The sequence below is a fragment of the Triticum urartu genome, chromosome 2 (assembly GCF_003073215.2).
Source record: "Triticum urartu cultivar G1812 chromosome 2, Tu2.1, whole genome shotgun sequence".
Classification (NCBI taxonomy): domain Eukaryota; kingdom Viridiplantae; phylum Streptophyta; class Magnoliopsida; order Poales; family Poaceae; genus Triticum; species Triticum urartu.
The window spans coordinates 201,358,785-201,430,873 of NC_053023.1; the positions used below are offsets into that span (position 1 = coordinate 201,358,785).

Genomic DNA, 72,089 nt, shown 5'->3' on the forward strand with positions numbered 1-72,089 from the left:
ACCAAGTGTGAAGCGTGCCAGTTCCATTCAAAGAAGCATCGTCAACCAGCTCAAGCCCTCCAGACAATCCATCTTTCCTGGCCATTCTCGGTCTGGGGGCTCGACATACTGGGCCCCTTTCCCCATGCTATAGGGGGCTTTGAGTACTTGTACGTCGCAATTGGCAAGTTCACAAAGTGGCCGGAGGTGGAAGCAGTGAGAAAGGTGACAGCATAGTCGGCCGTCAAATTCTTCAAAGGACTAGTCTGCCATTTTGGTGTGCCAAATAGAGTCATCACCGACAATGCCATGTAGTTCACGAGCCACACCTTCATGCAGTACATCCAGGACCTCGGCAGCAAGGCATGTTTTGCTTCTGTTGCACACCCACGAAGCAACGTCCAGGCTGAGAGGGCGAATGCTGAAGTATTGCGAGGCCTCCGGACAAGAACTTTTGACATGCTACACAAGTGCCGACGACGCTGGATTGATGAATTGCTAGCAGTTCTTTGGTCAATCTGAACGACACCAAATCGAGCCACCGGCCAGACCCCTTTCTCCCTCATTTACGGGGCAGAAGCAGTTCTCCCCACGGAACTCACACATGGGTCACCTTGAGTGCTCGCTTATGATGAGCTTGAGTAAGAGCAGTTGCGGCAAGATGACACAACGCTCCTTGAGGAAGATCGTCTTCAGGCGGCTATGCGAGCGGCACGCTACTAGCAAGCCTTGCGCCGCTACCATAGCCGCAAGGTTCGTGCCCGGAGCTTTGAGGAAGGCGACCTTGTTCTTCGGCATGTTCAGTCGGCCAAGAATTCCAACAAGTTGACGCCAAAGTGGGAAGGCCCTTATCGGGTAATATGAGTCACCAGGCCCGGCGCAGTCCACCTGGAGACAGAAGATGGTATTCCAGTGAGCAACTCCTGAAACATCGAACATCTTCGTAATTTTACCCATAAGGCGCGGTTGTTGGGCTCCCCGGAAAACCACCTTTTGTGCAAGCCTTGCCGGCAAGGCATGTAACCCTTTGTACAAAGCCAGGCGCAGACCCTGAGCATAAATAAACGAAGCGTTGGCGCCCTAAGTTTTAGCATGCATGATAGGTTGAGTCTCTCTCTGTGTTAGGGTTGATAGTGCTTGGCGGTGACTAACCCTTAGCATAGAGGTCGAGTATGCATCTCTCTGTTCCATCCCGTCCTTTTTGGTTCGCAGGGTGCGTGGACATTTTTGCTAAGCTATTTTGGAAGAAAGAGAATAGGCTGATGCCCCGACCCCGACAAGCCAGCGTTATCACCAAGATCAATCTATGGAGTAATCTATGTTGGGATTGTAGCAGAAATTTAAAATTTTCTACGCATCACCAAGATCAATCTATGGAGTAATCTAGCAACGAGAGAGAAGAGAGTGCATCTACATACCCTTGTAGATCGCTAAGCGGAAGCGTTCAAGACAACGGGGTTGATGGAGTCGTACTCATCGTGATCCAAATCACCGATGATCCTAGCGCCGAACGGACGGCACCTCCGCGTTCAACACACGTACGGAGCGGAGACGTCTCCTTCTTGATCCAGCAAGGGGGGGAGAATTTGATGGATATCCAGCAGCACGACGGCGTGGTCGTGGAAGTAGCGGGATCCTGGCAGGGCTTCGCCAAGCGCAAGCGGGGAGAAAGAGGTGTCACGGGAGGGAGGGAGGCGCCAGGGCTTAGGTTGCTGCTACCCTCCCTCCCCTCCACTATATATAGGGGACCTAGGGGGGCACCGGCCCCTAGAGATCCCATCTAATGGGAGGGGCGGCGGCCTAGGGGGTGGCTTGGCCCCCAAGCCAGGTGGAGGCGCCCCCACCCCTTTAGGGTTCCCATGTCACTTCAGCCCATGGGGACCTCCGGGACAGGTGGCCCCACCCGGTGGACCCCCGGGACCCTTCCGGTGGTCTCGGTACAATACCGGTGACCCCGAAACTCTCTCGGTGGCCGAAACTGGACTTCATATGTATATATAGATATATATATATATATATAGCCCATCTATTCTGATAATATTATCAGAATAACTATTATGATAACACTTCCGCACTGCATGCTCAACGCGAGGGCACTGAACTTTCTTTAGCTAGAGCACTGCATTATAGAGACTAGTGAACTTCGTGTCGTAAAAAACTGTACGCAGTGTTTTCTTGGTACTGTTTTTGCTCTAGTTTTTCAACCATTTATCGGAACAAGGCGTATGATATACCGTTGGAAAGTTATGGATTAGAGCAACTTCGCCATGTTGAACACTTTTCGAGATTCCTCTCGGTTTAAGAGCAGTTTCAAAAATGGTGCAGCGGATGATGAGTGGCAGCGATCGTATTTTCGTGATTTTTTCAAAACCGCTGATCGGAATAAAGCAAATGATACGCCGTTGGAAAGATATCGTCGAGGCTCATCTTTTTCATAACTATTATTTTCTCTAATTCATTACGGTTTAAGAGCAGTTTCAAATTTACTAAATCGCGGAATTCTGTTTTTTTTTTGAAATTTTTTCAATTTTTCGGTACTGTTTTTGCTCTAGTTTTTGAACAGTTTGTCAAAACGAGGCGTGTAATACGTCGTTGGAAAGATATGGACAAGGCGCAACTTTCATATGTAGAAATGGTTTTGAGATTCCTTACAGTTTTAAGTTAATTTTGAAAATCGTGCGGCGGACGACGAGAGGCAGCGGCCGTCTTTCGCGAAATTTTTACAAACCAGTTGTTGAAATGATTCAAATGATATGCCGTTGGAAAGATATCGCCGAGGCACAACTTTTTCATGTAGAATACTCTCTCTAATTCCTTATGGTTTAAGAGCAGTTTTAAAAATACGAAAACGCGGACACTCTGTTTTTCGCGACACTAATATTGACGAGTGAACTGCATCGGACAGAAAAACACACTGCTTTGGACAGGAAACCGCACCCCATCAGATGGGCAAGTGAACTGCTTGATTTCTTCTATTTACACGTAAATTTTCTCATGCAAGGAAGTGGACGGGACTTCACATCGGGCGTAAGTGAACCCCAAAAATATGGAGAAGTGAACCGCATTACTTTATTTGTCGTTTCGGTAATATTTTTTTCTTTGCAATTACAAGATGAACAACATCAAATACCCGACCGCACTACTTCAGTTGGAAAACCGCACTGCATCAAATGCTCACTTAGAAGATGAACAACATCAGACACATGACCATGCTGCTTCAGTTAGAAAACCGCACAGCATCAAATGGTCAAGTGAACGGCATTACTTTTTTTGTCGTTTCTCTACAATTTTTCATTTAACACATGTTTGCACTTTGTTTCCTTCTTTCTTTTTTTCTGTTTGGAGTTTTGGGTTTCCACATTGGCGAGGTGTACACGTGCAAAGAAGTGAACCGCATGGTCGAGGGAAATGAGACGCAACACAATTCGAAATGAACTTCTTTGGTAAACAATTTTCAAACGTGTCCATATAAATTTTATACATAAAATCATCAAACACGGAAAACACCATTTTTGCACTGCATGTCCACATGGTCGAAACCGCATGCTCATGCCTGAACATCACCATGTTTCACTGCAATCAAATGAGTCCCTATAATCTTTATACAAAAAAAATCCACACCACACTGCAAGCATCGGACTAAGTATAAAGTGGTGAGGATGACGGGGGAGGACGAGTATAATTTCACGACACTACACTGCAAGCAAAAAATCAGTGGACCGCGCCAGAACATCATCTGCACTGGAACTGCATGGCAGATGCTCATCCAAAATCTGCAACAAAAAAGAACTTTTCTCAAACATGATGCTGGCGTTGTGGACTGCTTTTGTGAGCTGTCAAACTACATCAGGAGCACCGCACTGATCGCCAGGAGCACAATACACTTCTTTTCTCTTTTTTGATGTTTTTCCTCTCCTGCAAAAAGTTGGCAAACTGAACTGAAGAACATGAATAGTAAACTGTTGTGGGTTTGATTTTCCCTATCAAAAATCAAAAAAGTGAACTATAGCAGCAACAAAAACGGAGTGAGGTTTGGGCCTTTTCTCAGATAACATACTGCACTGCATTGGGGCTTGTCGTGGACCGCACATCGCCTCCCCGATGGGCTGCATCCCGCGCTGGACGATGAAGAATTTTTTGCTGGTCGGAGTCTTTTTGCTGGTGAAGAGCAGCTCGTGGTGGTCGAACCAGGCAAACCACACTGCAGATGGGCAAACGAACTGCATGCCCGCTCTCTTCGAGCTGCAAGCCGCACACACCGCACCACACCACCAATTGAACTGCATCGGGAGCCTCTACCGCCTTCAAGGCAGCTCACATGGGGGGGTGCAGGAGAGCTCGTCGGAGGGGAGGGGAGGCAGGGGAACTTGTTGGAGGGGATCCAGTAGAGGAAGACCATCAGCGACCCGAGCTCCCTGCATCGTGTGATGGCGATGCCATCCAGCAGCGACCAGGCTGGAGCGGATCCCGGAGGCGACGGCGCGCGGGAAGGCGACGGCGTGCAGGAAGGCGGCGGCGCGAGGGTAGGAGGCGGCGGCGCTGGGGAGTGGCCGGTGCGGCGGCAGGGGTGGCCGGGAGGAGAAGGTGGAAGCAGCAGAAGGGGAATCACGGTGGGGATTTGGGGGTGGCTGTGGTTTTCTTTGGAAGGGGAGGATTTGGATGGGATCTGGCCATGCTGGAGAGTGGGAGGGGCGTGGCGGCGCGGTTGGTAGTTGGTCGGGGTGGCGCCGCGACCATGGATCTGGGACAGGAGGTGGTTGTGCGGTGGGGAAGGATATGGGGCAGCAAGGGGCCGGGGTGGCGTAGCGGCCGGGGAAGGTGGGGAAGGTGGCACGGCGGCTTGGTGGATGCACTACGCCGGAGAAGGTGGGGAGGGTGTGGCGGCAGCTCGGGTGGGGCATCACGCCGGAGAAGGTGGGAGGGTGGGTCGGGGGCTCGGGTGTGCTGGGTGCACGCCGGAAGAAGGTGGGGGGGGGGGGGCGGCTCGTGGGTGGAGGGTGAGGAGGTTGGGCACAAGCGTGGGGAGGAAGTGGGGTAGTGGTGGTGTTATCAGAATAACAGATTTTGTTAGCAGAATAAGGGTCTTAAGGGTGTTATTAGAATAGACCCACCCTATATATATATATCTTTACCTCCGGACCATTCCGGAACTCCCCGTGACGTCCGGGATCTCATTCGGGACTCCGAACAACTTTCGGTTAACCTCATACTAATATCTCTACAACTCTAGCGTCACCGAACCTGAAGTGTGTAGACCCTACGGTTCGGGAAACACGTAGACATGACAGAGAAAACTCTCACGCCAATAACCAACAGCGGGATCTGGATACCCATGTTGTCTCCCACATGCTCCACGATGATCTCATCGGATGAACCATGATGTCGAGGATTCAATCAATCCCGTATACAATTCCCTTTGTCTACCGTTATAGTACTTGCCCGAGATTCAATCGTCGATATCCCGATACCTTGTTCAATCTTGTTACTGGCAAGTCTCTTTACTCGTTCCGTAACACATCATCCCATGATCAACTCCTTGGTCACATTGTGCACATTATGATGATGTCCTACCGAGTGGGCCCAGAGCTACCTCTCCGTTTACACGGAGTGACAAATCCCAGTCTCGATTCGTGCCAACCCAACAGACACTTTCGGAGATACCTGTAGTGCACCTTTATAGCCACCTAGTTACGTTGTGGCGTTTGGTGCACCCAAAGCATCCCTACGGTATCCGGGAGTTGCACAATCTCATCGTCTAAGGAAATGATACTTGACATTAGAAAAGCTTTAGCAAACGAACTACACGATCTTGTGCTACGCTTAAGATTGGGGCTTGTCCATCACATCATTCTCCTAATGATGTGATTCCGTTATCAATGACACCCAATGTCCATGGTTAGGAAACCATGAACATCCATTGATCAACGAGCTAGTCAACTAGAGGCTTACTAGGGACATGTTGTGGTCTATGTATTCACACATGTATTACGGTTTCCGGTTAATACAATTATAGCATGAACAATAGACAATTATCATGAACAAGGAAATACAATAGTAACCATTTTATTATTGCCTCTAGGGAATATTTCCAACAGTCTCCCACTTGCACTAGAGTCAATAATCTAGTTCACATCACTATGTGATTGCAATGAATCAAACACCCACGGGGTTTGTTCATATCTTGCTTGTGAGAAAGGTTTATTAGTCAATGAGTCTGAACCTTTCAGATCCATGTGTGCTTTACAAATCTCTATGTCATATTGTAGATGCAGCTACCACGTGCTACTTGGAGCTATTCCAAATAACTGTTCTACTATACGAATCCGGTTTACTACTCAGAGTCATCCGGATTAGTGTCAAAGTTTGCATCGACGTAACCCTTTACGACGAACTCTTTTACCACCTCCATAATCGAGAAAATTCCTTAGTCCACTAGTTACTGAGGATAAGTTTGACCGCTGTCATGTGATCCATTCCTGGATCACTCTTGTACCCCTTGACTAACTCATGGCAAGGCACACTTCAGGTGCGGTACACAGCATAGCATACTGTAGAGCCTACGTCTAAAGCATAGGGGACGACCTTCGTCCTTTCTCTCTCTTCTGCCGTGGTCAGGTCTTGAGTCTTACTCAATGCTCATACCTTGTAACACAGCCAAGAACTTTGCTGATCTATTTTGAACTCCTTCAAAATCTTGTCACGGTATGTATTCATTTGAAAGTACTATTAAGTGTTTTTGATCTATCCTTATAGATCTTGATGCTCAATGTTCAAGTAGCTTAATCCAGATTTTCCATTGAAAAACACTTTTCAAATAACCTTGCATGCTTTCCAGAAATTCTACATCATTTCTGAGCAACAATATATTAACAACATATACTCATCAAAAATTCTATAGTGCTCCCACTCACTTCTTTGGAAATACAAGTTTCTCATAAACTTTGTGTAAACCCAAAATCTTTGATCATCTTATCAAAGCGTACATTCCAATTCCGAGATGCTTACTCCAGTCCTTAGAAGGATTGTTGGAGCTTTGCATACTTGTTAGCATCTTTCAGGATTGACAAAACCTTCTGGTTCTATCACATACAACCTTTCCTCAAGAAAAACATCGAGGAAACAATGTTTTGACATCCTATCTGCAAGATTTCATAAATAATGTAGTAACTGCTAACATAATTCCAACAGACTCTTAGCATCGCAATGAGTGAGAAAATCTCATCGTAGTCAACTCCTTGAACTTGTCGGGAAACATCTTAACGACGAGTCGAGCTTTCTTAATGGTGAGACTTACCATCATTGTCCGTCTTCCTTTTAAAATCCATTTGCACCCAACAGCCTTACGACCATCAAGTAGTTCTTTCAAAGTCTATACTTTCTTTTATACATGGATCCTCTCTCAGATTTTATGGCCTCGAGCCATTCTTCGGAATCTGGGCCCACCAGCACTTCTCCATAGCTCATAGGTTCATTGTTGTCTAGCAACATGACTTCCAAGACAGGATTACGTACCACTCTGAAGTAGTATGCATCCTTGTCGACCTATGAGGTTTGGTAGTGACTTGATCCGAAGTTTCATGATCACTATCATAAGCTTCCACTTCAATTGGTGTAGGTACCACAGGAACAACTTCTTGTGCCCTGCTACACACTAGTTGAAGTGACGGTTTAATAACCTCATCAAGTCTCCACCATCCTCCCACTCAATTCTTTTGAGAGAATCTTTTCCTCGAGAAAGGACCCATTTCTAGAAACAATCACTTTTGCTTCCGGATCTAAAATAGGAGGTATACCCAACTATTTTTGGGTATTCTATGAAGATGCATTTATCCGCTTTGGGTTCGAGCTTATCAGCCTGAAACTTTTTCACATAAGCGTCGCAGCCCCAAACTTTTAAGAAATGACAGCTTAGGTTTCTCTAAACCATAGTTCATACGGTGTCGTCTCAACGGAATTGTGTGGTGCCCTATTTAAAGTGAGTGCGGTTGTCTCTAATGCCTAACCCATAAACAATAGTGGTAATTCGATAAGAGACATCATGGTATGCACCATATCCAATAGGGTGCAGTTGTGATGTTCGGACACACCATCACACTATGGTGGTCCAGGCGGTATTAGTTATGAAACAATTTCCACAATGTCTTAATTGTGTGCCAAACTCGTAACTCGGATATTCATCTCTATGATCATATCATAGACATTCTATCATCTTGTCACGGTGATCTTCAACTTCACTCTGAAATTACTTAAACCTTTTAATAATTCATACTTGTGTTTCATCAAGTAAATATACTCAGCATCTACTCAAATCATCTGTGAAGTAAGAACATAACGATATCCACTGTGTGCCTCAGCACTCATTGGACTGCACACATCAAAATGTATTACTTCCAACAAGTTGATTTCTTGTTCCATCTTACTGAAAACGAGGCCTTTCAGTCATCTTGCCCATGTGGTATGATTTGCATGTCTCAAATGATTCAAAATCAAGTGAGTCCAAACGATCCATCTGCATGGAGTTTCTTCATGCATATCTACCAATAGACATGGTTCGCATGTCTCAATCTTTTCAAAAATGAGTGAGTCCAAAGATCCATCAACATGGAGCTTCTTCATGCGTTTTATACCAACATGACTCAAATGGCAGTGCCACAAGTACGTGGTACTATCATTATTATCTTATATCTTTTGGCATGAACATGTGTATCATTACGATCGAGATTCAACAAACCATTCATTTTAGGTGCAAGACCATTGAAGGTATTATTCAAATAAACAGAGTAACCATTATTCCCCTTAAATGAATAACCGTGTGGCGATAAACATAATCCAATCATGTCTATGCTTAACGCAAACACCAAATAATAATTATTTCGGTTTAACACCAATCCCGATGGTAGAGGGAGCGTGCGATGTTTGAACACTTCCAACACATATCGTCATCTCACCTTTAGCTAGTCTCCGCAGCCTTTTATTTCGAGTTACTAACGCTTAGCAACCAAACCGGTATTTATTACCCTGGTGCTACTAGGAGTACTAGTAAAGTACACAATAATATGACGTATATCCAAAATACTTCTGTCAACCTTGCCAGCCTTCTCATCTACCAAGTATCTAGGGTAGTTCTGCTTCAGTGACCATTCCCCTCATTATAGAAGCACTTAGTCTCGGGTTTGTTTCAACCTTGGGTTTCTTCACTAGAGCAGCAACTGATTTGCTGTCTCATGAAGTATCCCTTCTTTCCCTTACCCTTCTTGAAACTAGTGGTTTAACCATCAACAATTGATGCTCCTACTTGATTTCTACTTTCGCGATGTCAAACATCGCGAGTTGCTCAAGGATCATCATGTCTATCCCTGATATGTTATAGTTCATCACGAAGCTCCAATAGCTTGGTGGCAGTTACTATGGAGAACCATCACTATCTCATCTGGAAGATTAACTCCCACTCGATTCAAGCGATTGCAGTACTCAGACAATCTGAGCACATGGTCAACGATTGAGTTTTTCTCCCTTAGTTTGCAGGCTTAAGAAACTTGTCAGAGGGGTCATACCTCTTGATGTGGGAACTAGTCTGAAATTCCAATTTCAATCTTTGGAACATCTCATGTGTTCTGCGATGTTTCAAAAACGTCTTTGGTGACACAATTCTAAACCATTAGTATTACGTACTGAACTATCACGTAGTCATCAAAACGTGTATGTCAGATGTTTCCCAACATCTACAGATGATGCTCGAGGTTCAACACACTGAGCGGTGCATTAAGGACATAACCCTTCTGTGCAACAATGAGGACAATCCTCAGTTCACGGACCCAGTCCGCATAATTGCTACTGTCAACTCTCAACTAAATTTTCTCTAGGAACATATCTAAAACAGTAGAACCAAAGCGTGAGCTACGACATAATTTGCAAAGACCTTTTGACTATGTTCATGATAATTAAGTTCATCTAATCAAATTATTCAATGAACTCCCACTTAGATAGACATCCCTCTAGTCATCTAAGTGATACATGATCTGAGTCAACTAGGCCGTGTCCGATCATCACGTGAGACGGACTAGTCATCATCGGTGAACATCTTCATGTTGATCGCATCCACTATACGACTCATGTTCGACCTTTCGGTCTTCCGTGTTCCGAGGCCATGTCTGTACATGCTAGGCTCGTCAAGTTAACCTAAGTGTATTGCATGTGTAAATCTGGCTTACACCCGTTGTATGCGAATGTTAGAACCTATCACACCCGATCATCACGTGGTGCTTCGGAACAACGGACCTTAGCAACGGTGCACAGTTAGGGGGGACACTTTCTTGAAATTATTACGAGGGATCATCTTATTTATGCTACTGACGTTCTAAGCAAATAAGATGTAAACATGACAAACATCACATGCAAATCATAAAGTGACATGATATGGCCAATATCATCTTGCGCCTTTGATCTCCATCTTCGAGGTGCGGCATGGACACCATCGTCACCGGCATGACACCATGATCTCCATCATCATGATCTCCATCATCGTGTCTTCATGAAGTTTCCTCGCCAACTATTACTTCTACTACTATGGCTAACGGTTAGCAATAAAGTAAAGTAATTACATGGCATTTTCATTGACACGCAGGTCATAAATAAAACTTCATGAAGGGGTACAGTGTTTATCTTAAGATAACGAGGACTCGTTCCTTGGTGTGGCCCTCGCCCATGCGCAAACAAAACCCGGCAAACACCCTTCTCCTCATTAATACGTTGCTTACAAGTACAATTCATACGGAATGCATACATGAGCAAGGGGGTTACGAGATTTAAATCTTACAAAGGCCCGTAGGCTTAAAAACTAAAAAGATAAGAAGCCCGTAATCCCTTTCTTGTCCCTCTCCTCAGGAAACGGAACACGACGGCGGAAGGGAAAAAGGAGTGCCTAGGTGAGGTTCGAGCATCAGAAGATGCCAAGAGAACATATCGGCGATCGTCCGAAAGGAGGCCGGTGATGACGGTGCCGGAGGAAGAGCCGAAAGATGAGGCAGCGGCCCGGCAATACGCGACGAAGGCGTCGAGGCCATCATACTCTGACTTGACGGCCCGCCACCCGCCTTCTTCGTCTTCCCTGTCCCTCCAACGCCAGCCGCCCAAGGCGACGACCCCGAGAAGTTCAACGAGCTGACGATGTAGATGATGGTGCTGCCGGCGTCGCCCAGGAACGGTGTGCCCGACGCCTAGTCAGACCCGTCATCCTCCCGCCCACTACCCTCATCGTCGATGTCGCTGTCCTCCTCATCACTCTCGCCCGAAGAGGAGCTTTCGCCATCAGGCGAGCTCTCCGCACAGCACCCTAGCCTGTGTCCTGAGCGCCCGAAGACCTTGACGGAGTGCAAATCACTCTCCGCTAGCTTGAAGCAAAGGATGTGCCCATCCATCAAGCAATGGGCGCGTGCGAAGGTTTTCCAGCCTCGGCAAAGGAGCATCACTTGAGGGGCGGGGAACCCTGTGTTCACCCACATGTCGCCATGGCAACACCCTTTCATGTGAAGCCTCAGCCGCGGTGGCCGGTCGATCTCCAGCACCCTCGCGAACGCCCGGGGAAGATGGAGGCGGCGGAGCAGCGGCCCATGCAGCTGCAGGATCAACTCGAGCGCCGAGTCCCCACGTGGCCACTCGGCTAAGCAGGAGGAGTTGGCGGGGGAGATGGCGACGGAGATGGAGATGACGCAGGCATCCTCCTTCCACGCCCACCTCTGCCTCGACCGCCTCGCCGACCGCAGCCCCGTCCAACGGCCCTGCCTCGAGCATGGTCGTCACCCTGGGCATCTAGCTCTTCCTTTACCACCACAGCTCTCTGGCGGGAGGAGGACCTGGTCGCCTTCGTAGAAGAACGGCCACGGCCACGCCCCCTTGCCATGACCGTAGGTGGGGATGGAGACAAAGGGGAGACGCAGGGAGATGCTCTTCCTCCTACCCCTGAGTTCCCTTTTTATAGCTGGGGAGGGGAGGACGAAAGACTAGCTCTACTCCCCTGAAGAGCCCGCTCGAATCCGGCTCATTAAAGTGGCAGCAAGCGAGGCCATCAACTGCCCTCCCCGCCCAATCGAAGGCACATGAGTATCGGCCCCTGCACGCCTTCCCATATTCCATGTGTCTGTAACCTACCCCGCGTCGTGCATGCGGCATACGTGGCGTAAGGATCGGGCGTAGTGGGAAACGTGGAATGATGGTTCCAAGGCGGAGAGAGTAAATGGGCAGCGGCTCTGGCGTTTCGAGAGAACACACAAGCCGCCTCTTTACTGTTCACCACGGATGATGCAAGCATGCTACGGTCATTTCGCGCACGACCCCCACGTCACGCATTCAACACGGGGCATGGGGAAGCGCGACTGGCGAGGGAATTACCGCAGTAAAAACTCCGCCCCACATGCCCGCGCACCGTTCTAGGCCTGGCCCAACAACGCGTTGTGCTTATGTGTGGCCCAGGCCCGGGGGCTCCTGTCGGTGTACAAAAGTAGGGGCTCTCCTTTTTACCCCTCTACTTGTGCACGGGCAGTCAGAGCCGCACCTGCGGCCACACTTAGTGGGGCAAAGGGAGGAAACAGAAGCACAAGAATACCAAAGCAGCGCTCCGGCCAGGGGCGCATAAGACGGAGCAGCAAAAGGGGCTTTTTCCCGGCAAGATCCTTCCCGGGGCGGCCTACGCAGCCCCGGCAAGAGCCTTGTCGGGGCAGCTCACCCAATGCCAACATCGCAGCCACCCTTGGGCCTAAGAGTACCGACACCATCGAGAGCATTGGAACCAAGGCTTGGGAAGCACCTACATAGTTGGCATGCATATCTTTGTGAAGACAAAGAAACCACAAGACTATACGATGACCAGAGAACAAGATAATCGCAAGCCCCCTTGCCGAGGATGCCCCCGAGGCCCCGACAAGGCTCCTTGCCAAAAACACTCGCAAGGCCCCGACAAGACCCTAGCCGAGGGTGCTCACGAGACCCTGGCAAGACCCTTGCCGGGAATATACGCGGGACTGCGACAAGACCTTTCCGCCCCATCGCCGCCCCAGCTCAGCAGCCAACCCACCAACTGAGGCTAGTACCCACGTGGCAGTACGTGGATGCTAATCCAACTAGCCAAACACCAACGTGGTGGCATGCAGATCTTCATGAAGACCTTACCACCACGCCGACTCAACAGCCTATCAGCCTACATGGCGCTGCATGCCTCGTTGGCCTGGACGCGTGTCGAGGTAAGGTGGAGCGGCGACAGACGCGGCGGGCCTCGTTACCGCCCCCGATAAAGCAGCGGGACACCTAAGGAGCACATTTAATGCGCCTTGTCCCGTAATGACAGGCGATAAGCTCGTACACTGTATACCTTTCCACCTCCTGTGAGCCACTGTGGCAACCCCTTTTGACTATAAAAGGAGGCCCAAGGCGTACTTGAGAAGGATTCGGATCTTTTGGACTACGCACGCACCATAGCTAGTTCGAAAGCTCAAGAGCACTCAAATATACAACAAAGCGGGACTAGGGTATTACGCATCCTTGCGGCCCGAACCTGGGTAAACGATCTTTGTGCTAGCTACTAGACCCGCTCTTTGCACAACCCCGCGGCCGCCAACCTTAGAAGGGTTCCCAATGATTCCATAGGTGTCGTTTCCACCGACAGTGTACAATGAGGAGGTCGAGGCTGCTCAACGTGCTGAGGAGGATGCACCAAGGGCCTTGATAACCCACAAGTATAGGGGATCAATTGTAGCCTCTTTCGATAAGTAAGAGTGTCAAACCCAACGAGGAGCTAAAGGTAGAACGAATATTCCCTCAAGTTCTATCGACCACCGATACAACTCTATGCACGCTTAACGTTCGCTTTACCTAAAATAAGTATGAAACTAGAAGTACTTTGTAGGTGTTGTTGGATAGGTTTGCAAGAATATAAAGAGCACGTAAATAAAAACTAGGGGCTGTTTTAAGTAAAGAAGCAATAAAGTTAGTATAGCGAGTGTGGAAAAGTGGTGGTAGGAGTTGAGAAATTGTCCCTAAGCAATTGACTACTTTACTAGACCGATAGCAAGTTTTATGTGGGAGAGGCCACTGCTAGCATGTCCTCCCTAACTTGGAATTCTATGCACTTATGATTGGAACTATTAGCAAGTATCTGCAACTACTAACATTCATTAAGGTAAAACCCAACCATAGCATTAAGATATATTGGTCCCCCTTCAATCCCGTATGCATCAATTTCAATGCTAGGTTGAAGCTTCTGTCACTCTTGCCCTCCAATACATAGTCCTATCAACATACAACTAACCCTATGGCGTGATCAACACGTGCACTCATATGATGGGCACCAAAGGATAGCAACATAACCACAAGCAAATTAAACCAATCATAGCAATTCACCAATTACCGATAGGACAACAAAAATCTACTCAGACATCATAGGATGGCAACACATCATTGGATAATAATATGAAGCATAAAGCACCATGTTCAAGTAGAGGGTACAGTGGGTTGTGGGAGAGTGGACCGTTGTAGATAGATGGGGGAAGGTGATGAAGATGTTGGTGAAGATGACGGAGGTGTTGGTGTAGATTGTGGTGACGATGATGGCCCCGGCGACGTTCCAGCGCCACCGGGAGAGAGGGGGAGAGGGCCCCCCTTCTTCTTCTTCTTCCTTGACCTTCTCCCTAGATGGGAGAAGGGTTTACCCTCTGGTCCATGGCCTTCGTGGTGGCGGAAGGGCAAGAGCCCCTCCGAGATTGCATATGTCTCTCTGTCTCTCTCTGTTTCTGCGTTCCAGATTTTGGCCTTTCACCGTTTCTTATATTCCCGGAGATCCGTAACTCCGATTGGGATGAAATTTTAACACAATTTGTATCCAGATATTGGCTTTCTTGCAGCAAAAGAAGGGCACCAACCGCCTTACAGGGTGGCCACGAGGGTCTAGGGCACGCCCCCTTCCTCGTGGCCCCCTCGGGCATCGTCTCGCGTTGATTCTTCTTCCCAAAAATCACATATATTCCAAAAAAAATCTCCGTAAGTTTTTATCCCGTTTGGACTCCGTTTGATATGGATTTTCTGCGAAACAAAAAACATGCAACAAACAGGAACTGGCACTGGGCACTGAATCAATATGTTAGTCCCAAAAATAGTATAAAATGTTGCCAAAAGTATATGAAAGTTGTATAATATCGGCATGGAACAATCAAAAATTATAGATACGACGGAGACGTATCAGCATCCCCAAGCTTAATTCCTGCTCGTCCTCGAGTAGGTAAATGATAAAAAAGATAATTTTTGATGTGGAATACTACCTAGCATAATCTTGATCATGTAACCTAATCATGGCATGAATATTAAGACACGAGTGATTCAAAGCAATAGTCTATCATTTGACATTAAGACAATAATACTTCAAGCGTACTAATAAAGCAATCATGTCTTTTCAAAATAACATGGCCAAAGAAAGTTATCCCTACAAAATCACATGGTCTGGCTATGCTCCATCTTCACCACACTAAGTATTCAAATCATGCACAACCCCGATGACAAGCCAAGCAATTGTTTCATACTTTTGATGTTCTCAAACCTTTTCAACTTTCACGCAATACATGAGCGTGAATCATGGATATAACACTATAGGTGGAATAGAATATGATGATGGAGGTTGTGTGGAGAAGACAAAAAAGGGAGAAAGTCTTACATCGACGCGGCTAATCAACGGGCTATGGAGATGCCCATCAATTGATGTCAATGCGAGGAGTAGGGATTGCCATGCAACGGATGCACTAGAGCTGTAAGTGTATGAAAGCTCAAACTAAAACTGAGTGGGTGTGCATCCAACCTGCTTGCTCATGAAGACCTAGGGCATTTGAGGAAGCCCGTCGTTAGAATATACAAGCCAAGTTCTATAATGAAAATTCCCACTAGTACATGAAAGTGATAACTCAAGAGACTCTCTATATGAAGAACATGGTGCTACTCTAAAGGACAAGTGTGGTAAAAGGATAGTAACATTGTCCCTTCTCTCTTTTCTCTCATTTTTTTTATTTTTTTCTCTTCTTTTTTTCTCTTTTTTTTGTAGGCTTCTTTGGCCTCTCTCTTTTTTGTGGAGGGGGGGCTTCTTTGGCCACTTTTATTTTGATAACCTCACATGGGACAATGTTCTAATAATGATGATCATCACACTTTTATTTACTTACAACTCGATATCTAGAACAAAGTATGACTCTATATGAATGCCTCCGGCGGTGTACCGGGATGTGCAATGATCTAGCGTAGCAATGACATCAAAAAACGGACAAGCCATGTGTAACACCCACAATGCGGCTATATCTCCCACGTGCCGGGGCACGACTTAGAGGCATAGCTGCATGGTAGGTTTGTCGCAAGAGGGGTAATCTTCACACAATCCCATGTATTGAATAAAAAGGGATAAAGAGTTGGCTTACAATCGCCACTTCACACAATCGCCACTTTCACCGGCGCGAGCCCCGGCTCCGTCTTTGGCTTGACGAAGCACGGAGGAGCCGACAAGGAGGCGCGCTAGCCACCCTCGTTGATGACGATGCCATCGCTGCTAGTGCGCCGACCGAGCGGCGTCTCCGCCGTGGGCTCGGCCTTGACGCCGAGCAGCGCCGGAGATCCGGAGGAGTGGGAAGAATAACGTGAGGAGGAGTGCGAGGAGGACGTCGAGGAGGAGCCGAACCTCCTGGGTATCCATTGCCCGGCGCGTCGGTGGTGGGCGGGGGCGGCCGCCGGGGGAGGTATGCCAGCGGCGGGTTGTTGTCGCCCTCAAGGTGCGTCAGCACGCCCTCGAGCGTGCGGCCGGGTACGCTCCACCACACGCAGCGCCCCTCGTTGTTCTTCGTGCCGCCCACCACCCGCGCCCCGTTGGTGGACGCCAGCCTCTGCTCGTGACGACGCTCGAAGTACGCCGCCCACGCCGCGTGGTTGTCGGCGGCGTACTGGGGGAGGGCGGGCTGCTCGTCGGTGAGGAAGCCGCGCACGAGCTCTACCTCGGCGGCGAAGTAGGGGGCGCGACGGCGTCGGGCAGCGGGGGAATGGGCACTCCCCCGTTGCTGAGCCTCCACCCCGTCGGCCCGGCGCGCATGTCCGGCGACGCCGGGATGTTGGCCTCGAACAGGAGCCACGACTCCTGTTCGCGGAGCGAGCGGCGGCCGAAGCCGTTGGCCGCCGCCTCGTCGTCGGGGAACCGTTCGGCCATCGCCGAGGCTGTCGGAGTGCTCGGAGGGCTCGGAGGTGGCGCACGGGAGAGGGAGGCTCGGCAGCGGCACACGGGAGAGGGAGAGCTCGGCGGCTAGGGCTGGTGTGGCCAGAGGCGAGGGAGGCCACCGGCTTATATAGCAGCACCCGTGTGTACGCGTGCGCGGGAGGGGAGGCGTCGCTGCGCCGCCCCGTGACGCGCCGCCCGTGAGGAATTAATGGCAAGGCTGACCGGCGGCGGCAGCGCGGCAGCCTTGGCATTGATTCCCGAGGGAACCGAGACGATGAGGGCGACGAAGCGCCGGTCTCGCTGACTCGGCGGGCCCGCGGCTGCTTCGCGCCAAAACTACTCGCCCGCGACGCCCCACGACGCCTCCTCGGGCGCCCGACCAGCGCGCCGGGTTCGGCCTGGATCCGTCGGCGCTGATTTTGGCCCAGGCCGACGAAAATCGGGCTCCTGAGATGCGACTGGACCGTTTTTCGGCGCCGACGCGAAAAAATCGTCTGGGGAGGCCTTTCTTGGGGCGTGGCTGAAGATGCTCTTAGTAAACGTTATTATATAGCCAAGACCGCAACCAACTGGTACTTTGATACACGAAAGCAACACCTGCACATAAAACTGAACCTCATTTATCTTATCAAACACAACGTCATCTCAATATAGTCAAAACGAAGGAGAAAAGAACACGCTGAAAATATTTAGCTCCGGTCTTGTAAACCTCCTAGTTCTACTAGTAGGATACAGAAGTTTTAGACTTGCCTCATTTTGTGCTCCTTGTTACGCGGCAAACCTGTGGCGTTGGTTTCAGTTCAAGGGTAGGCGAGGAGATAGCGAATGAGGCAGCGAACCAGCGCCGCGCACGGCGGGTGGCTCGCATCCACCGGTGCTAGTTCCGGAGGCTTCGGGTTTGTCGCCTCCGGTGATCCATCCGCATTGTCACTTTCCAGGTGCACAACGCAACGGGACGACAGATGACCAACCGAGCCAAGCAAACCAGCGCCCCAAAATTTGGTTGGAGTTGCGCGTGGAAAAGAACACTAGCGTGCAAATTCGCAGCCATTTGTGGGAGACTGCAGCCAGCAGCGAAGCAGTACGACTCGACGTCCTTGCAGACCTTACCCTACTCGTCTCGCCACAGACGCAGCCGCTAACATCAGTGGAACCGCTGGTGCAAAGCATGCCAGCATTGGAAGTTTGGAACACATGATCTGATCTGCGTGGCTAACTGAACCCTTCATCAGGAGCAGGGCTGTACTGTCATGTCACACGCCGTAGCGGTTAATTAACAGACTTGGTTCGTCAAAACTTTGTTCCTGCACATGGTACCGAAGACGACAGCAACCTGCTTGAAATATCACAACTTACACATGTTTGGGTACCAACATCATTAGCAATGCCAGTTCTCAACCCTGTACTGTAATATTATCCATTTGTCTAGAGAGCATTACAATTTCAACACCTCGTTCTGCCTGACATGCTCACATAGGACCTCGGAAGAACAATAGCATTCACATATGTCCATATGAGGCGACACTCGCATTGTTTGCCCCAAGCTATCCAGAGGACGTTTGCTAGGCCAAAGGTCCTGCCCTCCGCACCCGAACACGCTCGCCGTTGAAATGGATGTACTTCCACTTCTTCAAGTATTTTTCAAGGACAGGCTTCTGCTTATCTTCCTGGCCTGAAGTTGCAAATGCTCGTCCGATTCTTCTTGTTGTATCCTCGTCTGGACGCACGCCCAATTCTTCCATGTCAGCATATATCTGAAATTGGCGAGGAAGAATTAGACTAAAGTCTCAACTTTGACCAACCAACTAGACACTACTTAAATGCAATTGATCATTAAAGCACAATAGACTGTCCCGCGATTGATATCATTAATTATTAACCTAACAGTCAACATATCTCCTTTCCAGTTTATTAGGATCATCTAAAAGTCTGCAATTTTTCAGTTTGTAAGGCCTGCAATAATTATCGCCCCTTGTTTATTTGCTCGCTCGCCTTTGGGGCATTTAATTTCTGCCTAATTTTGATTCTCAATGTTGCTTTAATCTAAGGTCCAACACTTAATTAGAACCCTCCTTGGTTACATTTTTACATGAGCTGAATCTATAAACTAAAAAAGAGAGAGCCTGGATGTAACAAACTCAAGTAGTTTGAGATGAACCACACATTTAGCCTTAAATACTACAGCACATGATTCTCAAGACGAAACACTAGAGCAAATGTGTTAAAACTCAAATTTAACCTCCAAAACTTTGTCTGGAAGATGGCGCGTGTTGTAAATCTGGATCATCCGAGAGAACAACTTCTTGGGCACTGAGCGTGTATAAGTTTGTAAGATAGTATTCCAAATTGACTCAGCCTCATCTACTCTTCCATCCATAGAAAGAGCCAACAGCAGTGTATCGTACGTTGTCCATGTCAGCACCTGACCTTTACTCATCAGCCACTTGGTTACCTGTGAAACCATTAAAAATTGAGAGGTAAGTGAGAAAATGAGCTTGCTGAAATTATTTATTTTTTGTGAATTACTGTGATCTATTCTAGACAGGCTACCAACTAACTATAATTTAGTTCATAATAAGTTACCTGGATAATCTGTAGCCATTTTCTTCGCTTTTTCAACATCTCCAAAGCTTTAGCCGCTGCTATAATAGGAAATTCAGACTCAAAAGCAGTCCACCTATCCAATGCACCATAAACAGCTTCTTTTTCATTCGGTAGTTTTGAAACCTAAGAGAGATGGTTCCATAAACTGATTTGAGCACAGATCAGTTAAGCCCAACAATACCATTGCTAAAAAAAAGATGCTTACACATAAGAGCAATACTAAAAGAAAAGAAAATGCCAAAGAGATCGCTTTGTGAAACTGATTTCACACATTTCAGCATGGAAATGTGAAAACATCATGATCGAGTGGCGTTATATCTTACAGTATTAACAAGACAAAGAGCCTTCTTCCCTGACCCAGCCGAATCCTTCCTAATCCACAAACGGTGGTCCTTGTTTGGCTTCTTTGACACCCTATGACCAAAATAAATGCAATTTAATTTGGTAACTAGTGAAGAGCATCTCAGAAAACATATCACAATCTTGGTAGCAGTTACTGCAAACTGGAGGGCCCACGTAAATCCAAACAATGCAAACAAGTTGTATTCTGATACAAAATGACCCGCAGAAAACCTTCCCTGGGAAACTCCCTCTAGAGCTCTTATTTTAGCTTTGACTGTTCAGCAGTTGTGCCTTTTCTGTATATACACATCAAGTGCTCTTAAATTCATCTCTAGTTATTCAATGAGTGTTAAGATAAGAATGAATGTATGGTCGCTGTATTATTTCTATATGGTATCAGAGTGGTCGATGTTCATGTCCCACCGGACTAGCTCTATTCTCCTATAGTTGAACATACTTGCTAGTTCAAGTGAGAAAATTGCTCTCATTATACCATATTGGCGAATCGGAAGAGACCAGACACACTGATCTTGACATTTGTTGAATAAATCATCATGTTTTCCCTCGGTATACTCTTTAGCTTACTATGTTTTACCGTAGTGATTCTTCATTTGTTGTAGACTTGTACTTCAAGTGATCATCACTTCACTTCTCTATTTATTCAATGAATGATATGTTAAGTGTATGTTGTTTTATTATATTCTCTCATCTACTACCCCTATAAAAGCACGAGGGCGGAGAACCAATACATCTCAACCGTCTAATGGAGAGATCTGACGATCAAAATCATCTCAATGTTTAATGTTTAGCATCAACCACGTGGTTAGTGTACGGTTAAGCCACTAAACTTTCCTCCACGCAGCAACCCACGCCCTCCGCTTAATCCTCCTCTGCCCCGCTGCATCCAACGCGCCCAGCCGCCCCTCCGCCCCGCTCCTGGCTCCGCGCTCGGTCGCCCCTGCTCCCCGTCCGCCCTTGCTCCTCTACCACAGCCAACACTCCTCCACCAGTGCCGCCGCGCCCGGCCTCCCCCGGCGTCCGCGCCCGTCCGGCCGCCCCTGCTCCCCCGCCAGTCCCCGTCCCAGACGCCGCCTTGCGCGCCCCCGCGCCCGGCCGCCCCCAGCGCGCGTCCGCTCCACGCCTACCCGCGCACGTCGCCGACGGCCCTCCATGCCTCCCACGACATGCCCATGGAGCTCTTTCTGCAACAAATCCCTCACCAATTGGAGCGCCAAGGAAACCCATATCCTTTCTCGTAAGTAATCATCATCAATAAGGAGCGAGTATTTATGCTCAATTATGTGCGTGTACTGATTTCTTCACTTCCCCATGGATTTACCTTCACACAGATGAATAATCATCATCCACCTGCATCTCCATTACGATCAGAAGAATGTTCTCCATTTAAGGACCTGACAATCACGCCTAATCATGGGAATGCAAATGCCCTAGGTGAAAATCTGCGAGAACAACTGAATTGGGGTCAAAATTGGGATGCCCAAGTGTCTGATGAGAAGATAATGGAATACAACAGGAAGCGACCTACAACCCTCTCCATTGCCCAAAGTAATGTAAGCTAGAGGAATTCTTATTAATGCTTTAGTCCAGTTTAGAATCTGGTAAGGGAAAGGATACAATGTGCATGCATGTGAGTTGTATACATTGCATTCCACATGACAATTTCATTTGGCCTACTTACATGCCGTCAGAAGCTGGACATGGACTCCATGCAAATATATAGGCCTGCAAATAATTAACAAAACGATATACTAAGACATATCCATATCACTAACAAAGAGTGTAACTGATTTTCCCTTGATCTATTCAGCCCATGTCTTGTTAGCTCGGATCTTTATTTTGAGCATATGTTTCGTGTTCTACAGAGCATTCACCATTTTCTTTTTCTTTGTGGCCGTATATATTTTTGAAAAAAAATTATGATCTTGTTCTGGATTGATGGTACTACCAATAGCATACATGTATTTTTTACTTCCTCATGTTTTTAATTTTAGCTCGGCCATCGTTTGTAATGCGGCGATGCCGTATTTGTCAGAAGGTTGGTTTTAGTTTCTTGTTCATAGTTAATAATCATGACATATGGTAAGATGTCTTTATGGGCTCATATGTACTCTATGAAAATGTTACATGAAAAGCATTGCTAGGAATTTGAAATTGGGATGTGTACTGCTTATTATTTCCAATTTTGCACTATAGACTCACAATCCTATGATTAATCTTTTTGGTTGACTAGCACAACATTTTTTGATTGTGACCTCATTCTTAGATAGTTAAATGTGGCAGGTTGCAGAAATTCAAATTCACTATCTCTTCAGAATCAATGCAAATTCACTGAATGCTTCGTAGCTTCGTGGAATATTGCCGCTTACATTGCAAATACTTGATCCTTGATAGCTATGCTATGTTGATCATGCCAATAAATGTTTGGAGACAGGAAACATCATGTACAAGTTATAATATATAGAAAATATTTTTTACGCACCACTAGCTCCAAGGAATTGTTTCCTCTACTTGAAACATAGAGGTGAGTGTTTGATACTCCTTTAATCATGTATCTCCTTACTGAAACTGAATGCAGTTTTTGTTGGCTTGGAGGAATGTCTGCACCAATCCACCACACTCGAATTAGGGGATCACATACAACGTGGTGGCAAAAATTGAGGTGATGATCCATCAGGTTCGCCTCATATTTGTTTTTGGGAATGACTTAATTGGTCCCAGACACTTTTTGTGGCCTAGAAAATATCGTAAATGTTCACCGGTCAGCCGCCTCCTCCGCGATTGACTCCCTGCAGTTATTGACCCAGCACGTTGATTGCTCTACCCCATATACCCACTTCATTCTTGCCCTAATATATTAACCTACTGTCACGTTGATCCGTTTATCTATTTTGAGCATATGTGGCATGGTCTACAAGGTATTCAGTTTAGATTTTTCTTATCATGGATTCAGTTTTTTATTGTAGTTTGTGGGGTTATTTTAGTTACTAGCTTGCAACGATTCAGTTTATCCACTGCTGCTCCTAGAGGGTGCATTTGAATGATGAGAAGGTGGAAGTTAATAACTTCATATGGTTATCTGATTTCTCTACGAGTGATTTCCTTCTGTTTTGTTCGGGCAAGCTTGATTTATATGCGCTCACATGGTTAATGCTCTCTTGCAGTATATGCATGCAAGGCACTGTTTGGGTTGGCTTGCATTTATGGGTATGTGATAAATCTGAAAGAAACTTATGCCATGTATATCATGTACTACCTGAAGTTTTTGCAGCCGTTGAATGTAGAACCCTTGAAATTTTTCTTATGTACTTCTAATTTTCTCCGAGCAAAGACGTTTAACCTACTTAAGGACAAACATACATATATTTCCACAAATTATTTTATGATCCATGTCGTAAGAGTCTTTCTATCTACCAAACTATATACTTGTCATGAACTGGAGTTTTTTGGTTTTCCTTTTGTGTACATATTGTGTATGAAATTGTTCTTTTAGAGAAAGGAAAATTTTAGTATGCTAAATACTTGTCATGAACTGGAGTTTTTTGGTTTTCCTTTTGTGTACATATTGTGTATGAAATTGTTCTTTTAGAGAAAGGAAAATTTAGTATGCTAAATAAGAGGACAGACTTAGAAAATGTTACATTAATTTGTTTACATTATAGCTTTTGTTCAGTTGATTGAGTTTCACGGTGCATGTGGATAAACTGAATCGTTGGCAATAGTTGAAGGAAGATTCAGGGGTTGAGCATTAGGTACGCTGCAATCATGTTGATGCTCCTCAAGATCATGCCGCCATTATTGTTATCCTTCAGAGGGAACTTGACCTACTAATCAGCAATGAATTTTATTGGTAATAAACCAACATCCTACAGTTCTACAATCAAATTTTAGTTGACTGTTGTCTTACTATATATTGTAGGTAATTTTTGTTCTTATATTTTTATGGGCCTTAAGATTAACTTATCGTTATTCCATTTCACAATCCCAAAGCATGTAAAAATATTACTTCCTCCGTCCCATAATTCTTGTCGTGGATTTAGTTCAGTTGAAAGATTCATTGTGGATTCACTAGATTCATGGTATCATTTTAAGACAGATTTATGGCTATGTCATACAATACGTAGGTAGGCGTGTATGATTCTTTTTCAGTAAAAAGTATTGGTGCAGAGCTAGAAGAAAACCTTGAGATGGTCCAACTTTTTGTAAGTGTGCTATTGTTAGATAGTGATTTGCATGGTATCTCGTATTTTCCTATGATTATACGTGTGTTACACGTGCACGCTTACTAGTACAGCAAAAAAGGAAGTTTATTCTAATGTTCATCTGAACTTTTTGTATCACCATCAGGTGAACACAGCTTGCTAGTTCGGCTGAGCAGAAAGATGGTCCACTCTGATAGCATTTTGACAAACAGAATGATATCAATCACACTCATCTTGCCATTAAATAGAGGGAGACACAACTCATGGACTTGAGATGTGTTTATCGATAACAGAGCATTGACAATCTGGTACAGTTCGAGAAATGAAAGCAGCGTACATAAGGTACTCACTTGAGTGGTTTTCCCTTGACGTAGGACATTGCTTAGAGAGGAACGTGGCCACATAACATAGGAGTTAGCTCTTCAACAACAATATTTCAGTTGTATGGCAAAGAACTTAATCTATACGAGGGAATATTTAGAAGATAACAGCAAAAGCAACGGTGTTCGTTTATTTTTCCCATGCTACTACTCCTATAATTCCCCTTACGGTGTTCTGGCAACATTTTGAGTCATGTGACATAGATTTGCACCAATGTGGAAATATCCTGAAAGAAATTGGTGTTATAGCACGTACCGGTAGTTTGACCTTTGACGGACGTGCGATACACGCTTGATTTTAGGATCAAACTCCACGACATTGTCTCGCCTGACAATAACGCATGCGATCACAGAAGTTGGCTCCTTATAACACAAAATCAGCATGGTCATCGAGGAGAAAAGGGGAGAAACAACATTGAACTATTGGGCCACCTACACCTACCTTCTATACTGTTATAGGGAGCTATGTTCTTGTTTCTCCCCTTTTCCCCTTGATGACCATGCTGAATTTTGTGTTATATGGAGCCAACTCCCACGACCTGACAGACGTCTTTGTTAAGAGACACAACGACATGGAGTTTGATCCTGAAATCGAGCGGGTGTACCTCAAATCTGGCAAACCACTGGTATGTGCTCTACCGACAATATCTTCTTCCAGGATGTTTCCATATTGGTGCACATGACCCAAAATATTACTAGAACATCATAGAAGGACCTATAGGAATAGTAGCATGGGGAAATGAACAAATATTGTTTACTTTTGTTGTTATCCTCTAGATATGTCCTCAAATGGATTAATAATCCTACAACTAAAATATTTTTGGAGCTAGCTTCTATGTGACGAGGTTCCTGCCTACGCAATGTCCTACATCAAGGGAAAGTCACTCAAATGAATGCTTTATATCTGCTGCTTTCATTTCTCGAACTGGTGTCAATGCTTTTCCTCTTAGATACATACATGCTACTCCCTCCGTAAGGAAATATAAGAGCGTTTAGATCACTGTTTAGTGATCTAAACGCTCTTATATTTGTTTACAGAGGGAGTATGATTCACTCAATCCCAACAGTAGAAGAATCCTCTCCCCACCCCCACCCCCCACCCCCCTCTTGAGCAATAACTAGATTAGTTTGCTTTGCCATTGTGCTACTTTTGTTATTGCACATCAAGTGTTCTTCTACCAAATCTACTTATTTATATGACAAGATGTAGTCCTTTTGTATTCTTCTACATGGTATCAGAGCATCCAGTCTTCATCTTCATATGAGTTCACTATGCTCTTTGAACGGAGCTGGCTAGTTTAGGTGAATGGAAAATCATTTGCTCTGACACCATGTAGGTGGATGGAACGAGACTAAAAACTCGGCTTATCATTAACTGAATAGACAACTATTCTACAACAAGACCACTATGAGCAGCAACAGAAAATGCACACCAACAATGTGCTTTGTTTTCCCCTCTTGAGCTGTTTTTTAGATTACTTTGTTTTCCATTGTGCTTCATTACCACACGTCAACTAATCATTCATTCATTTCCATGTATGCAATGAATGAAAGACAAGTGTGTGTGGTCTCATTGTATTCTCCTACATTGTATCAGAGACATTGATCTTCATGTTCATCCAAACTCGCTCTGTTCTGCTAAAGTTGAACATACCTTGATATTTAGGATGAATAGGGAAACTGACCGATGTGATACAATTTGGCAGAATAGGACCACACACACTCATCTTATCATTAATTGAAGACGTACACAACAAGAGAATTTGACGTGTGACACTTTGGCAGCAGAAGAAACCAAACGTTAAAACACAGCAAAACACCCTCCATCACTCATTCATTTTCCATACAATCCTAGGAAAGGACCGGGTTCCACTATCAGCTGATAATGGAACGAAAAGAACAAAATAGGATCCTGGTGCAAAAGTAAAAACAGAGCTACGCTGCCGCTGAAGGCTAACAGCGAAAAACCAAGTCCAAAAGTCCATCACCCACCCATGCCTTCCCTATGTGAAGTGTTCTTCTACTTGAATCTATTTATGCATTGAATAGCAGATAAACATGAGTAGTCTAATTGTATTCTCCTGACAGTATCAGAACAGTAAATCTTCATGCTCATTTAACCTATCTAAGGACAAAGCCTGCTCTAACATAAATTGGATTTCATGCACCACTCAATTCACACACTGCTCCACCCCCCTCCCACCCTGAACCCTTGTGTCTAGGATTCACTAGGCCTAATTCATAGACTAGAGATCAGCACAGCTGTTCTTTTCTTTATATCATTGTTAGCTAAAACTTGAAGCATTGGTACCACAGTGACTTTTATTTACTGATCAGTTCATTCAAAGCTTAAATTGATAAGAGAAGGTGAACAGTAAACTTTAACAGGCTTTCTCAAATAGCAATATATGTAAATCCACCAGCATATCAATGCCCATATAAATCCAATGGTCACAGAAATTTACTCGGACAGTTAGAATTTCATAGAGAACATAAAACAAGCAATGAGAAAGACATGTAAAAAGAATTATATTCTATATTTCAAAACCCCAAAGGCAAGATGCTAAGTATACATGTGGAGAAATGAGGACGTATGTCAGCAAATTACTTCTGATGGACTGGAGGTGGGATGACTGACATGCCATCATCACCAGCCCCAACATTCATCACGGTAAAGAAAGAGGACCTTTGATGTATGGAATCAGCACATTGCGGCGCATGTGCTGAACAATAATATGTAAAAAATTAAAACTTAGATGTAGATGAATCGAGTTCTCTAGCAGAATCCTGACAACCAAGTAAAACGTCAGGATACAGGACTTGTCAAATTTTTCATTTACAAAAACAAAAACAAAAGGTGTGCCAGGTACCACCAAATGTAACAATAAGAGTATGTACCCAGTGAAATTACACCTAACACCACATATTGCTGCTCCATATCCTAAACAGGACTACCGCATACTAATAACAAAGTAACATGTAGAGGATCAGAAGTTAGTCTTCAGCATGTAATCTAAGTCCTAACTCAACTCTCGACATCCAGAACAAGGATTCTTCAACAATACGCTGTCCAGGGTCAGTAAACCATGTTCAACCACCTCACATAAAACCACTTTTTTGTACGCCGAACTGCATCACCTAATCATGCATAACAAATCAGGGAGCTCCTTTAATAGTAGAATTCCTACTAGACCAGACCGACTGCAAGTGACAACTGAGGAAGCGCACGACGCAGAAGGGACGCGCAATCCAATCCAATCCAATCAACAATCATCAAATCCGCTCTCACCGCGACACAGGCAGGCTGCAGCTATAGCCGTGCGCTCGGACTCGCTACCTTGAAATACTCCGCAGCTTGCAGCTCGAGCCGAGGAGCCGCTCACTACCCCCATTTCCTGAAGCCCAGACGCAGGCCACGAGAACCAACAAAGATAAGCTGGAGAAAACAGATTATCCGCTTACAGCGCTCGGCTGGTCGTAGGGTGGCCACTTCCTCGTCCTCCTCCCCTCGTCGCACTCGCCACCGTCGGCGCCGCGAGGCGCGGCCCTAGGCGGAGCGCGAAGGGACCCGCCGCCATTGCGCAACTAGCCCGCAGGCTATGGTTGGTGAACGGGTTGCTATGGAAAACGAGAACGCGATAATGCAGTCAGCTTTTTTTTCTTTTTTTTTACACTTCAATCCTCCTTTATTCTTTTTCGATTTTTCAAGAAAACTTCTGATCTACAAGCACTGGAGCAAGCCAAAGGAGACCGCCATCATCGCCTCTCCCTCATCAAAATCGGTCAAATCTTATTATAGTAGACAGTCAAAAAATCATTGTGCTAAGGACGTGTTCGGATCTCCTCCTACCCCATCCTTCACAAATTTCTGAAGCGGGAGCCGAGCCGAATGATATATCAGCGAGAAGCTGGCTTCCAAAAGGTAAGGCCGAGGCCAGTGCAAAAATGAGGAGCGACGGCGGGCCAGCTCCACCAAAACTTGGAATCTGGAGTTCGCCTTTTTACATCTAACTGCCACCGCCAAGTGCCTTCAGATCGAACCGGGTACTCTCGCTAGAACAGATCGCTCCTCACTCCCTCGATCGAATCGGTACAGGGCTCCTTCTCTGGATCGATAGCCCAAGCTGGGCTGCCTCCAACCGGCCCAAACTGGCCCAGCAAGCTCCCAGCTGGGCTGCAACATTGGGAGAAGCTGCCGATGCTCCCGAACTCTCCTGCGATCGCTAGATGGAGTTAGAAGCGAGGAGAAGAAGCTAGATATGTGAAGTTCTCAAAAGCCAGAGAAGTTCAGAACAGGTCCTAAAGTTTCATAGAACCAGCGCACTGAAACAACAACCGTCGTTATTCATTTTATCAAAATGGTTACATCGTCTACGAGCATAGGGATTACAACAGTTGGGGCCAAATCTGGCCAAGTATTAAGAGGAGAGAATCTAGCCAAGGTAGCTAAAGTAACAATGTTGATGAGTGTCCTTTTTGCATCGTGGAAATCATATATATATATATATATAGGACTGGGCTATTCTGTTACTAGTAATAGAATAATATTCCGTTACCCTCCGGCCCTATATAGGAGCGACGGCGACCGAACCCACCACCTCCCTCCCGATCCCCAACTCCTCCTCCAGCGCGCCGCCCCCTCCCACCCCGCCGGCGCTCCGCCCCCTCCCTTCCCCACCGTGCGCCGCCCCCTCCCTCCCCGCCGGTGCACCGCACCCTCCCTCCCCCGCTGTGCGCCGCCTCCTCCCTCCCCCGCCGTGCACTGCCCCTTCCCCGTCGGCGCGCCACCTCCTCCCTCCCCGCCCGCGACACCCCCGCCAGACGCACCCCGATGCCGCCGGACCAGACCCATGCCGCGGCGACCCCAACTTACGCCGCCTTTCTTCTTCCTCCAGCGCGTAGCCCCGCCACCCCCTCCCCCCAGCGCGCAGCGCGCAGCCCCGCAGTCCCTCCCTCCAACGTGCCGCCCCGCACCCCTTCCCCGAGGAGTTCATGTATTATTGCCTGAGGAGTTCATGTGTTACTGGCCAGTAAGTAAACCTATTAATCACTCTCAAGTGTGATGAAAAAATGGGCAGTAAATTGATGAAAAAATATCATCGAGTTCAAAACACGCCGAGACACGCGACAGCCACCCCAGTTCGGGCGTAGTAAGCACCTCAGTATGAGTTAAAAACGGTGGTCCGTTCGGAATAAAAGAAATGACAGAAATTCAAATTGTAAAGTTCAAGCAAAAAAAGAAACCCCATGAAAATCCTGCTTAGTAAGTACCTCAGTACAAGTCGTAAAATGAGAGAAGTTCAGAACAACGTTGTCAAAAAAATGTTGAGTTAAAAAAGGAAACAAAACAAACACATTTTCTTTTTAAATAAAATATCATTCAGTTCGATGATACAAACCATACAAGTACAGAGGCGACGATACAGTAAACCGTTGAAAACTTACGAGAAAAATATTAGCAAAAAAACAGAGCAAAGTCTAGTTAGTGAAAACATGCTTAGTACAAACCCATGCAATCATCAGTACAAATACCCTTTTTCGGAACCATTCAAAATTAATCTAAAAAAAATAGCTCAGTACAAACGTACATATATATCAGTACGACTACTCTGTTTTTCACACGAGAAAACAGCAGGAACCGTCATGCCGTATTCAAAATTACTCTTAAACGGTTGCGAGGTAGAGAAAACGTTCAACATGACTAAGTTTCGCATTTTTTATAGCTATCCAACGGTATATTATTTGCCATATTTCGATAAACTTTTTAAAAAAATCACGTTCAAAATCAAATTTGACCGTATTCGAATTCGTTTTTAAACCGTAAGGAATTAGAAAAATATTTCTATACGGAAAAGTTGCGCATTTTACATAGCTTTCCAATGCCGTATCATTTGCGTCAATCCGACAAACCGTTTGCAAAAAAAATCGCGAAAATACGTTTCGTCCAGAATTAAACTGTTTTTTAAATTACTTTTAAATCATATAGAATTAGAAAAAACAATACATATATGGAAGATGCGGATTTTCACCAGCTTTCCAACGCCATCTTATTTGCTCAACTCCGACAAACCGTTTGAAAATTGAGTCCAAAATACGATTCACGTTTTCGGTTTTGAAAAAAATGGTTTTTTCAAAACTGCTCTTAAACCATAATGATTTTGCAAAAACGTTCAATATACTTGAAATATGGTTGTCAAGAGCTTTCCAACGATATATTACACGCCACGTTTCGACAAAAAAATTACAAAAAGTTTTTGAACTAAAGAAGACGATGTGTTAAACACAACTGAAAGCATCAGTTCAACCGCTTCGAAAACATCAGTTCAACCACCTGAAACCGTTAGTTCAAAAAGGGTAACAGAATAATATTCTAGTACTAGTAACAGAATAGCCCAGATGTATATATATATTATCTAAGTTAGATCTTAATTTTATTACTACCAACTCTCTGTGTCAAGTCATGTCAAACCTGAGTGCTAAGGCCTTTGCTATGAAACATCGTATGCGATAAATTTTTCATTTGAAACCCTCAATACTGTATTGACTGCCCTTTGTAAGAAGTCTGCATCAAAAGCCGCATCCATATTTAGCTTCACATAATCTTGTCCTGATTTCATCCAACCCCCAATTATAACCATAGTCTTCGGGGAGCAGGGTAGACAAAAGACTGCATCAAGAGCTTTCACAGCTAAACATACTTACAAAGTTGATTGGCATTGTTCACCATGAAGGAATTTCATGCATTCCCACCATAAGTACCAAGCTGTAGTCGCTACAATTTCTTTGAAACTTGACTGCCTTATTACAAAGACATCATCATGCTCAGCAAGGTTATCATGAGTGTTGACATAGTTGAGCTTGATCTTCTCTCACCTAATGTGATCCCGGATGAAGTGATACAGAATCTCTATATGCTTTGTCTTGAAGTGTTGTACCGGGTTGAGAGAAATCTTGATGACACTTTCATTATCACATCAAAGAGGCATTTTGTCACAAATGACACCGTAATCCTTTAAAGTTTGCCTCATCCATAGAAGTTGAGCACAACAATTATCGGCGGCCACATACTCCGCTTTGGTGGACGAGAGAGACACATAAGTTTGCTTCTTAGAAGACCAACTCACCAAAGAGCAATCAAGAAATTGGCACCCTCCGAAAGTTGACTTCCTATCCACTTTGTCTCCCGTCCAATCCGAGTCCGAAAAGCCCACAAGGTTAAAGTTTGCTCCTCTTGGGTACCATAAGCCAAAGTTTGGGGTATGAGCCAAATATCGAAAGATTCGCTTGACGGCCACATAGTGGCTTTCCTTAGGTGCAGCTTGAAACCGTGCAGAAATTCCCACACTCAACATGATATCCGGTCTAGATGCACAAAGGTAAAGCAAGGAGCCAATCATGGAACGATATACCTTTTGATCCACCACTTTACCATTGGGATCTATGTCAAGTTGGCATTGACGGGCATTGGAGTGGAAGCCGGCTTGACATCACTTAGCTTGAATCGCTTGAGCATGTCTTGAGTGTATTTGGCTTGGTTGATGAAGGTTCCTTCTCTTCTTTGCTTGATTTCAAACCCGAGAAAGAACTTCAACTCTTCCATCATGGACATCTTGAACTTTGAGGTCATGAGAGTGGAAAATTCCTCATTGAAAGCTTTGTTAGGGGAACCAAAAATAATATTATCAACATATAGTTGGCATAGAAACAACTCCCCTTTGACCTTCTTAGTAAAAAGAGTGGGGTCGATTTTCCCAATTTCAAACCCACGATCTTGCAACAACTCGGTAAGGTGCTCATACCATGCACGTGGAGCTTGTTTAAGGCCATAGTGTGCCTTATCGAGTTGGTACACATGATTGGGGAACTCGGTATCCTCAAACCCCGGGGGTTGTTTGACATAGACCAACTCATTAATAAGACCATTAAGAAAAGCACTCTTCACATCCATTTGTTGCAACTTGAAGTTATGATGAGAAACATAAGCAATCAACAAGCGAATAGATTCAAGGAGAGCAACGGGAGCGAAGGTTTCACCATAGTCGATACCCTCGACTTGGGAGTAGCCTTGTGCTACCAAACGAGCCTTATTGCGAACGATAATTCCATGAGCATCTTGCCTGTTCTTGAATATCCACTTGGTTGCAATGACATTATGGTTCCCCGTTGGCCTTGGCAGCAATCTCCACACCTTGTTGTGCTCGAAGTTTTTGAGTTCTTCATGCATGGCATTGAGCCAATCCGGATCCTCGAGCACCTCATAGACCTTTTGGGGTTCAACACAAGAGACAAACGCGTGATGTTCACAATAGTTTGCTAATAGTCTATGAGTGCTTACCCCCTTTCTTAAGCTTCCAAGAACATTCGTCATGAGATGATCTTTGGTAGTGAGCTTGAATGCAATCTTGGCAGCACAACGCTCCAGTTCCTCCTCAAGAGAGAGAGTTGAGGAGCGGTAACTTGATCATATTGAGCGTCGTCTTGAGCTTGTTCTTGATCTTGAGCTTGCTCTTGATCTTGAACTTTCTTGGTGGTGAGAACTTGGCCTTGGGCATCACTTGGTGGTTTACCACCATCTTGAGGTTGATCTTGCCCTTGATCTTGTTTATTTTATTGAAGGCCTTCATTTTGTTCTTCAGAAGTGTGTGGGTCTTGGGTTGGTGATGGTCCCACTTAAGTGGAACATTGTCCTTCTCCTTCAGCCACAAGGGGTTCCTCAATCGGTAGGATATGACCAACACACACTTTTCTTATGGCTTGGGGAGGAATTTCATCACCTACATCACAAGTACCACTTTGCTCCACTTGGGAGCCGTTATTCTCATCAAACTCCACATTACACGTCTTCTCAATGAGTCCGTGGACTTGTTGAGGACATGGTAAGCATGAGAGTTTATAGCATAACCAACAAATATGCCCTCATGAGCTCTAGCCTCAAATTTAGACAAACGAACACCTTTCTTGAGAATGAAACACTTACACCCGAACACCCGGAAGTACTTGAGGTTGGGCTTGTTACCGGTGAGTATCTCATATGGAGTCTTGTTCAAGCCTTTGCGGAGGTAGAGCTGATTGGATGCATGACAAGTGGTGTTGATGGCTATGGCCCAAAAGTTGTATGGAGACTTGAACTCTGCCATCATGGTCCTTGCCGCATCCATCAATGTCCGGTTCTTCCTCTCTGCTACACCATTTTGTTGAGGGGTGTAAGGTGCGGAATATTGATGCTTAATCCCCTCATCACTAATAAACTCGTCCAAGGTGTAGTTCTTGAACTCGATGCCATTGTCACTTCTTATCATCAAGATCTTTGCATTGTGTTGACGTTGAGCTTCATTTGCAAAGTCGATGATGGTTTGTTGGGTCTCACTCTTCCTCTTGAAGAAATATACCCAAGTGTATCTTGAATAGTCATCCACAATCACCAATCAATACTTTCTATGCCCAAGACTATCAAAGGATGGAGGTCCAAAGAGATCCAAGTGAAGGAGCTCCAAGGGCCTCTTCGAATAAATGATAGTCGTGGGAAGGTGAGCCTTCTCATGTAGCTTTCCTTCAGTACAAGCATGATTTTTGGCAAAACTAACATTTGTTAGTGCACGGACATGGTCCCCCTTGAGAAGACTTTGCAAAGATCTCATGCTGACATGGGCTAAATGGCGATGCCAAAGCCATCCCACGTCAACTTTAGCCATTAGGCATGTCGCGGTCTTAGTGGGTCGCTCTGAAAAGTTAATAACATAAAGACCATTCTCGACATGCCCAACAAAGGCTACTTTAAGAGTCTTGCTCCACAAGAGGGCCACGGTATCAATATCAAAGAAGGTGGCAAAGCCCATGAGTGCAAGTTGACGAACGGAAAGTAAATTGTATGCAAGGGACTCAACAAGCATGACTTTCTCGATCGTGAGATCATGAGAAATGACAACCTTGCCAAGACCCAATACCTTGGAAGACGAGGCATCACCCCACTCGACATTGGTGGGCATAGATGAAATCTTGTGCACGTGCACCACCAAGTCCTTGCTTCCGGTCATATGATTTGTGGCTCCATTATCAAGCAACCATGATCCCCCACCGTAAGCAAACACCTACAAGAGATCGATGCTTGGTTTTAGGTACCCATTTTGTAATGGGTCCTTTGATGTTAGTAACAAGGGTCTTAGGAACCCAAATAGACCATTCAAAGTAATCATAAGGAGGGTTAAAGTCGCCGGCTTTGTTGGAAGGGGTGGCATTGCCCTTCTTGACACCACCACCCTTCACATTGTTCTTCTTCTCCTTAGAAGCACCCTCTCCCTCCTTCACAAAAGTTTGCTTGAGAGGAGGAGGTCATTTGGCCTTGTCATTCTTCTTCTTGTTCTTGGACTTGGGTGCAAACCCAATTCCCTCCTTGGCCACAACTTCCTTTTGATTGCTCAAAAGTTCGTTGAGGTTCTTCTCACCTTGTATGCAAGACACAAGGCATTTCTCAAGTTGCTCCTTCAACTTTGCATTCTCCTCCACAAGATGCACATGCTCACAACACGGGTTAGTAGCATTTGCATTATCAATTAAAACCATGTGAGGAAAAGTGGCCTTTTCCTTGGTTAGCTTCACTTGGTGTTGATCATGAGACTCCTTGAGGCTAGCATGAGCACCCTTCAAGGCCTTTTGAGCCTTGTCAAGTATGTCAAACTCCTCCTTGAGTCTAGCAAGGTCAACCCCAAGTTTGGTCTTCTCGGAATTGAGCACACGAGATACAACAAGAGCGTGATCAAGATCTTTCTTTAATTTAGCATGATCATCGTTGTGTGACTCCTCAAGAGCCAAGCGATGACCACGCTCTTCCTCAAGCGCATTAGAGAGATCCAATATCTCATCGGCATAGTCATGACTATGCCCCTCCATCTTAGAGATGGTGTCTTCGTGAGCCTCGATCATGTCATTGGCTTCACCAAGTTGTTCCAAGAGAGCAACAAAGTGCTTCTTGGTTTTACCCTTGAGCTTACTTATAAAAGACTCAAATTCATTCCCTTCCTCATTAGACCCTTCACTTTCATCAATGCAATCCGTCAAAGAGGGATTAGTAGTGATGGTGGTTTTGATGTTGGGGGTTACCTTTGTAACGCCCGAGTAATTAAGCTACAGTAATCCCATGCTAATGGTGCCACGTTACCTACGGTACTGTTGCTAATCAATCATTAGATCAAAATCGGTCCAAAATTCAAATTCAAAATTTGGTAAAAAAATAAAAGTTTTCAAAAGTTAAATAAAAAATGTTTGGGTAGTGCTATAAATTGCCTATTTAATTATGGTGTAATAACCACATTTTTATAAAGTGCCTAAGAATTTTAAAATGGATTAAAACAGAAAAGAAAAATAAATAAAAGGAAAAGGAAAACATAAAAACAAAAGAACTAACAAAAAAAGAAAAAGAAAAGGGAAGCACCCCCCGGGCTCCGGCCCAGCAGGCCATTGGGCCACCCACCCGGCCAGCGCACCCTACCCCCCACTTTCCTTATCCACCCACCTGGTGTAATCCTAACCCCCACCGACGCCCCACTCGCACCCCACTCCCCCCACTCGCTTTCCTCTTCCTCCCCGATCCAGATCGGATCGAGGGGAACGGCCCCCCCGACGCCGTGCCCTTCGCCGTCGCCGCCTGGAGACCGCGCCGCCTCGCCGGACTTCTCCGTCGGCCTGCTTCCCTGCCGCGCGTCGTCCTCATCCCCTCGCCGCGCCCCGTTGCCCCGTCCCCTACGCCCACCATGAGCACGCGCCTCGCCCCTCTCCCTCGCTCGCTCACCGCACCGCGCCCGCGCCGTCCGCGTTCTCGCCCGCGCCGCGCCCGCCGCGGTCCGTCGCGGTTCGCCCGCGCGTGAATCACGTCGCCCCGCCACGCGCGCCCCGCGGCCTCTGCCGGCCGGCGCCCCTGCTTCACATCGGCGCCACTGCTCCACCCCCGACCGCCCGTGCTCGTCGCCCCGTGCCGCGCTACTGCTGTTGCCGGCGCCGCTGCAGCCACCGCTGCTGCCTGTCTCGTCTGTCCCTTGCAAGCGCCGCCGCTCCCCGTTGCTGCTTCTTGCTCGCCGCCCCGCCTCCATCGCGAGCCGCAGTGGCCGCCCTGCTGCTCCGGTCTCTGCCACTGCGCCGCTCGTCACCGGCCCCGCACTGCTCCACCACTGCAGTGCCCGCTACTGCATCGACGGCCGTTCGGGCTGGGCACCAGCGCCCCTGCGCCCGCACACCAGCAAGCCCGCGCGCCCGCTTAGGCCCCCGGGGCCACAGACAGCTGGGCCCGCCCTTGGCCCTATGACAAGTAGGGCCTCAAGCCCCCAGAACGTTTTAACAAAAAAAGGATTTTAAAAAAATAAAATAAATAAATAAATAAATAAACAATTAATAATTAATTAATTGACTTAATTAATTAATTAAACTATTTAATTTTGATTAATTAAACTAAAACAACTAATTAAGCCTGACTAATTAAACTGTTAATTAATTAAATAATCAGTCAATGACAGTGGGGCCCACCCATAATTAATTCTAATTAGATTAATTAAATTTGGATAATTAACATGTGTCTCTGACCAGTGGGACCCACTGGTCAGGTTGACCAGTCAACCCCCGTTGACTGCTGACATCAGCATGACATCATGCTGATGTCATAAATCCATTTTCGAATTAATTTAAATAATTAATTAAATTCCAGAAATTAATAAAATCTTTAGAAAATCATATCTTTTAATCCGTAACCCGGATTAAATTATTTCAACATGAAAGTTGCTCAGAACGACGAGACGAATCCAGATACGCAGCCCGTTCGTCCACCACACATCCCTAGCATAGCAAACACGCAACTTTCCCCCTCTGGTTCATCTGTCCAAAAATGCGAAACACCGGGAATACTTTCCTGGATATTTCCCCCTTCACCGGTACGACCTCGTACCGCGTTAGGGCACACCTAGCATCACACTTTGTCATGTCATGCATCGTCATGATTTTGTTTGTATTATATTTATTGTTTCTTCCCCCTCTTCTCTCGCTAGACCCCAAGACCGTCGCCGCTGCTACCCAGTACGACTACGGCGTTGACGACCCCTCTCTCTTGCCAGAGCAACCAGGCAAGCCCCCCCCCCTTGATCACCAGATATCGCCTACTCTACTCTCTATACTGCTTGCATTAGAGTAGTGTAGCATGTTACTGCTTTCCGTTAATCCTATCCTGATGCATAGCCTGTCATTGTTGCTACAACTATTGATACCTTACCTGCAATCCTAAATGCTTAGTATAGGATGCTAGTTTACCATCAGTGGCCCTACATTCTTGTCCGTCTGCCATGCTATACTATCGGGCCGTGATCACTCGGGAGTTGATCACGGGTATATACTTATACATAATATATGATACTTGTGGTGACTAAAAACGGGTCGGCTCGTAGGAGTACCCGCGAGTGGATCTTTGTGGCGAAGCGACAGGGTAGGTTGAGACCACCTAGGAGAGAGGTGGGCCTGGCCCTGGTCGGCGTTCGCGATTATTTCAAGATAACACGTTTAACGAGATCTTGGTATTTGATCTGAGTCTGGCCACTGGCCTATATGCACTAACCATCTACGCGGGGACAGTTATGGGCACTCGACGTCGTGCTATTAGCCGAAGCCTTCGTGACGTCAGCGACTGAGCGGCGCACGCCGGATTGGAACGTAAGCCTGCTCTTGTATTAGGGGGGGCTAGTTCTGCTTCCGGCCGCCCTCGCAACATGCAGGTGTGCAATGTTGGAAATATGCCCTAGAGGCAATAATAAAATGGTTATTATTATATTTCTTTGTTCATGATAATTGTCTATTGTTCATGCTATAATTGTGTTATCCGGAAATCGTAATACATGTGTGAATACATAGACCACAACACGTCCCTAGTGAGCCTCTAGTTGACTAGCTCGTTGATCAAAAGATAGTCATGGTTTCCTGACTATGGACATTGGATGTCATTGATAATGGGATCACATCATTAGGAGAATGATGTGATGGACAAGACCCAATCCTAAGCATAGCTCAAAGATCGTGTAGTTCGTTTGCTGTAGCTTTTCCGAATGTCAAGTATCATTCCTTAGAACATGAGATTGTGCAACTCCCGGATACCGTAGGAGTGCTTTGGGTGTGCCAAACGTCACAACGTAACTGGGTGACTATAAAGGTACACTACAGGTATCTCCGAAAGTGTCTGTTGGGTTGGCACGAATCGAGACTGGGATTTGTCACTCCGTATGACGGAGAGGTATCTCTGGGCCCACTCGGTAATGCATCATCATAATGAGCTCAATGTGACCAAGTGGTTGATCACGGGATCATGCATTACGGCACGAGTAAAGTGACCTGCCGGTAACGAGATTGAACTAGGTATTGGGATACCGACGATCGAGTCTCGGGCAAGTAACGTACCGATTGACAAAGGGAATTGTATACGGATTGATTGAATCCTCGACATCGTGGTTCATCCGATGAGATCATCATGCAGCATGTGGGAGGCAACATGGGTATCCAGATCCCGCTGTTGGTTATTGACCGGAGAGGCATCTCGGTCATGTCTGCATGTCTCCCGAACCCATAGGGTCTACACACTTAAGGTTCGGTGACGCTAGGGTTGTAGAGATATTAGCATACGGTAACCCGAAAGTTGTTCGGAGTCCTAGATGAGATCCCGGACATCACGAGGAGTTCCGGAATGGTCCGGAGGTGAAGATTTATATATAGGAAGTCAAGTTTCGGCCATCGGGAAAGTTTCGGGGGTAATGGGTATTGTACCGGGACCACCGGAAGGGTCCCGGGGGTCCACCGGGTGGGGCCACCTATCCTGGAGGGCCACATGGGCTGAAGTGGGAGTGGAACCAGCCCCTAGTGGGCTGGTGCGCCCCCCTTGGGCCTCCCCCTGCGCCTAGTGTTGGAAACCCTAGGGGTGGGGGGCGCCACCCTTGCCTTGGGGGGCAAGGCACCCCCTTGGCCGCCGCCCCCGTAGGAGATTGTATCTCCTAGGGCCGCCCCCCTAGGCACCCTATATATAGTGGGAGGGAGGGAGGGCAGCCACACCCAAGCCCTGGCCTCTCCCTCTCCCTCCCGTGACACTCCTCCGTCTCCCTGCGCTTGGCTAAGCCCTGCCGAGACCACCGTTGCTTCTACCACCACGCCGTCGTGCTGCTGGATCTTCATCAACCTCTCCTTCCCCCTTGCTAGATCAAGTTGAAGGAGACATCTTCCCAACCGTACGTGTGTTGAACGCGGAGGTGCTGTCCGTTCCGCACTTGGTCATCGGTGATTTGAATCACGTCGAGTACGACTCCATCAACCCCGTTCTCTTGAACGCTTCCGCGCGCGATCTACAAGGGTATGTAGATGCACTCCTCTCTCCCTCGTTGCTAGATGACTCCATAGATTGATCTTGGTGGTGCGTAGAAAATTTTAAAAATTCTGCTATGTTCGCCAACAGTGGCATCATGAGCTAGGTCTATGCGTAGTTACTATGCACGAGTAGAACACAAAGCAGTTGTGGGCGTCGAAATTGTCAATTTGCTTGCCGTTACTAGTCTTGTCTTGATTCGGCGGCATCATGGGATGAAGCGGCCCGGACCGACCTTACACGTACGCTTACGTGAGACTGGTTCCACCGATTGACATGCACTAGTTGCATAAGGTGGCTGGCGGGTGTCTGTCTCTCCCACTTTAGTCGGATTGGATTCGATGAACAGGGTCCTTATGAAGGGTAAATAGAAATTGACAATTCACGTTGTGGTTTCGGCGTAGGTAAGAAACGTTCTTGCTAGAAACCTATAGCAGCCACGTAAAAACTTGCAACAACAATTAGAGGACGTCTAACTTGTTTTTGTAGCAAGTGTTTTGTGATGTGATATGGCCAAAGGATGTGATGAATGATATATGTGATGTATGAGATGATCATGTTCTTGTAATAGGAATCACGACTTGCATGTTGATGAGTATGACAACCGGCAGGAGCCATAGGAGTTGTCTTTATTTATTTATGACCTGCGTGTCAACATAAACGTCATGTAATTACTTTACTTTATTGCTAAAGTGTTAGCCATAGTAGTAGAAGTAATAGATGACGAGACAACTTCAAGAAGACACGATGATGGAGATCATGGTGTCATGCCGGTGACAACGATGATCATGGAGCCCCGAAGATGGAGATCAAAAGGAGCAAATGATATTGGCCATATCATGTCACTATTTGATTGCATGTGATGTTTATCATGTTTTACATCTTATTTGCTTAGAACGACGGTAGCATAAATAAGATGATCCCTCGCAATAATTTCAAGAAAGTGTTCCCCCTAACTGTGCACCGTTGCTAAGGTCCGTTGTTCCAAAGCACCACGTGATGATCGGGTGTGATAGGTTCTAACGTTCGCATACAATGGGTGTAAGCCAAATTTACACACGCAATACACTTAGGTTGACTTGACGAGCCTAGCATGTACAGACATGGTGAGGGAGTCCTGGATTAGGGGGTGTTCGGGTAGCCGGACTCCAGGACTATGAAGATACAAGATTGAAGACTTTGTCCCGTGTCCGGATGGGACTTTCCTTGGCGCGGAAGGCAAGCTTGGCGATGCGGATATTCAAGATCTCCTACCATTGTAACCGACTCTGTGTAACCCTAACCCTATCCGGTGTCTATATAAACCGGAGGGTTGTAGTCTGTAGGACATCAACTCCATATACAACAATCATACCATAGGCTAGCTTCTAGGGTTTAGCCTCCTTGATCTCGTGGTAGATCTACTCTTGTACTACCCATATCATCAATATTAATCAAGCAGGAGTAGGGTATTACCTCCATCGAGAGGGCCCGAACCTGGGTAAAAACATCGTGTCCCTTGTCTCCTGTTACCATCCGGCCTTGACGCACAGTTCGGGACCCCCTACCCGAGATCCGTCGGTTTTGACACCGACATTGGTGCTTTCATTGAGAGTTCCTGTGTGTCGTCGCCTTTAGGCCTGATGGCTCCTTTGATCATCAACAACGATGCAGTCCAGGGTGAGACTTTTCTCCCCGGACAGATCTTCGTCTTCGGCGGCTTCGCACCGCGGGCCAATTCGCTTGGCCACCTGGAGCAGATCGAAAGCTACGCCCCTGGCCATCAAGTCAGGTTTGGAAGCCTAAATTACGTGGCAGACATCCGCGGAGATTTGATCTTCGACAGATTCGAGCCACAACCAAGCGCGCCGCACTGTCTCGCGGGGCATGATCTAGCTCTGTCACCGAACAGTATCCCGGAGGCCGCAAACGCACCAGCTCTGACCCTTAATTCAGAGCCAGTTGTGTCAATCGAGGATGAGCGGTTGCACGTCGCCTCGGGGACTGCGATCTCAAAGGCTATCGAGCCGAACGCCGGCCCCACACTCCGCGTGACTCATGACTCCGAGGATCCGGACTCCTCCCCGGACTCCGAACCCCCCGCGCCCCTGCCAATCGAATGCGATTGGGCGCCGATAATGGAGTTCACCGCTGCGGACATCTTTCAGCACTCGCCTTTTGGCGACATCCTGAATTCTCTCAAGTCTCTCTCTTTATCAGGAGAGCCCTGGCCGGATTACGGTCAGCGAGGATGGGATACGGATGATGAAGAAGTTCAAAGCCCACCCACCACCCACTTTGTAGCCACTGTCGACGATTTAACCGACATGCTTGACTTCGGCTCCGAAGACATCGACGGTATGGACGACGATGTAGGAGATGAACAGGAACCAGCACTTGTAGGGCGCTGGAAGGCCACCTCGTCATATGACATATATATGGTGGATACTCCAAAAGATGGAGATGGCGATGGAACAGCGGGGGATGACACCTCCAAGAAACAGCCAAAGCGCCGGCGTCAGCGACGCCGTTCTAAATCCCGCCAAAGCAAAAACGGTGATTCCGGCACGGGAGATAATACTAACCCCGGATAACACCGAAGAACACCCACCCCAGCAAGATTCGGCACAGGAAGATGGAGAAGCCAGCCCTCATGAGAGAGCGGCAGACCGAGAGGTCGAGGATGATAACTATATGCCTCCCTCCGAAGACGAGGCAAGCCTTGATGACGACGAATTCGTCGTACCATCAGACCCCACCGAACAAGAGCGTTTCAAACACAGGCTTTTAGCCACGGCAAGTAGCCTCGAGAAAAAGGAGCAACAGCTTAGAGCTGACCAAGATTTGCTAGTTGACAGATGGACTGAAGCCCTTGCGGCCGAAGAGTATGAACTCGAACGCCCCTCCAAGAGTTACCCAAAGCACAGGCCGCTACCCCAATCAGAGGAGGAAGCACCTACATCACCAGTGCACGACATGACTGATCGGCCACCTCGCGGCCGCGATAGAGAGGCCTCTCGGCCCTCCACCCAAGCCATGTCCCGACGCCGCTCAACTAAGGCACGAGAAAATGCGCCAGACCTGCGAGACGTACTGGAGGATAAGGCAAGACAAACAAGATCGATCTACGGATCGCGCAGGCGCCCTACGGCACGTGACGATGATGTTCACTCCGGATACAACAAATCCGGCCGGGCCAAACACAACAGACATAGCTCTTCCGAGCTGCATCGTGATATAGCCCAGTACAGAGGCGCCGCACACCCGCTATGCTTCACGGATGAAGTAATGGATCATAAAATCCCAGAGGGTTTCAAACCCATAAACATCGAATCATACGATGGCACAACAGATCCGGCGTTATGGATCGAGGATTATCTCCTTCACATCCACATGGCACGCGGCGATGATCTACACGCCATCAAATACCTCCCGCTCAAACTTAAAGGACCGGCCCGGCATTGGCTTAACAGCTTGCAAGCAGACTCAATCGGTTCTTGGGAGGACCTGGAAGCCGCATTCCTCGACAACTTCCAGGGCACTTACGTGCGACCACCGGATGCCGACGACTTAAGCCACATAATTCAGCAGCCAGAGGAATCGGCCAGGCAATTCTGGACACGGTTCCTAACAAAGAAAAACCAGATAGTCGACTGTCCGGACGCAGAGGCCCTAGCAGCCTTCAAGCATAACATCCGCGATGAGTGGCTCGCCCGGCACCTAGGACAGGAAAAGCCGAAATCTATGGCAGCCCTCACGACACTCATGACCCGCTTTTGCGCGGGAGAAGACAGCTGGCTAGCTCGCAGTAACAACTTATCAAAGAACCCTGGTAATTCGGATACCAAGGACAAAAGTGGCAGGACACGTCGGAATAAGCAAAAACGCCGCGTTAGCAGCGACAGCAATGAAGGCACGGCTGTCAATGCCGGATTCAGAGGCTATAAATCCGGTCAGCGGAAAAAGCCATTCAAAAAGAATACTCAGGGCCCGTCCAGTTTGGACCGAATACTCGACCGCTTGTGCCAGATACATGGCACCCCCGAAAGGCCAGCCAATCACACTAACAGGGATTGTTGGGTGTTCAAGCAGGCAGGCAAGTTACGAGCCGAAAACAAAGACAAGGGGCTGCACAGCGACGACAAGGAGGAGCCCAGGCCGCCGAACAACAATGGACAGAAGGGCTTTCCCCCACAAGTGCGGACGGTGAACATGATATACGCAACCCACATTCCCAAGAGGGAGCGGAAGCGTGCGCTACGGGACGTATACACGATGGAGCCAGTCGCCCCAAAGTTCAACCCATGGTCTTCCTGCCCGATCACTTTTGATCGAAGGGACCATCCCACTAGCATCCGTCATGGCGGCTTCGCCGCATTGGTTCTCGACCCAATCATCGACGGATTTCATCTCACAAGAGTCCTCATGGACGGCGGCAGTAGCTTGAACCTGCTTTACTAGGATACAGTGCGGAAAATGGGCATAGATCCCTCAAGGATTAAGCCCACAAAAATGACCTTTAAAGGCGTTATACCAGGTGTAGAAGCCAACTGTAAAGGCTCAGTAACACTTGACGTGGTCTTCGGATCCCCGGACAATTTCCGAAGCGAAGAGTTAATCTTCGATATAGTTCCGTTTCGCAGTGGCTATCACGCCCTGCTCGGACGAACCGCATTCGCAAAGTTCAATGCGGTACCGCACTACGCATATCTCAAGCTCAAGATGCCAGGCCCTCGAGGAGTAATCACGGTCAACGGAAACACCGAACGCTCCCTCCGTACGGAGGAGCACACGGCGGCTCTCGCAGCGGAAGTACAAAGTAGCCTTCTTAGGCAATTCTCCAGTCCGGCCGTTAAAAAGCCAGACACTGCCAAGCGCGCCCGGAGTAACCCACAGCAGGACCGCCTGGCACGCTCTGAGCAAGCGTAGCAATGCGGCCCCAACCCCAGCTCTCGCGACATAGCGAAACCAGTGCCTCGCGTACATATCTACGCCCTTGAAATACCATGGGCACAGGGGAAGGGGCACAATAACGGCACGCCCAAAATACAGCTTAAAACGTACTAGGGGCTGCTGGATTCTTTTTTTAATTTTTTTCTTACTTTCAGGACTCCATACTTCGGACGACCTGTTCGGCAATTCGACTGCCGTACAAACGATGCAAGATCCAGGGAGGCAGACAAGCCATGCCGCATTTTGGAACTCCCAGGTGGTCTCTGTTACGAGCAGTATACCTGTTTTGAATACAATTCCGCGGCCTGCCCCTGGCCAGGACATGTTAAATAGTCCAATATCTTTTTGCTTATCGCACTATTTATATCGTTCGGCTTTGATAAATAGCCTCTCTATAAACAATGCATAGCTTTTTGTCTATTTTTTGCATTATCCTCTTTTCACATATATGTTTATTAAATGACATGATTGCACCCGTACACCATGGTACGGCAAACACGCCAGGGGCTTCAGTACCCCTCATTATGGTGTGAGAAGTCCGTACACTTTCACAAGTGCGGCACCCCGAACTTATAGCACTATATGCATCGGCTCTGAATCATGATTTGGGTCAATAGTTGGGTTTGCCCGGCTCCTATGTTTTCGTGCCTTATGTTCCGCTATATCGGCTAAGGTAGCACTAGGAGAACCACTGCGATTGTGCCCCGGTTCAGCTGGGTTAAGCACCTCAGTGGAGAAAGCTAAAACTGACTGTCATGATGAGGCGAGAGACCGGTCGCTGTTCGAGAGGTTTTTCGAGTCCCTAAAGACTTATGCCGCTTCGAGCGAGGAGCTGGCTTTGTCCGGCCAAGGCGTGGATAGCGCCCCGAACTCGGTCTTTTGAACTAGGGGCTTCGCCGAAATTTAAAATTATAGAGTTCTATGGCTAAGTGAGAGTGTTCAAGCATTATAGTCCGATTGCCTGGTTTGTTGTGCTGAGCGCCTCCCTCGAAGGACCCAACTATGGGAAAAAGAGCGCTCAGGTTTATCCCGAACACCCCAGCACTAGTGGCATGGGGGCAGAAGCCGATGACTGGCCATCTCTCAATTTTTTGATAAACGGCCTCACAGAAAGTAATATTTTAAATTCAATAAGCATTGCTTAGCGCATATGAACAAGTTTTCAGCGCACAGGATAAACACGAGCGAGTTCATTCAAAAATCACATCCTTGGTACATTCATCCGCCACAAGGCGGACACCTACAAGAACATCCTTGTAGTAGTTCTCGGGCTTGCGATGCTCCTTCCCCGGCGGCGGCCCGTCCTTCACAAGCTTCTCACCGTCCAGCTTACCCCAGTGCACCTTTGCACGGGCAAGGGCCCGACAGGCACCTTCGATGCAGACGGAGCGCTTGATGACCTCGAGCCTCGGACAGGCCTCCACCAGCCCGAAATAGCTCCCAGGCAGGGCCTCTCCGGGCCAAAGTCGAACTATGAAGCCCTTCATGGCCTGTTCGGCCGCCTTGTGGAGCTCGACCAGCTGTTTCAGCTGGTCGCTCAAAGGCACAGGGTGTCCGGCCTCAGAATACTAAGACCAGAACACCTTCTCCGTCGAGCTGCCCTCTTCAGCTCGGTAGAATGCAGCGGCGTCGGATACGCTACGGGGAAGATCTGCGAATGCCCCTGGAGAACTCCGGATTCGGGTAAGTAACAAGTAGTTTACTTTTATATTTCTGCTTTGCATAAAGAATGCCTTACCCGCTGCTATCTTCCTCATCTCCTCCAACTCTTGGAGGGCCTTTTGGGCTTCGGCCTTGGCAGACTTGGCAGTCTCAAGGGCCGTCACAAGCTCGGATGCTTGCGCCTTTGACTCAAGCTCCAAACTCTCATGTTTTTTCATGAGAGCCTGAAGCTCTTGCTGCACCTCACCGACCTGAGCCCCAAGTCTGTCTCGCTCGGTGCGCTCCGCGGCCATTTTCTTTTCGGCCTCAGACAGCGCCTGCTTAAGGGTCTCCACCTCAGTCGTGGCCCCTACAATAAGCAGTACAATCCTGTTATTTTTTTTGCAATCGCGCCTTTTTATAGGCACTTTTTCTGTAAGGTATTTCTTACATTCTTTCTCCTCGAGCTGCCGCTTGGCAAGGCCGAGCTCTTGCTCGGTCCGCTCGAGGTCCTGCTTCAGGACACCCACCTCCGCAGTCAGTGCGGCGGTGGATAGCAGCGAAGCCTGCGTACGCATATTGACTCTTTTTGGTTAGACTCCTGTGATATTTAATAGATCCTCTATTCGGCTTTTCTTTCCGAACGCCAAACAGAGCATCAGGGGCTACTGTCTATGCGGTAATATTTTTACATATTTTTACTTACCTCGAAGCCTGTTAGAAGGCTAGCACAAGCTTCAGTCAGTCCGCTCTTGGCGGACTGAACCTTCTGGATCACCGTACTCATAATAGTACGGTGCCCCTCGTCGATGGAGGCGCCGTCAAGCACCTCCAGCAGATTGTCCAGCACCTCCGGTTGGACGGAGGCCGCCGGCTCAGAAGGCTTGCTCCTCTTGGAAGGAGTTCGCCTACCGCGGTCCGGAACTGTGGAAGATTCCGGCGCGGTGTCCGGCACAAAGCCGGACTTGGAGCCCTGGGGGGCCTTATCCCCTTCACTCCTGGAGTCCGGGAAGTTGCCTTGCGGCTCCTCCGGGACCACCTCCTCCTGCCCTGGAGCTTGTCGCGACGCCACTTCAGCGTCGTCTGCAGTGCGGGGGGAGACAGCGGGCGGAACTGAGTTCACGTCCGATGAGTCCAGGGAGCCGCCCGACGATTCATTGAATTCGGCTTGGGGCAGGCTGCATAATTACGTTCGACATTAGGGAAAGCTGTGCGACAAAGGAACATCATGAGTTACTCTGATATCCGAACTTACGATTTCGCGGGACGCTTGGCCCTGTTTGGCCACTCCTCTTCGCCCTCTTCGGCGTCGGGGGAATAGTCCGGCGGAGGGGTCTTCCTCTTCCTAGACCCCTCGGCCTCCCCCGTTGGGGCGGTCTTCCTCTTCTCTCCTCCCTCTGCTAGGGGGGGAGAGTTTTCTTCTTCCTCCTCCTCGTTTTCACGGGAAGAGGGCGTCTCGGACTTGTCGGATGACGAGTCCGACACCACCACGTTACGGGCACTCTTTCGAGTCCCCGTGGTCTTCTTCTTCTTGGCCTTCTTTTCCGGCACCACATAAGGCACCGGAACCAGCAGCTTCACTAGTAGAGCTGGGGCTGGGTCTTCGGGCAGCGAAGCCGGACAGTTAATCGGTCCGGATATCGCCCGCCAAGCCTGTCAAAGGTAGGGGAGTTTAGATCCCGCATAGAGTCAAACTATGAAAAAAGCTTAACATCCTGTAAAAGGTGAAGATAGCTTACCTCACTAGCGTGACGCTGCGAGCTGTATCCGCGGTCCTCGGAAGCGGATGCGGGAGCCTCGACGCCCTTGAATAGCACCTTCCAGGCATCTTCGTACGTCGTGTCGAAGAGCCTGCTAAGGGTTTGGTGCTGCGCCGGGTCGAACTCCCACAGATTAAAATCCCGTTGTTGGCACGGGAGGATCCGGCGGACGAGCATAACCTGGATTACATTAACAAGCTAGATTGGCTTGTTCACCAGGGACTGGATGCATGTTTGCAATCCGGTCACCTCTTTTTCGTCACCCCACGACAGGCCCGTCTCTTTCCAGGACATAAGCCGCGTGGGGGGTCCGGATCGGAACTCGGGGGCTGCGATCCAGTTCAAATCGCGTGGCTCGGTGATGTAAAACCACCCGGATTGCCACCCCTTTAGGGCCTCCACAAAAGAGCCCTCGAACCATAGGACGTTGGCCATCTTGCCCGCCATGGCGCCTCCGCACTCCGCCTGGCTGCCGTGCACCACCTTGGGCTTGACGTTGAAGGTCTTGAGCCAGAGGCCGAAATGAGGGCGGACGCGGAGGAAAGCCTCGCACACGACGATAAACGCCGAGATGTTGAGGATGAAGTTCGGGGCCAGATCGTGGAAATCCAGGCCGTAGTAGAACATGAGCCCCCGGACAAATGGGTGGAGTGGAAAACCCAGTCCGTGGAGGAAGTGGGGAAGAAATACTACCCTCTCATGGGGCCTCGGGGTGGGGAGAAGCTGCCCCTTTTCGGGAAGCCGGTGCGCGATGTCCTTAGACAGGTATCCGGCCTTCCTTAGCTTCTTGACTTGGCCCTCCGTAGCGGAGGAGACCATCCACTTGCCTCCCGCTCCGGACATTGCTGGAGAAGGTTGAGGTGGGAAGTGCGGGCTTGGGCGCTGGAGCTCGAGCGCGCAGGAGATGGATAGGCAAAGGAGGAAGAAGGCGTAGGTAAAAAGGTGGATCCTTATCCCCTTATATGGGCGGATGCGGTTGTGCGTCCCCACCAGCCTAGTAAAACTCGCTTGCCTCCCAAGCGCCATGATAAATGGCGCGGTTGGGTTACCCATGTCCGTATTGATGAGAATCCCGTAAAAGGGGTACACGATCTCTGCTTTGACAAGACGTGCCAAGGAAACCGCCTCGCAAAACGTGCTAAGGTGGAAAAGTAAAAACGATTCGAGTAAAGGACTTGGCCGTAGTGTGATGACGCACTGCGGAATACGTCAGCAGATTTGATTTGTGTTTATATTATTCTCTCTATGGCAATATGTGGAAACTTATTTTGCAGAGCCGGACACTACTCTTGGTGTTTACAATCTTCTATGAAGGACTTGGAGGAGGAACCCGCCTTGCAATGCCGAGGACAATCTGCGCGCCGGACTCGTCGTCATTGAAGCCTGGTTCAGGGGCTACTGAGGGAGTCCTGGATTAGGGGGTGTTCGGGTAGCCGGACTATACCTTCATCCGGACTCCAGGACTATGAAGATACAAGATTGAAGACTTCGTCCCGTGTCCGGATGGGACTTTCCTTGGCGTGGAAGGCAAGCTTGGCGATGCAGATATTCAAGATCTCCTACCATTGTAACCGACTCTGTGTAACCCTAACCCTATCCGGTGTCTATATAAACCGGAGGGTTGTAGTCTGTAGGACATCAACTCCATATACAACAATCATACCATAGGCTAGCTTCTAGGGTTTAGCCTCCTTGATCTCGTGGTAGATCTACTCTTGTACTACCCATATCATCAATATTAATCAAGCAGGAGTAGGGTATTACCTCCATCAAGAGGGCCCGAACTTGGGTAAAAACATCGTGTCCCTTGTCTCCTGTTACCATCCGGCCTTGACGCACAGTTCGGGATCCCCTACCCGAGATCCGCCGGTTTTGACACTGACACATGGCCTCAGAACACGGAAGACCGAAAGGTCGAGCATGAGTCGTATAGAAGATACGATCAACATGAACATGTTCACCGATGCTGGCTAGTCCGTCTCACGTGATGATCGGACACGACCTAGTTAACTCGGATCATGTTTCACTTAGATGACTGGAGGGATGTCTATCTGAGTGGGAGTTCATTGAATAATTTGATTAGATGAACTTAATTATCATGAACTTAGTCTAAAATCTTTACAATATGTCTTGTAGATCAAATGTCCCACGTTGTCCTCAACTTCAACGCATTCCTAGAGAAAACCAAGCTGAAAGACGATGGCAGCAACTATACGGACTGGGTCCGGAACCTGAGGATCATCCTCATAGCTGCCAAGAAAGATTATGTCCTAGAAGCACCGCTAGGTGACGCACCTGTCCCACAGAACCAAGACGTTATGAACACTTGGCAGTCACGGGCTGATGTTTACTCCCTCGTTCAGTGCGGCATGCTTTACAGCTTAGAACCGGGGCTCCAAAAGCGTTTTGAGAGACACGGAGCATATGAGATGTTTGAAGAGCTGAAAATGGTTTTTCAAGCTCATGCCTGGGTCGAGAGATATGAAGTCTCCGACAAGTTCTTCAGCTGTAAGATGGAGGAAAATAGTTCTGTCAGTGAGCACATACTCAGAATGTCTAGGTTGCATAACTGCTTGACTTAGCTGGGAGTTAATCTCCCGGATGACGCGGTCATTGACAGAATCCTTCAATCGCTTCCACCGAGCTACAAGAGCTTTGTGATGAACTTCAATATGCAGGGGATGGAAAAGACCATTCTTGAGGTGTATTCAATGCTGAAATCAACAGAGGTGGAAATTAAAAAGGAACATCAAGTGTTGATGGTGAATAAAACCACTAAGTTCAAGAAAGGCAAGGGTAAGAAGAACTTCAAGAAGGACGGCAAGGGAGTTGCCGCGCCCGGTAAGCAAGCTGCCGGGAAGAAGCCAAAGAATGGACCCAAGCCCGAGACTGAGTGTTTTTATTGCAAGGGAAGTGGTCACTGGAAGCGGAACTGCCCCAAATACTTAGCGGACAAGAAGGCCGGAAACACTAAAGGTATATGTGATATACATGTAATTGATGTGTACCTTACTAGTACTCGTAGTAGCTCCTGGGTATTTGATACCGGTGCGGTTGCTCACATTTGTAACTCAAAGCAGGAGCTACGGAATAAGAGGAGACTGGCGAAGGACGAGGTGACGATGCGCGTCGGGAATGGTTCCATGGTCGATGTGATCGTCGTCGGCACGCTGCCTCTACATTTACCTACGGGATTAGTTTTAAACCTCAATAATTGTTATTTAGTGCCAACTTTGAGCATGAACATTGTATCAGGATCTTGTTTAATTCAATATGGCTACTCATTTAAATCCGAGAATAATGGTTGTTCTATTTATATGAGAGATATGTTTTATGGTCATGCTCCGATGGTGAATGGTTTATTCTTAATGAATCTCGAGCGTAATGCTACACATATTCATAGTGTGAATACCAAAAAATGTAAGGTTGATAATGACAGTCCCACATACTTGTGGCACTGCCGCCTTGGTCACATAGGTGTCAAACGCATGAAGAAGCTCCATGCAGATGGACTTTTAGAGTCTCTTGATTACGAATCATTTGACACGTGCGAATCATGCCTCATGGGTAAAATGACCAAGACTCCATTCTCAGGAACAATGGAGTGAGCAACCAACTTATTGGAAATCATACATACTGATGTGTGCGGTCCAATGAGTGTTGAGGCTCGCGGTGGCTATCGTTATGTTCTCACCCTCACTGATGACTTGAGTAGATATGGGTATGTCTACTTAATGAAACACAAGTCTGAGACCTTTGAAAAGTTCAAGGAATTTCAGAGTGAGGTTGAGAATCAACGTGACAAGAAAATCAAGTTCTTGCGATCAGATCGTGGGGGGGGGGGAATACTTGAGTCACGAATTTGGCACACACTTAAGAAAATGTGTAATAGTTTCACAACTCACGCCGCCTGGAACACCTTAGCGTAATGGTGTGTCCGAACGTTGTAATCGCACTCTATTGGATATGGTGCGATCTATGATGTCTCTTACCGATTTACCGCTGTCATTTTGGGGCTATGCTTTAGAGACTGCTGCATTCACTTTAAATAGGGCTCCATTGAAATCCGTTGAGACGACACCGTATGAATTATGGTTTGGGAAGAAACCTAAGCTGTCGTTTCTAAAAGTTTGGGGATGCGATGCTTATGTGAAGAAACTTCAACCTGAAAAGCTCGAACCCAAGTCGGAAAAATGCGTCTTCATAGGATACCCTAAAGAAACTGTTGGGTATACCTTCTACCTCAGATCCGAAGGCAAGATCTTTGTTGCCAAGAATGGGTCCTTTCTAGAGAAAGAGTTTCTCTCGAAAGAAATAAGTGGGAGGAAAGTAGCACTTGATGAAGTATTACCTCTTGAACCGGTAAGTAGCGCAGCTCAAGAAAATGTTCCTGAGGTGCCAGCACCGACTAGAGAGGAAGTTAATGATGATGATCATGAAACTTCAGATCAAGTTACTACTGAACTTCATAGGTCCACGAGGACACGTTCCGCACCAGAGTAGTACGGCAACCCTGTCTTGGAAATCATGTTGTTAGACAACAGTGAACCTTCGAACTATGAAGAAGCGATGGCGGGCCCGGATTCCGGCAAATGGCTGGAAGCCATGAAATCCGAGATAGGATCCATGTATGAAAACAAAGTATGGACTTTGACTGACTTGCCCGATGATCAGCGAGCAAAAGAAAATAAATGGATCTTTAAGAAGAAGACAGACGCGGATGGTAATGTGACCATCTATAAATCTCGGCTTGTCGCTAAGGGTTATCGACAAGTTCAAGGGGTTGACTACGATGAGACTTTCTCACCCGTAGCGAAGCTGAAGTCCGTCCGAATCATGTTAGCAATTGCCGCATTCTATGATTATGAGATATGGCAAATGGACGTCGAAACGGCATTCCTTAATGGCTTCCTTAAGGAAGAATTGTATATGATGCAACCGAAAGGTTTTGTCGATCCTAAGAATGCTGACAAGGTGTGCTAGCTCCAATGCTCGATTTATGGGCTGGTGCAAGCATCTCAGAGTTGGAACATTCGTTTTGATGAGATGATCAAAGCGTTTGGGTTTATGCAGACTTATGGAGAAGCCTACATTTACAAGAAAGTGAGTGGGAGCTCTGTAGCATTTCTCATATTGTATGTGGATGACATACTGTTGATGGGAAATGATATAGAATTCTTGGAAAGCATAAAGGCCTACTTGAACAAGTGTTTTTCAATGAAGGACCTTGGAGAAGCTGCTTATATATTAGGCATCAAGATCTATAGAGATAGATCGAGACGCCTCATTGGTATTTCACAGAGTATGTACCTTGACAAGATATTGAAGAAGTTCAAAATGGATCAGTCAAAGAAGGGGTTCTTGCCTGTATTGCAAGGTACGAGATTGAGCACGGCTCAATGCCCGACCACGGCAGAAGATAGAGAAAAGATGAGTGTCGTCCCCTATGCCTCGGCCATAGGGTCTATCATGTATGCTATGCTGTGTACCAGACCTGATGTAAACCTTACCGTAAGTTTGGTAGGAAGATACCAAAGTAATCCCGGCATGGAACACGGGACAGCGGTCAAGAATATCCTGAAGTACCTGAAAAGGACTAAGGAAATGTTTCTCGTTTATGGAGGTGATGAAGAGCTCGTCGTAAAGGGTTACGTCGATGCTAGCTTCGACACAGATCTGGATGACTCTAAGTCACAAACCGGATACGTGTATATTTTGAATGGTGGGGCAGTAAGCTGGTGCAGTTGCAAGCAAAGCGTTGTGGCGGGATCTACATGTGAAGCGGAGTACATGGCAGCCTCGGAGGCAGCACAAGAAGCAGTCTGGCTGAAGGAGTTCATTACCGACCTAGGAGTCATACCCAATGTGTCGGGCCCGATGACTCTCTTCTGTGACAACACTGGAGCTATTGCCCTTGCCAAGGAGCCCAGGTTTCACAGGAAGACCAGGCATATCAAGCGTCGCTTCAACTCCATTCGTGAAAGTGTTCAAAATAGAGACATAGAGATTTGTAAAGTACATACGGACCTGAATGTGGCAGATCCGTTGACTAAACCTCTCCCTAGAGCAAAACATGATCAACACCAGAACTGCATGGGTCTTCGATTCATCACAATGTAACTAGAATATTGACTCTAGTGCAAGTGGGAGACTGTTGGAAATATGCCCTAGAGGCAATAATAAAATGGTTATTATTATATTTCTTTGTTCATGATAATTGTCTATTGTTCATGCTATAATTGTGTTATCCGGAAATCGTAATACATGTGTGAATACATAGACCACAACACTTCCCTGGTGAGCCTCTAGTTGACTAGCTCGTTGATCAAAAGATAGTCAGGGTTTCCTGACTATGGACATTGGATGTCATTGATAATGGGATCACATCATTAGGAGAATGATGTGATGGACAAGACCCAATCCTAAGCATAGCTCAAAGATCGTGTAGTTCGTTTGCTGTAGCTTTTCCGAATGTCAAGTATCATTCCTTAGAACATGAGATTGTGCAACTCCCGGATACCGTAGGGATGCTTTGGGTGTGCCAAACGTCACAACGTAACTGGGTGACTATAAAGGTACACTACAAGTATCTCCGAAAGTGTCTGTTGGATTGGCATGAATCGAGACTGGGATTTGTCACTTCGTATGACGGAGAGGTATCTCTGGGCCCACTCGGTAATGCATCATCATAATGAGCTCAATGTGACCAAGTGGTTGATCACGGGATCATGCATTACGGCACGAGTAAAGTGACTTGCCGGTAATGAGATTGAACTAGGTATTGGGATACCGACGATCGACTCTCGGGCAAGTAACGTACCGATTGACAAAGGGAATTGTATAAGGATTGATTGAATCCTCGACATCGTGGTTCATCCGATGAGATCATCATGGAGCATGTGGGAGCCAACATGGGTATCCAGATCCCGCTGTTGGTTATTGACCGGAGAGGCATCTCGGTCATGTCTGCATGTCTCCCGAACCCGTAGGGTCTACACACTTAAGGTTCGGTGACGCTAGGGTTGTAGAGATATTAGCATACGGTAACCCGAAAGTTCTTCGGAGTCCTAGATGAGATCCCGGACGTCACGAGGAGTTCCGGAATGGTCCGGAGGTGAAGATTTATATATAGGAAGTCAAGTTTCGGCCATCGGGAAAGTTTCGGGGGTAATCGATATTGTACCGGGACCACCGGAAGGGTCCCGGGGGTCCACCGGGTGGGGCCACCTATCTCGGAGGGCCCCATGGGCTGAAGTGGGAGGGGAACCAGCCCCTAGTGGGCTGGTGCGCCCCCCTTGGGCCTCCCCTGCGCCTAGGGTTGGAAACCCTAGGGGTGGGGGCGCCATCCTTGCCTTGGGGGGCAAGGCACCCCCTTGGCCGCCGCCCCCCCTAGGAGATTGGATCTCCTAGGGACGGCGCCCCCCCTAGGCACCCTATATATAGTGGGGGGAGGGAGGGCAGCCGCACCCAAGCCCTGGCCTCTCCCTCTCCCTCCCGTGACACTCCTCCGTCTCCCTGCGCTTGGCGAAGCCCTGCTGAGACCACCGTTGCTTCCACCACCACGCCGTCATGCTGCTGGATCTTCATCAACCTCTCCTTCCCCCTTGCTGGATCAAGTTGGAGGAGACGTCTTCCCAACCGTACGTGTGTTGAACGTGGAGGTGATGTCTGTTCGGCACTTGGTCATCGGTGATTTGAATCACGTCGAGTACGACTCCATCAACCCCATTCTCTTGAACGCTTCTGCGCGGGATCTACAAGGGTATGTAGATGCACTCCTCTCTCCCTCGTTTCTAGATGACTCCATAGATTGATCTTGGTGGTGCGTAAATTTTTTAAAAAATTCTGCTACGTTCCCTAACATGCAATGGGCGATGGGCCCAGACCCCTGTGCCATAGGATTTAGACCGGCGTGCTGACCTCTCTGTTGTGCCTAGGTAGGGCTGCGACGTGTTGATCTTTCGAGGCCGGGCATGTCCCAGGAAAGTGTGTCTGGCCAAATGGGATCGAGTGTGTTGGGTTATGTGGTGCACCCATGCAGGGAAGTTAATCTATTCGAATAGCCGTGATCTTCGGTAACAAGACAACTTGGAGTTGTACCTTGACCTTACGACAACTAGAACCGGATACTTAATAAAACACACCCTTCCAAGTGCCAGATACAACCGGTGATCGCTCTCTCATAGGGCGACGAGGGGAGGATCATCAGTTAGGATTATGCTATGCGATGTTACTTGGTGAACTTACCATCTACTCTCTTCTCCTACTGCAAGATGGAGGTTACCAGAAGCGTAGTCTTCGAAAGGACTAGCTATCCCCCTCTTATTCCGGCATTCTGCAGTTCAGTCCACATATGATAGCCTTCTTCCATTTGATACCAATGCATACATATGTAGTGTAGCTCCTTGCTTGCGAGTACTTTGGGTGAGTACTCACAGTTGCTTTGCTCCCTCTTTTCCCCATTTCTTTACTCGGTTGCTGTGACCAGACGATGGAGCCCAGGAGCCAGACGCCACCGTCGATGACGACTACTACTACTCGGGAGGAGCCTACTACTACGTGCAGCCCGCTGACGGCAACCAGGAGTAGTTAGGAGGATCCCAGGCAGGAGGCCTGCGCCTCTTTCGATCTGTATCTCAGTTTGTGCTAGCCTTCTTAAGGCAAACTTGTTTAACTTATGTCTGTACTCAGATATTGTTGCTTCCGCTGACTCGTCTATGATCGAGCTCTTGTATTCGAGCACTCGAGGCCCCTGGCTTGTAATATGATGCTTGTATGACTTATTTTATTTGTAGAGTTGTGTTGTGATATCTTCCCGTGAGTCCCTGATCTTGATCGTACATGTTTGCGTGTATGATTAGTGTACGGTCAAATCGGGGGCGTCACAAGTTGGTATCAGAGCCGACTGCCTGTAGGAATCCCCCTTCCACACTCCTTGGCCGAAGTCGAATCTAGACATTACAAAAACTTTTACTAACATGGCTGTGTGCCTTACGGGCCCACGTCGCCATCTGGATGGTATTAGGATCTTTTACTCCTCGATCCTTACTCTGGGACTCTGAACTCTCTCCTACTCTGGTTAAACGATTTTACTAACTCTGACACTAGGATCCCGTGATCACGTTCACCCCAAAGTTGGATAAGCCCTAGTTATTCTTTAGAGTAATATTTGAACATTATCCATATTGTCATTTGACTCCTGTGAAAACATCTTTGTTTTTAGATGGAACCCACGAGGCAGGTCGTGCGCCACACGACGGCCATTGGTGCTTCAGGATCACCTGCTGTGTTGGTTGAGATGATGACCTATCTGGGTTATCGCTGGCACCCTGAGTACACCGTCTATGTGGAGTACTAGGACTTCAACCAGGAGCAATACCGTGCCATCGTCCACCTCTACTCTCGGGAGTATGACTCCACTATCGTGCTGCACACTGCTCATGGTGTTGGAGTGACTATCAACATGGCGGTCCACGATGCTGCTTATGCTGCTTTGACATGTCTTCGTGGAGAGTATCAGGAGTTGGACACCTGCCCCTTCAGGCACATTGCTATCGCATCCGATGTTGGTGCAGAGGGATACTACACTGCTGCCTACTCCACTGTCACCCGAGAGCCCTTCTACCATCAGAACCTGGTTCTGCATGCTGATGGGCTGGATAGAGCTAACCGAGCTCTTCGCCACGAGTTGTACACCACCCGTCAGCATCTGTATCGTGCTCTGACGCTGTTGCACCCCTCTGTCCGCTCTGGTGATCTGTCGCGTTCTGCGATCTACCCTGCCAGGACCGTGATGCCCCAGGGCGTCGGCTGGCCAGATGTGGGAGGCTACTCTCCTGCACTTGGTCCTCTCCTGTCACCTGCGCATCGGGTTCTGCACCAGAGTATCCGCGGACCCCAGGCTACTCGCGTGGAGGTCTTCCCTTCGCGTCACTACCAGCTGTCAGGCTACACCTACCTCCACAGTTCCTCCTGGGACTGATGTAGGCTTGCTTGTTAGTGTTAGATGCATTCGTCGCGAGCCTGCGTGCCGCCTATGATGTATTAGTCTATGTACTGAACTCTGTGTACCGAACTCTATGCATGGTCTCTTTTGTAAGATATGCCGACTACTATGTAGTACCTATCGTGCTGCTTTCATTGTGCATGTTTCATCATGAATGATTCTTGTCTTTGCAAATTTCTCGATGCTGAACTACCCCTGTTATATATTAGCAGGATGGTTAGACCAGGTGGTCGTGGACGTGGTGGCAACCTCCCACCACCGCCTGAGTACATGGCTGGTATGATCCAACAGCTTGAGATGAATCGCCAGTTCATGGAGAATATGATGGCTCAGTTTCCTCGCCCCAATATGAACCAGCAGCCAACCCCAGTAACTCTGCAGGATTTCATGCGCCTGAACCCAACTGTTTACCGCAGCTCAACTCAGCCTCTGGATGCTGATGACTGGCTCTGTGACATCACCTATCAGATGGAGTCTGCTGATGTAGCCCCTGCCAGCTATGTCACCTTTGCTTCCTTCTTCCTGAAGGGACCCGCAGCTCAATGGTGGGACAGCCACAGGCGTACTCTGCCAGTTGGAACAATCATCACCTGGCCAAACTTCCAAGCTGCCTTCCGTGCTCGCTTCATTCCTCAAGGAGTCATGGACCGTAAGAAGCGCGAGTTTCGCAACCTCACCCAAGGCAACAATACTGTTGAAGCTTATCAGCGGGAGTTTCTTGACTTGTCCTGCTATGCTGAAGAAGACATCGCAACTGATGCACACAGACAGGAGAAGTTCCGTGATGGCCTTCAAGCTGATATCAAGCTCGCACTTCTAGTGCACGACTTTGCTGATTTCGCCACCCTGGTGAACAAGGCCATCAATGTCGAAGCTGGTCTACAGGAATACCAGAGCTCTCACAGGTGCAACCGTGACACGGGCTCATCTTCGGGCCCGTCCTCGCAGAAGTGCAAGATATGGATTCCCAACAGCATGTACCAGCCGAATGCACCTGCCCCAAGGCAGACCTATGCTGCACCTCGTCTGCCTGCTCCACCAACTAGGCAGCCAAGGCTCCCAGCTCCGCCACCCCAAGCTCTTGTTCCCACTCCCAATAATGGTCTGTGCTACAAGTGTGGTCAACCAGGTCATCGTGCTAGGGATTGCAATCAGAACCAGAATCAACTGGCCCTCCCAGCAACTGGTCATGGAAACAACCAGCCCCGCAACAACAATGCCAAGTCTTATGGTCGTGTCCATGCCAACCACGTTGATCTCAATGAAGTTCTAGACCAGCCCGCTACCGTGATGGGTACACTCCTCGTAAATTTAGCACCAACATCTGTTTTATTTGATACAGGTGCATCACATTCATTCATGTCAGAGGATTTTGCATTGATGCATGTCATTAAAAGCGAGGATCTGAACACTTCGTTATTAGTACACACTCCCACGGGCCAATGCCGGACCTCCATGATTTGCAACAACGTCCCCGTTGAAATCAAAGGACTGGAATTCCTTGCCTCTCCCATCGTACTGAAGTCTTGTAGCATCGACCTCATTCTGGGAATGGATTGGTTGAAAGCGCATACTGCTTCTATAGTTTGCGCCACTAAGGTCGTCCATCTGCTACACCCTTCTGATGAAATAATAGCTTACCAAGCTCATGTAGTTTAGAACGCCGAGGCACGGCTTTATGCCTTGAATGCGTTGAACACTGCACCACTCGAGGGCATTGAAAACATTCCCGTCGTTCGTGAATTCCAAGACGTCTTCCCAGAAGAACTTCTAGGGATTCCCCTTGCTAGAGCTGTTGAATTCATCATCGACTTGAAACCCGGCACCACCCCTATAGCTAAACGACCCTACAAGATGCCGCCGCATGAACTCATTGAGCTTAAGGAGGAAATCGACAAATCTCTTGTCAAAGGTTTCATTCGCCCAAGTTGCTCTCCTTGGGGAGCACCTTCTCTCTTTGTTAAGAAGAAGGATGGGACAAACCGATTAGTCTAAGACTACCGTCCTATAAACCAAGCTACCATTCAGAATAAATATCCTCTTCCTCGGATCAATGATCTATATGATCAACTGGCTGGATCTTCAGTGTTCTCCAAACTCGACTTGAGGTTGGGTTACCACCAGATCCGTGTTCGTGAAGAGGACATCCCAAAAACCGCCTTCCTGACTCGGTATGGGTCTTACGAGTACACAGTCATGTCATTCGGCTTAACGAATGCTCCAGCTACCTTCTCTTGTTTGATGAACTATATATTCATGGATTACCTCGACAAGTTCATCGTGGTTTATTTGGACGATATCCTTGTATTTTCCAAGAACAAGGAAGAACATGCTGAACATCTTCGTCTTGTGCTGGAAAAGCTTCGAGAGCATCAACTGTATGCTCAGTATTCCAAGTGTGAATTCTGGCTCCCAGAAGTAACCTATCTTGGGCATGTCATCTCCAAGGATGGTATTGCCGTAAACCCTGAACGAGTTCAGGCTATTCTCGATTGGACTCCTCCGAAGAATGTCAAGCAAGTCCGAAGTTTTCTCGGTCTCGCCAGCTATTGTCGTCGATTCGTCGAGAACTTGTCCAAGATTACCAGGCCCCTGACTAATCTGTTGCATAAGGGTGTCAAGTTCGACTGGACAGACAAGTGCCAGGAAAGTTTCCAAGCGCTCAAAGACAAGTTGACTTATGCCCCGGTGCTTGCTCCACCTGATACTAAGAAGGACTTCGTCATTTACTGTGACGCTTCTCGTCAAGGATTAGGCTGTGTCCTAATGCAAGAGCGCAGAGTGATTGCTTATGCCTCTCGTCAACTGCGCCCTCATGAAGAAAACTACCCAGTTCATGACCTCGAGCTTGCTGCTGTCATTCATGCACTGAAGCAGTGGCGACATTACCTTCTCGGTAATCGTTGCGAGATCTTCACCGACCACCCAAGTCTAAAGTATCTGTTTACTCAGCTAGATCTGAACCTCCGTCAGTAGAGATGGATGGAGACTGTTGCAGACTTTGACGTGGGTATATCCTATACCCCCGGCAAGGCTAATGTAATGGTTGATGCCTTGAGTTGCAAGTCTTACTACAATCACCTCCAGGTTCACAAAGTTCAGCTCTCGCTTGTCGAAGAATTTAGAAAGCTAAACCTTCATATTGTTCCTCCTGGAGCACTCGCCCCCCCTCCCCCAGAGTTTCAGAAGATGAATCTTCGTGTTGTTACTAAGGGTTCTCTAAATACCCTGACTGTCGTACCAGATCTTGTAGCTGGTATAAAGACTATTCAAGGTTGTGACTCTGAAGTCCATAAGATTAAACGTCATCTAGCAGAAGGAAAGCCCTCCTTCTTCTCTATCGCCGATGATGGCGCCATGTACTTCAAAGGCCGCCTAGTGGTACCACGTTCGAGGAAAAACCTGGATCAGACTAAAGGGGTTATGAAAGAAGCTCATGATACGCCTTTATCTATTCATCCTGGTAGTACAAAGATGTACCAAGATATTCGTCAAAGATTCTGGTGGTCTAATATGAAGCAGGATATTGCTCGTTATGTTGCTGAGTGTGATGTTTGTTGCCGTATCAAAGCAGAGCATCAAAGGCCTGCTGGAACTCTGCAACCTATCTTTATTCCTGAGTGGAAATGGGACCATGTTGAAATGGACTTCGTCACTGGATTTCCCAAATCGCAGAAAGGTAATGATGCTATTCTTGTCGTCATTGACCGGCTTTCTAAAGTTGCACATTTTCTGGTGGTCAAAGAGACAATCACTGCTAGTCAACTTGCTACTCTCTACATGTCCAGAACTGTTTCACTTCACGGTATTCCACTGGTTATCAGTTCAGACCATGGCAGCTTATTCACTTCAAGATTCTGGGCAAGTTTCCAAGAAGCTATGGGGACTCATCTGTCGTTCAGTACGGCGTTTCATCCTCAGTCGCAAGGACAGGTTGAACGTGTCAACCAAGTTCTCGAAGACATGCTTCGAGCTTGTGTAATTTCCTTCGGCAAGAAATGGGAGGAATCTCTTCCATATGCCGAGTTCTCTTATAATAATAGCTATCAAGCTAGTCTAAAGATGTTCCCCTTCGAAGTGCTATATGGACGGAAGTGTCGAACCCCTCTGAACTGGTCAGAAACTGGGGAACGTCCACTCTTCGGTCCGGATATTATCCAACAGGCCGAAGAACAAGTTCGCATTATACGCGAGAATCTCAAGACTGCCCAGTCACGTCAGAAAAGTCAGTATGACCGTCATCACAAAGACATGGTCTATCAACCTAGCGAAAAGGCTTATCTTCGAGTTACACCAATGAAGGGTGCTCACCGCTTCGGGATCAAGGGCAAACTAGCTCCTCGCTATATCGGTCCCTTCACTATTCTCGAAAGGCGTGGAAAAGTGGCATATCAACTGGAGCTTCCGCCGAACCTTTCTCAGGTTCACGATGTGTTCCATGTGTCACAACTCCGCCGTTGCTTCAAGGATCCAATCCGAGCAGTGGATCATGAAGTGCTCGAATTGCAACAGGACCTCTCCTATAAAGAACATCCGGTCCGCATTCTTGACCAAGCTGAACGCCGCACACGTCAGAAGGCGATCAAGTTCCTCAAAGTCCAGTGGTCAAATCACTTTGAAGACGAAGCCACTTGGGAACGCGAGGACCGCCTGCGTGATGAATACCCTGCACTGTTTCCTTCTACCTCCTAAATCTCGGGACGAGATTTCTTGTAGTGGAGGAGATTTGTAACGCCCGGGTAATTAAGCTATAGTAATCCCACGCTAATGGTGCCACGTTACCTACGCTACTGTTGCTAATCAATCATTAGATCAAAACCGGTCCAAAATTCAAATTCAAAATTTGGTAAAAAAATAAAAGTTTTCAAAACTTAAATAAAAAAAGTTCGGGTAGTGCCATAAATTGCCTATTTAATTATGGTGTAATAACCACATTTTTATAAAGTGCCTAAGAATTTTAAAATGGATTAAAACAGAAAAGAAAAATAAATAAAAGGAAAAGGAAAACACAAAAACAAAAACAAAAGAACTAACAAAAAAAAGAAAAAAGGGAAGCACCCCCCTGGGCTCCGGCCCAGCAGGCCATTGGGCCACCCACCCGGCCGGCCCACCCTACCCTCCACTTCCCTTATCCACCCACCCGGTGGAACCCTAACCCCCACCGACGCCCCACTCGCACCCCACTCCCCCACTCGCTTCCCCCCTCCTCCCCGATCCAGATTGGATCGAGGGGAACGGCCCCCCAACGCCGTGCCCTTCGCCGTCGCCGCCTGGAGACCGCGCCGCCTCGCCGGACTTCTCCACCGGCCTGCTTCCCTGCCGCGCGTCGTCCCCATCCCCTCGCCGCGCCCCGTTGCCCCGTCCCCTACGCCCATCGTGAGCACGTGCCTCGCCCCTCTCCCTCGCTCGCTCACCGCGCCGTGCCCGCGCCGTCCGCGCTCTCGCACGCGCCGCGCCCGCCGCGGTCCGTCGCGGTTCGCCCGCACGCGAACCACGTCGCCCCGCCCCGCGCGCCCCGCGGCCTCTACCGGCCGGCGCCCATGCTTCACATCGGCGCCACTGCTCCACCCCCGACCGCCCGTGCTCGCCGCCCCATGCCGCGCTATTGCTGTTGCCGGCGCCGCTGCAGCCACCACTGCTGCCTGTCTCGTCTGTCCCTTGCAAGCGCCGCCGCTCCCCGTTGCTGCTTCTTGCTCGCCGCCCCGCCTCCATCGCGAGCCGCCGTGGCTGCCCTGTTGCTCCGGTCTCTGCCACTGCGCCGCTCGTCGCCGGCCCCGCGCTGCTCCACCACCGCAGCACCCGCTGCTGCATCGACGACCGTTCGGGCTGGGCACCAGCGCCCCTGCGCCCGCACGCCAGCAAGCCCGCGCGCCCGCTTAGGCCCCCGGGGCCACAGACAGTTGGGCCCGCCCTTGGCCCTATGACAAGTGGGGCCTCAAGCCCCCAGAACGTTTTAACAAAAAACGGATTTTAAAAAATAAATAAAATAATTAATTAATTTAATTAATTGACTTAATTAATTAATTAAACTATTTAATTTTGATTAATTAAACTAAAACAACTAATTAAGCCTGACTAATTAAACTGTTAATTAATTAAATAATCAGTCAATGACAGTGGGGCCCACCCATAATTAATTCTAATTAGATTAATTAAATTTGGATAATTAACATGTGTCTCTGACCAGTGGGACCCACTGGTCAGGTTGACCAGTCAACCCCCGTTGACTGCTGACGTTAGCATGACATCATGCTGATGTCATAAATCCATTTTTGAATTAATTTAAATAATTAATTAAATTCCAGAAATTAATAAAATCTTTAGAAAATCATATCTTTTAATCCGTAACTCGGATTAAATTATTTTCAACATGAAAGTTGCTCAGAACGACGAGATGAATCCGGATACGCAGCCCGTTCATCCACCACGCATCCCTAGCATAGCAAACACGCAACTTTCCCCCTCCGGTTCATCTGTCCCAAAACACGAAACACCGGGAATACTTTCCCGGATGTTTCCCCCTTCACCGGTACCACCTTGTACCGCGTTAGGGCACACCTAGCATCACGCTTTGTCATGTCATGCATCGTCATGCTTTTGTTTGCATTATATTTATTGTTTCTTCCCCCTCTTCTCTCGCTAGACCCCGAGACCGACGTCGCTGCTACCCAGTACGACTACGGTGTTGACGACCCCTCTCTCTTGCCAGAGCAACCAGGCAAGCCCCCCCTTGATCACCAGATATCGCCTACTCTACTCTCTATACTGCTTGCATTAGAGTAGTGTAGCATGTTACTGCTTTCCGTTAATCCTATCCTGTTGCATAGCCTGTCATTATTGCTACAACTGTTGATACCTTACCTGCAATCCTAAATGCTTAGTATAGGATGCTAGTTTACCATCAGTGGCCCTACATTCTTGTCCGTCTGCCATGCTATACTATCGGGCCGTGATCACTCGGGAGTTGATCACGGGTATATACTTATACATAATATATGATACTTGTGGTGACTAAAGACGGGTCGGCTCGTAGGAGTACCCGCGAGTGGATCTTTGTGGCGAAGCGACAGGGTAGGTTGAGACCACCTAGGAGAGAGGTGGGCCTGGCCCTGGTCGGCATTCGCGGTTATTTCAAGATAACACATTTAATGAGATCTTGGTATTTGATATGAGTCTGGCCACTGGCCTATACGCACTAACCATCTACGCGGGGACAGTTATGGGCACTCGACGTCGTGGTATCAGCCGAAGCCTTCATGACATCAGCGACTGAGTGGCGCGAGCCGGATTGGAACGTAAGCCTGCTCTTGTATTAAGGGGGCTAGTTCTGCTTCCGGCCGCCCTCGCAACATGCAGGTGTGCTATGGGCGATGGGCCTAGACCCCTGCGCCATAGGATTTAGACCGGCGTGCTGACCTCTCTGTTGTGCCTAGGTAGGGCTGCGACGTGTTGATCTTCCAAGGCCAGGCATGACCCAGGAAAGTGTGTCCGGCCAAATGGGATCGAGCGTGTTGGGTTATGTGGTGCACCCCTGCAGGGAAGTTAATCTATTCGAATAGCCGTGATCTTCGGTAACAGGACGACTTGGAGTTGTACCTTGACCTTATGACAAATAGAACCGGATACTTAATAAAACACACCCTTCCAAGTGCCAGATACAACCGGTGATCGCTCTCTCACAGGGCGACGAGGGGAGGATCATCGGTTAGGATTATGCTATGCGATGTTACTTGGTGAACTTACCATCTACTCTCTTCTCCTACTGCAAGATGGAGGTTACCAGAAGCGTAGTCTTCGAAAGGACTAGCTATCCCCCTCTTATTCCGGCATTCTGCAGTTCAGTCCACATATGATAGCCTTACTCCATTTGATACCGATGCATACATATGTAGTCTAGCTCCTTGCTTGCGAGTACTTTGGATGAGTACTAATGGTTGCTTTGCTCCCTCTTTTCCCCCTTTCTTTACTCGGTTGCTGCGACCAAATGATGGAGCCCAGGAGCCAGACGCCACCGTCGATGACGACTACTACTACTCGGGAGGAGCCTACTACTACGTGCAGCCCGCTGACGGTGACCAGGAGTAGTTAGGAGGATCCCAGGCAGGAGGCCTGCGCCTCTTTCGATCTGTATCTCAGTTTGTGCTAGCCTTCTTAAGGCAAACTTGTTTAACTTATGTATGTACTCAGATATTGTTGCTTCCGCTGACTCGTCTATGATCGAGCTCTTGTATTCGAGCCCTTGAGGCCCCTGGCTTGTAATATGATGCTTGTATGACTTATTTTATTTGTAGAGTTGTGTTGTGATATCTTCCTGTGAGTCCCTGATCTTGATCGTACATGTTTGCGTGTATGATTAGTGTACGGTCAAATCGGGGGCATCACAACCTTGTTGGTGGCTTTGGCTATGAGGCACTTGGCGGTGATGTTCTCGTTGGGTGAATCGAAGAGGGACACTCGTGGAGTTGTGGCAATGGCAACGGAGGCCATGGAAACCGTCTCACCGTCTTCATCATCATCCTCCTCCTCATTGTACTCCTATTGAGCCACCAACCCCTTGGGAGGAGTATTCTTGGTGAAGTTGTTCTTGTTGGGGAAGTACTTGGCCTTGTCTTTTGGGATGAGCTTGCCACCATTGTCTTCCCTCTTCTCATATGGCACTCTGCAACAAAGTGGCTCACATTGCCACAATTATAGCATGTCCTCACACGTTGCTTGCCCTTGACGCCACTTGAGTTGTTCTTGTTGAAGTTGGGCCTTGAGTTCTTCTTGCTCCAAAATTTCCTTGAAGCTGTTGGAAATGGTTATTATTATATTTCCTTGTTCATGATAATTGTCTATTGTTCATGCTATAATTGTGTTATCCGGAAATCGTAATGCATGTGTGAATATATAGACCACAACATGTCCCTAGTGAGCCTCTAGTTGACTACCTCGTTGATCAACAGATAGTCATGGTTTCCTGACTATGGACATTAGATGTCATTGATAACGGGATCACATCATTAGAAGAATGATGTGATGGACAAGACCCAATCCTAAGCATAGCACAAGATCGTGTAGTTCGTCTGCTAGAGATTTTCTAATGTCAAGTATCTTTTCCTTAGACCATGAGATTGTGCAACTCCCGGATACTGTAGGAATACTTTGGGTGTGCCAAACATCACAACGTAACTGGGTGACTATAAAGGTGCACTACGGGTATCTCCGAAAGTGTCTGTTGGGTTGGCACGAATCGAGACTGGGATTTGTCACTCCGCATGATGGAGAGGTATCTCTGGGCCCACTCGGTAAAACATCATCGTAATGAGCTCAATGTGACTAAGGGCTGGTCACGGGATGATGTGTTACGGAACGAGTAAAGTGACTTGCCGGTAACGAGAGTGAACGAGGTATTGGAATACCGACGATCGAATCTCGGGCAAGTAATGTACCGATTGACAAAGGGAATTGAATACGGGATTGATTGAATCCTCAACATCGTGGTTCATCCGATGAGATCATCGTGGAATATGTGGGAGCCAACATGGGTATCCAGATCCCTCTGTTGGTTATTGGCCAGAGAGTTGTCTCGGTCATGTCTGCATGGTTCCCGAACCCGTAGGGTCTACACACTTAAGGTTCAGTGATGATAGGCTTGTAGAGATATTAGTATGCGGTAACCCAAAAGTTGTTTGGAGTCCCGGATGAGATCCCGGACGTCACAAGGAGTTCCAGAATGGTCCGGAGGTAAATATTTATATATAGGAAGTCCAGTTTTGGCCACCGGGAAAGTTTCGGGGGTCACAGGTATTGTACCGGGACCACCGGAAGGGTCCCGGGGGTCCACCGGGTGGGGCCACCTATCCTGGAGGGCCTCATGGGCTGAGGTGGGAAGGGAACCAGCCCCTGGTGGGCTGGTGTGCCCCCTTGGGCCTCCCTTGTGCCTAGGGTTGGAAACCCTAAGGGGGTGGGGGCGCCTCCACCTGCCTTGGGGGCCAAGCCACCCCTAGGCCGCCGCCCCCTCCCCTTAGATGGGATCTGTAGGGGCCGGCACCCCCCAGGCCCCCTATATATAGTGGAGGAGAGGGAGGGCAGCCGCACCCAAGTCCCTGGTGCCTCCCTCCCTCCCGTGACACCTCCTCCTCCCCGCTTGCGCTTGGCGAAGCCCTGCCGGGATCCCGCTACTTCCACCACCACGCCGTCGTGCTGCTGGATCTCCATCAACCTCTCCTTCCCTTGATGGATCAAGAAGGAGGAGACGTCTCTCCCAACCATACGTGTGTTGAACGCGAAGGTGCCGTCCGTTCGGTGCTCGGTCATCGGTGATTTGGATCACGACGAGTACGACTCCATCAACCCCGTTCTCTTGAATGCTTCCGCTCGTGATCTACAAGGGTATGTAGATGCACTCCCCTCTCCCTCGTTGCTAGATGACTCCATAGATTGATCTTGGTGATGCGTAGAAAATTTTAAAATTCTGCTACGTTCCCTCAACAGTGGCATCATGAGCTAGGTCTGTGCGTAGTTTCTATGCACGAGTAGAACACAAGTTGTTGTGGGCGTTGATTTTGTCAATTTACTTGTCGTTACTAGTCTTATCTTGATTCGGCGGCATCATGGGATAAAGCGGCCCGGACCGACCTTACACGCACGCTTACGTGAGAATGGTTCCACCGACTGACATGCACTAGTTGCATAAGGTGGCTAGCGGGTGTCTGTCTCTCCCACTTTAGTCGGATCGGATTCAATGAAAAGGGTCCTTATGAAGGGTAAATAGAAATTGGCATATCACGTTGTGGTTTTGGCGTAGGTAAGAAACGTTCTTGCTAGAAACCTATAGCAGCCATGTAAAAACTTGCAACAACAATTAGACGACGTCTAACTTGTTTTTGCAGCATGTGCCGTGTGATGTGATATGGCCAAAAGGATGTGATGAATGATATATGTGATGTATGAGATTGATCATGTTCTTGTAATAGGAATCACGAATTGCATGTCGATGAGTATGACAACTGGCAGGAGCCATAGGAGTTGTCTTAATTTATTTATGACCTGCGTGTCAACATAAACGTCATGTAATTACTTTACTTTATCGCTAACCGTTAGCCATAGTAGTAGAAGTAATGATTGACAAGACAACTTCATGAAGACACGATGATGGAGATCATGATGATGGAGATCATGGTGTCATGCCGGTGACGATGATGATCATGGCGCCCCGAAGATGGAGATCAAAAGGAGCAAAATGATATTGGCCATATCATGTCACTATTTGATTGCATGTGATGTTTATCATGTTTTACATCTTATTTGCTTAGAACGATGGTAGCATAAATAAGATGATCCCTCGCAATAATTTCAAGAAAGTGTTCCCCCTAACTATGCACCGTTGCTAAGGTTCGTTGTTCCGAAGCACCACGTGATGATCGGGTGTGATAGGTTCTAACGTTCGCATACAACGGGTGTAAGCCAGATTTACACACGCAATACACTTAGGTTGACTTGACGAGCCTAGCATGTACAGACATGGCCTCGGAACACGGAAGACCGAAAGGTCGAACATGAGTCGTATAGAAGATACGATCAACATGAAAATGTTCACCGATGATGACTAGTCCGTCTCACGTGATGATCGGACACGGCCTAGTTGACTCGGATCATGTATCACTTAGATGACTAGAGGGATGTCTATCTGAGTGGGAGTTCATTACTAATTTGATTAGATGAACTTAATTATCATGAACATAGTCTAAAATCTTTGCAATATGTCTTGTAGATCAAATGGCCCACGCTAATGTTACCCTCAACTTCAACACGTTCCTAGAGAAAACCAAGCTGAAAGACGATTGCAGCAACTACACGGACTGGGTCCGTAACCTGAGGATTATCCTCATAGCTGCGAGGAAAGCATATGTCCTTGATGCACCGCTAGGTGAAGCACCTGTTCTCCCTGTAGAACAAGACGTTATGAACGCTTGGCAGACACGTAGTGATGATTACTCCCTGGTTCAGTGCGGCACGCTTTACAGCTTAGAACTGGGGCTCCAAAAGCGTTTTGAGCAACACGGAGCATATGAGATGTTCCAAGAGCTGAAAATGGTTTTCCAAGCTCACGTCTGGGTCGAGGGATATGAAGTCTCCGACAAGTTCTACAGTTGTAAGATGGAGGAGAACAATTCTCTCAGCGAGCACATACTCAAAATGTTTGGACTGCATAACCGCTTGTCTCAGCTGGGAGTTAATCTCCCGGATGATGCGGTCGTTGACAGAATCCTTCAGTCGCTCCCACCTAGCTACAAGAGCTTTGTGATGAACTTCAATATGCAGGGGATGGAAAAGACCATTCCCGAGGTATATTCAGTGCTGAAATCAGCGGAGGTGGAAATCAAAAAAGGAACATCAAGTGTTGATGGTAAATAAAACCACTAAGTTCAAGAAAGGCAAGGGTAAAAAGAACTTCAAGAAGGATGGCAAGGGAGTTGCCGCGCTCGGTAAGCAAGCTGCCGGGAAGAAGTCAAAGAATGGACCCAAGCCTGAGACTGAGTGCTTTTATTGCAAGGGAAACGATCACTGGAAGCGGAACTGCCCCAAGTACTTAGTGGAAAAGAAGGCCGGCAACACCAAAGGTATATGTGATATACATGTTATTGATGTGTACGTTACCAGCGCTCGTAGTAGCTCCTGGGTATTTGATACTGGCGCAGTTGCTCATATTTGTAACTCAAAATAGGAACTGCGGAATAAACGGAGACTGGCGAAGGACGAGGTGACGATGCGCGTTGGGAATGGTTCCAAGGTCGATGTGATCGCCGTCGGCACGCTACCTCTGCATTTACCTATGGGATTAGTTTTAAACCTCAATAATTGTTATTTAGTACCAGCTTTGAGCATGAACATTGTATCTGGATCTCGTTTAATGCGAGATGGCTACTCATTTAAATCTGAGAATAATGGTTGTTCTATTTATATGAGAGACATGTTTTATGGTCATGCCCCGCTGGTCAATTGTTTATTCTTATTTAATCTTGAACGTGATGTTACACACATTCATAGTGTGAATGCCAAAAGATGTAAAGTTGATAATGATAGTCCCACATACTTGTGGCACTGCCGCCTTGGTCACATTGGTGTCAAATGCATGAAGAAACTCCATGCAGATGGACTTTTGGAGTCACTTGATTATGAATCATTTGACACGTGCGAACCATGCCTCATGGGTAAAATGACCAAGACTCCGTTCTCCGGAACAATGGAGCGAGCAACCAACTTATTGGAAATCATACATACTGATGTGTGCGGTCCAATGAGCATTGAGGCTCCGGTGGCTATCGTTATGTCCTCACCCTCATTGATGACTTAAGTAGATATGGGTATGTCTACTTAATGAAACACAAGTCTGAGACCTTTGAAAAGTTCAGGGAATTTCAGAGTGAGGTTGAGAATCAACGTGATAGGAAAATCAAGTTCTTACAATCAGACCGTGGGGGAGAATATTTGAGTCACGAATTTGGCACGCACTTAAGGAAATGTGGAATAGTTTCACAACTCACGCCGCCTGGAACACCACAGCGTAATGGTGTGTCCGAACGTCGTAATCGCACCCTATTGGATATGGTACGATCTATGATTTCTCTTACCGATCTACC

The 72,089-nt window shown here is 47.7% G+C and overlaps 1 protein-coding gene across 2 annotated transcripts; it reads right to left on the reverse strand.

Moving 5' to 3' along the window:
- Nucleotides 1–18,520: 18,520 nt before the first annotated feature.
- LOC125536745 (pentatricopeptide repeat-containing protein At4g18975, chloroplastic) lies at nt 18,521–28,414 on the reverse strand. Of its 2 annotated transcripts, none has more exons than XM_048699991.1 (5): nt 28,215–28,414; nt 20,134–20,224; nt 19,790–19,933; nt 19,446–19,658; nt 18,521–18,960 (listed from the first exon to the last, which is right to left on the reverse strand). In XM_048699991.1, exons 1-5 carry the CDS (start codon nt 28,328–28,330, stop codon nt 18,769–18,771), a joined length of 756 nt encoding a protein of 251 aa, XP_048555948.1. In that variant the 5' UTR covers nt 28,331–28,414; the 3' UTR covers nt 18,521–18,768. The 2 variants fall into 2 exon arrangements, with proteins under 2 accessions (XP_048555948.1, XP_048555947.1); XM_048699990.1 differs by lacking the exon at nt 28,215–28,414 and adding an exon at nt 25,009–25,743.
- Nucleotides 28,415–72,089: the final 43,675 nt, after the last annotated feature.

Coding starts and splice junctions, on each gene's coding strand:
- LOC125536745 (XM_048699990.1), bottom strand. CDS start 25,142: ATGACCATGCTGATTTTGTGTTATAAGGAGCCAACTTCTGTGATCGCA. Junction 19,934..20,133: donor CTCTTTGTCTTGTTAATACT/GTAAGATATAAC, acceptor CATCTCTCTTAG/GTTTCAAAACTACCGAATGA. Junction 18,961..19,445: donor TTCCAGACAAAGTTTTGGAG/GTTAAATTTGAG, acceptor CGCCAATTTCAG/ATATATGCTGACATGGAAGA.